This window comes from Lampris incognitus, unplaced genomic scaffold (assembly GCF_029633865.1).
Source record: "Lampris incognitus isolate fLamInc1 unplaced genomic scaffold, fLamInc1.hap2 scaffold_172, whole genome shotgun sequence".
Lineage (NCBI taxonomy): Eukaryota > Metazoa > Chordata > Actinopteri > Lampriformes > Lampridae > Lampris > Lampris incognitus.
The window spans coordinates 12,156-84,244 of NW_026611133.1; the positions used below are offsets into that span (position 1 = coordinate 12,156).

The 72,089-nt window shown below is 45.1% G+C and overlaps 1 protein-coding gene and 3 long non-coding RNA genes across 4 annotated transcripts; 1 reads left to right on the forward strand and 3 right to left on the reverse strand.

Annotated features, from left to right (window-relative positions):
* Nucleotides 1-3,303: 3,303 nt before the first annotated feature.
* On the reverse strand, nt 3,304-13,873 carry LOC130132809 (deubiquitinating protein VCPIP1-like). The gene is made up of 3 exons (XM_056301833.1): nt 11,159-13,873; nt 10,181-10,267; nt 3,304-4,791 (listed from the first exon to the last, which is right to left on the reverse strand). Exons 1-3 carry the CDS (start codon nt 13,800-13,802, stop codon nt 3,974-3,976), a joined length of 3,549 nt encoding a protein of 1,182 aa, XP_056157808.1. The 5' UTR covers nt 13,803-13,873; the 3' UTR covers nt 3,304-3,973.
* A 5,911-nt stretch (nt 13,874-19,784) lies between these two features.
* LOC130132811 (uncharacterized) lies at nt 19,785-23,159 on the forward strand. Its single transcript, XR_008813091.1, has 3 exons — nt 19,785-19,831; nt 20,018-20,094; nt 23,028-23,159. It is a non-coding gene; the product is annotated as an uncharacterized LOC130132811 (long non-coding RNA).
* Nucleotides 22,509-31,025, reverse strand: LOC130132812 (uncharacterized). The gene is made up of 3 exons (XR_008813092.1): nt 31,006-31,025; nt 23,061-23,145; nt 22,509-22,632 (listed from the first exon to the last, which is right to left on the reverse strand). It is a non-coding gene; the product is annotated as an uncharacterized LOC130132812 (long non-coding RNA).
* Nucleotides 31,026-43,760: 12,735 nt separating this feature from the next.
* On the reverse strand, nt 43,761-53,260 carry LOC130132810 (uncharacterized). Its single transcript, XR_008813090.1, has 3 exons — nt 53,126-53,260; nt 44,968-45,252; nt 43,761-44,665 (listed from the first exon to the last, which is right to left on the reverse strand). It is a non-coding gene; the product is annotated as an uncharacterized LOC130132810 (long non-coding RNA).
* Between the last annotated feature and the right edge of the window lie 18,829 nt (nt 53,261-72,089).

The following is a 72,089-nucleotide window of genomic DNA, read 5'->3' on the forward strand; positions in this document are numbered from 1 at the left end:
TGAGGACAACCATCGAATCAGTCCAGAAGAATTCATGTAGACAAGCTACTTCCAGTTCTTTCTTCAACATGTCACTGGTGCGGACAGCCACCACTGCTGCTGAACATTGAACATTACTGGTTCAGGTGCAGGAAGATGACTCGCAATGATGGACTCTGCAAATGCTCTAACGAGAGCTGTTGTGCTTTCTTCATGCTTTGGCTGTGTCACAGCGTGTGGTGGAGAGTGGTGCTGTAACAGGCTACTTTATGCTTGACTTTCTCATGCTTGACTACCTCCTTCAGAGAGACATTGTCATGTTCATGGAGCAGCTTGTTTATTTCTTCGTCTGAGCACTCACTTTGCTGATATACTTGCTGTCGTGCCTTGGCAGCCTTTAGCTTCTTAATCGTCTCCAGTTGCTCTAGTTGTCTGCGTTTGCCCTCTTGTTTGGCTCGTAAATGTGCGGCTTCAGCTTCGAGTCTTTAAAGATCTTCTTCATGATGTTCTTGCTCTAGCAGTACTTCTAAAGTGGCTTCATTGGCAGCAACTTCAGCATACATTGTTTCAAGAATGAGCAGAGGACTTGGTGCGGTGAAAGTTGCTTAGAGAGTGGGCAGACGACTTGGTGCGGTGAGAGTTGATGCTTAGTTTTTCTGAGGCTACAGACTTGATTTCCAGCGCTGTCTCTTCCTCACCTTGTTCTTCATCCCTTTGATCTTCACCCTTTCTTGTGTTTAGACGACCTCTTGCAGTCTCGATGACCCTTTTTGTTACTGCTTCACGTGTCTACTCTGCGGCGTGTGTCATTGTCGGGAATGTCGATGTGCCTTAATTCTTCATAAACAACGTTCAAATCGTTTGAGGCGTTGCTTACCTTTGTGATGTGTTTGTGCAGCAGGTCGTTTGAGCATTCTCCAGTCAGCGTTTGGTTGGCGTCTTTAGTGATAGCCTTCCACTTCTTGGAGCTCATACTGAAACAGTGTGCAAGTCTTCTTACTTGCTCATCGTGCAGCTCTTGGCCCTTTTCCGTGAACTTGCGGACTCTGGTCTCTTGTTGGCTCTTGTGAGTTCAGTAGGTAAGAACACCGGCTCTCCCACCGGAGGTCGATGGTTCAAATCCCGTTTGGGATGAGTCCGTGGTTTAGACCCCTGATGCTACACAAGCCAACCCCCTCTCAGATACGCGTCTGCTTAATGAAATGGTAGATACATCCAACAAGAGACTGCTGGATCTGCGTTTCCTCCATATTGATTTATGAATGCTGAAATGGTAATGGTCACATGTCCCTGAAAAACACCACAAAACACATTTCATAATACAGCTTTAGGGATGGGATATGGGACTGATACCAGGTTAAGATGAACTGTCAGGGAGTCCCCGTGTGACCCCCGGCTTGGTCGGGAGTCCTACAGACACAATTGACCTTTCGCAAAGTACCGCCCCAGAACGGTGCTTGTCCAATCCTACCTTAGCAACGGTCCGTCAAGCTTTCAAACACACAACAAAATGCTGAAACGGTGTGCCTATGGGATCTGCAGATCGGATACTAGATATGTGAAAAGTTTGGAGGGGGTGTAATTCTCTTCAATTCAATGTGGGCAATAGATTTGGCAGTGTAGCAGACCCCATGGCCAGCTTAATCCATCCAGAATCAACAATAATACCTGTCTGCTCCAAGCTAAGCTTGCTACTAGCTATTATTGATAGCTAATACAGCTAACGTATTGTTACTGTTACTTTCACCCACACAATGCGCTGATTTCTTCCTTCATGTTTTGGTGTTTTCCGGCTGCTTCAAGCCGGAGGTAACACGGGGATTCGAACCGGTGATCTCCGTGTTGGTAAGCACCGGAATATACCGCAATGTCCCTGCAAAACTGATTTTATCGCCATTACTTTCCCCCACTGACCCCAAACTAACGGTGTAAATCTGCGCTGTTCAAGTGGTGGATGTGACGTTACTTGATATGGGCCGATACTTTCAGCCGCACTTAGAATCGGCGGTGAAGAAGTGGTACCGGTGCATCCATGAAAGAGTCACAAACATGAAATCTGTGAAGTACACCCTGCACGTGTCAGAAAAATAACCAGCATGCTTGAAATGGGGGGGAATGACCTCTGATAATGTAACCAAGGGGCACGGGTTTGATTATCTACAAGGCGAAGGTGGTGCTGTATAGAGAACACGTTGAAAGAAAATGATGGTCACGTTGCTGGCCAGTCCTACCCCACCTTTCTGGGAGCCGCCCAACACATCGGGTGTCGTCTGCTGTCCATCACTAAGCAATGTAAGCAGTTTGAAAATCAGTGCCTTGGTTAAAGGCTGTGCTGCCCTGGAGATTCAAACTAGGGATGCTGGGTGAAAAGCATCTGGTGAGTTGTGCGGAGGGAAGAGGTGCACAGAACACAACATCCACAGAAGGTACAGGAAGCTGATTTATTGTTGGTCTGAAAACTCATCACACATGCAAACAGCAATGTTGAAGCCGTGGGATCATTCATGTTTTATTAGCAAACTAAACCCAAACAAAACAAACATGACAGAACTGAACAAAGAGTGCGTCTGTACAGGTCAAAGGTCAGAATATCCTACAATATATACTATTATTGTACACCTGGATTACAACAGACGACATTAGATGAGCAGTCACAATGATCAGTGCTGTGTGGTTGCATTTCTCCTTTCAATTTGTTCTTCTTCTCCTCTGACAGACCAAGTGACGACGAAGACGACTGGATGAAGGGCCAGCTGATCCGGTTCTGATCTGTTAACAGTCCGCTTGTCGCAAAGTGCCAAGTCTTAGACTTTGTTTCATGGACAAAGAAACAAAACTGAGTTTTAAAAGAAAAAAAAAGTGATTCACATTAAGAGACTAGTCTGGAAAGAACCACTGCTGGTTTTTCCAGACCCCATCCTGAAGCCAGGCACACCTCCTAGAGGAAGTAACTAAAGATGAATGAATTTGAAGTTTGGAGCACTGACAACAGCGGCGTTTAACACCCTCCCTTTCCACCGTGGACAGCCCCAACATACAGATGTGTACACTGACTCGGGCGGGGCCGTACTTTTCTATAGTCGTTGAATCCATTCGTTAAACTCATCAAACTCTACTTTTACAGGCAGCGAGAGCTTATGTGTCATGACTGCACAGCACTTCACACCACTGGGTTTGGCCTTCGGGATGTCAAATTCAGATTTTCTTCACCAAACAACCAGAAAATTACACAAACCCAAACCTGGATGTTTTTTGTGGCGACCACGAGTCTGTAGACTGAGCGACATGGCAGGTGGTTAGACTAGAGGTCATTAAGAGGAACTGCTCTGAGAGGAGGCCTGTCTGTCAGATTTACTTCATATCATCATATTAATAACATGTAATTAGAATAATTTCACTCATTTCTTCTTTGGCCACGTGATAGCTGTTCTAGGAGCCTATTCATGACATATGAAGCACACTTCAAACTTCAAAGCTTTAATGGATCTTCTCCCAGAAATAAAAACCACTCGTCTCCTTGCCTACACGTGTTCAGCAGCAGTACACAGATCGTGCGCAATTTTGTCAATATTCTCATTTTTCAAACCAAACTATAACAAAGTAAGGGATATTAGAAGACTACTCTGAGTAGTAACACTCATCAGGTGATTTCTTCTTTCAAGGTCAAAGGTCAAGCAGTCAAACAACCCGAGCAGCTCTCTCCCTGCAGTCATCAGCCAGTATGTTGCTGAAGCAGAACATGTGATGAAGGAGCATTTGATTACAAGGCTTGTGCACTTTGTCAAAGCAGGTTTGCAGAATGTTACGGGGGGTACAGGAACCTCCTTCCTGTTTCCACTTTCAAACTGAGAGCAGAACTTCTACCACACAGACTCACCCTCAGTGGAGTGGTTCAGTATAGAGTCAAGAGTGAGATACCCCCCCCCCGTCATGCAGTCAAGACACCAAAGACGCCATGAAGACCAAATGGTTTGAAGAGAACCTGCAGCAAGGATCAAGAGTAGTCCATGGGCTCCGTGGAGCCACTTTGCCCTGCCTCCTGACTCTCCATCTCCTCTGGCTCCTCAGAGCTCCTCTTGCCCTCCTCTCTGCTCCCTGCGGTGAAGGGGGGCACACCTGGGGCGGATTCGTCCATAGATGAAGGCTCTTGGCGGTCAATGGTAGAGGAGGACTGGGCTCCGTCCATCTTAACCCCGCCTGTCCGCTCCCCGGACACCCTGCTCCCCGCTGTGCCCTGCTGCTCCCTAAGGTGGCGCTCCATGGAGGCCTGGATGGAGGAAACCATCTCCTGCAGCTTCCTCCTCTGACGCTCTGTCACGCCAGGATCTAGGTGCTGCCCGTCCTTGGTGGTGATGAAGCCTGGCGCCATGCGCACCAGCTCCCTTCCTGCATCTTCAGGGACATCTGACAGGTCAGGGGGAACGAGGGACACGCTGGCGCTCAGGTCAACCCCACTGCTGTGCTGCCGCGTGATTGGCCGGTGTTCAGGAGGAGAAGAGCCTCCTGCACTGCCAAGGGAGTGACCTTTGCCTTGGAAGGCGGTTACACTCTGGAGCTGCTCCTTTTTCCGGACTACACCCCCGCTCCCCAGCCGGAGCCCACCAGGGGAGAGGCTCCCCTCGCGACTCCCCCTGCTGGCCGCCTCTGCACGCAGCTGCATCAGCGCCTCCCTCACCAGCTCCTCCACATCAGGGCCAACTGGGAAGTGTCCTGCTGCGTCGACACACAGCTCCAGGCGCTGCTCAGCGGCGTTGAACACAAATGTTTTCCCCATAAGGTGAGGGAGGGTGCAGTGCTTTCCATCCATCAGCCCTGGGGGGAGGGTTCAACCACATGTTAGAACTAAAGACTTTAAAGTAGGAAAAGTCAGTACATTTACATGATGTTAGAAAAAGCGGATTTACTGTGTTAGTACGACTAAAACTAGACCTTTAAAATACATGTAAACATGCTAGTCTAACTGAAACCCTATTAAATCGAAATTGTTGACTAACACACCTAGATGATGCGGTTGGGGGTCGATTTACTCTGGCATGTATATACGCTTCAATTGGCCTCGAACTGACCTAGGCGTTCTGCGCATGATCCATAGTTCCCACGGTCCAATAGCAACCAGCTGAAAGGGGGCATATCGCGACCTACCGTACCGGGGTCGGACATACTTCCGTCAATAAATCGATGCTCCCCCGGTTCTTGTGTACTGGGACGACAGTAGTCCAATTACTTGGCCTAATCGAGCTGTAACCATGGCTCGACTTAACTGTGCATGTAAACGCAGTCAGTGTCGCGCACTCTGGCTCCATATGCATTTCTCTTTTATGAGTTCTCTTTTATTTCGATGACGTTTCAGCCCTCAGGCCTTCCTCAGGATCAACAATAACAGTAGGACACAGGCACGGGTATGTTACGCAGGCCACACCCTAGTGACACCTCTGAGGATGATGAGACAGTCATGTTGAACCATGAGGGTGAGAAAACCAATCAAGAGGCCTTCAGCAAATCAAAACTCCTAACAAACAGTGACAGGAGCTACAGCCAATCAAATCACTGCATACAAAGTGACGAGAGCCATTATGTCCAACACTACATATAGAGGTTTAAATGACAAATTTTTGGTTAAGTATATTCAAAAATGTTGAAAATACATTTGTTTGAATAGATTTCTAATAGATGTACAGAAAAAGTTAAACCTCAGCCCGAGACGAACATCATAAACAACTTAGTCTAAATATCCAGTCAACAGAGGTACATTTCAGAAAACACTTCAAGTCACAGGGCCCAGACACAACAAACCGACTAGTGGCGACAAAGGCCGACTGTTGTGTCGCCTCACGTCACCTGCCGTCTGGGCCAAAAAGTAGCACTTGAACACACTGCAAAGACTACAGCCGAACTAGCATGTACATTCTGCACTGATTCACTAAGCTTAACAGCCAATCAGAGCAATCTCTCTCACCGATGGGCTCCGCCCATTCAACATGCTGAATTGGCCAAAAAGCTGCCGACAGGTGTCTGACTAGTGCCAACGGTGTAGGACACCGCAAAAACTAGGGCCACAGACGCTCACAGACGGCCCGGCATTGGCCGGCCTGGTGTGCCTGGGCCCATAGTCTATATTCAGTCCAAGAGATGATGGAGTTCTCACACGGTGGATCCAATAGTGTTCCCTCCTGTACAGTAAAACGTCCAAGTTACCTCCTCTTGGGGGAGTGACACCTTCTCAATACCACTATATCTTAGAGAGGAAACGGGATGACTAAATTCAACAACATGTGCTGCTACTGGATAATTCATGTTTTTGCATCTTGTCGTGCTTCTGTGTTCAGCAATACGAGATTTCAGTGTTCTACTCGTCTTTCTAACATGTCACTGACCGCAAGGGCCAGCGACAAGATAAATGACCGACTTAGTGTGACAGGAAACACCTGCTTTTATAGGGCTCGCTTTACCTGTGTGCGAATGTTTAAAACTCTTACAACACCAAGTCACCGGCGGCCATTTGGGGTCGAGTATGACCGTCCTCCCCCTGGGTTCCTCTGGGTCGTCAGGTGGGTGTAGAGGCCAATCCTGGAGCCACATAATAGGAGGACACCTGTGCATGACAGCTTTTTACGTGGAGTGGCTGATGCTCCTGCAGCTACCACACGATCCTTGGCAGGGGGTGGCCAGAGTCCAATGACTTGGAGAACCAAGATGATCGGGGACCGCCCTCTGTTGTGGCCTTCATCCGCCTTAACTGCCGTTGTGGCCTGGAGACATCTTCCACCAGTTCTGCCGTTGAGGTCTTTGTCGGACTGCGCTTCATCTGGAACCCCCCCTTGACCTATCCACCTTGGGTGACCCCACCAGGAGCCAAGCTCCGGACGGCATGGCTCTTGGGATCATTAGTACATGCAAGCTTCTCCACCACGACAAGGTGGAGTTCCAGGAGAGGACAACAGTAAGTATAATTACACTGACTACAACCAGCACAGCAGCAGTTGCCATCAGGGATGGGTGCTCAGTGGCTTGGTCTAGTACTGATTAAGGAGGTAAATGCAATGCCCCTTTTACACTACATGGTACCGGCTCAACTCGACTCGACTCGACTCACTTCTGTGTCATTTTCCATCACTGCAACAGTACCCCCTCAGTGTAGCTGGTCTGCATTGATTCTGGTACCTGTTCCAGGTTTTTTTGGAACCTCGACAAAGGTGCTACCAGAAAAGTGGTAACAGTTACCAAAATGCCGGTACTTTCCAGTAATGGAAAACAAAAAAAGGGTGAGCCGAGTTGAGTCAAGTCGAGTTGAGCCGGTACCATGTAGTGGAAAAGGGGCATAAGTGTACCAGGTGGTCTCTCAGGTCTTATATACCATTAGAGGTCATATAATCTCTTACATAACATTAGAAGGCGCTCTTTGAATACATCATTGAGTGGACAATCAGATTCAAGTATATGCCAATGTTTTGTTATGATTCTTTTGATCTGTTCTGAATACTCTGTTGTAAACATGACACAGTCATCTGATTTCACTGTAGGCTTATTTTTCAAGCGGTCAGACCTAGATCTTTCTTTTATTTTCGTGGCAGCATCATTTAGGGCAGATTTCTTATATCCTCTTTGTTGAAAGTTGTTTTTCATTTCACTCATGTTCCTGTCAAGATCACCAGTTTTCTGACAAATTCATTTTAGTCTGGGAACCTGAGTAAAAGGAGACTATTTTCAACGGTAAGGGATGATCAGAGTCTGCCCTTAGTTAAGTACTTCTAGCATCTGGTTTTCTGAACAGATCTGTCTACAAGTAATCATTCTCGAATGATCCATAAGTCTAGAAAACTGATGTGTTTGTAGTAATAATCCACAGTAAAGGACAGACATTCAGAACATGAGTTGAGGTATGTAAAAAAAGACTCCACCTGTGTCTTGGACCCTTTCCATAAACCAGACACATCATCCAAGTACCTCTTCCATAAAACTATGTTCTCCTTAAAGCCACGACTACAGTAAATAAACCTGTCTTCAAACAAGCAGTGTAGTGGTCTATTCTGTTGCCTACCAACACAGGGATCGCCGGTTCAAATCCCTGTGTTACCTTCTGTTTGGTCGGGCGTCCCTACAGACACAATTAGCCATGACTGCGGGTGGGAAGCTGGATGTGAGTAATGTGTCCTGGTCGCTGGACTAGCGCCTCCTCTGGTTGACTGGGGTGCCTGTTAAGGGGGGGAGGGGGAACTGGGGGGAATAGCGTGATCCTCCCACGTGATACGTCCCCCTGGTGAAATTCCTCACTGTCAGGTGAAAAGAAGGAGCTGGTGACTCCACATGTATCGGAGGAAGCATGTGGTAGTCTGCAGCCCTCCCCAGATCAGCAGAGGGGGTGGAGCAGCGACCGGGACGGCTCGGAAGAGTGGGGTAATTGGCATTTCCCCCTCCCCCCTGAACAGGTGCCCCGACCTACCAGAGGAGGCGCTAGTGCAGCGACCAGGACACATACCCACATCCGGCTTCCCACCCGCAGACACGGCCAATTGTGTCTGTAGGGACGCCCGACCAAGCAGCAGGAAACACGGGGATTTGATACGATGATCCCCGTGTTGGAAGGCAACAGAATAGACCGCCACACCACCCGGACGCCCCTCAAAACCCAATTCTATCGGAAGTCCCTAAAAAAAACTGTCCTTGAGTTGTCCAACTTGATTTTAAAACACAACTATTGGTTATTCCAAGTTACCTTTTTAAATGTTTTAAAGTCGACTTAGCCAACTCCAAAAGACAGTTCACTTCATTTACTTCCTCCTCCATCAGTACCAGACCGAGCCAGTGTAGTCACTGTCCCTGACGCCCCCTGCTGCTGTGCTGGTTGTAGTCAGTATAATTACGTATACTGACTGTTGTAAGAGTTTTAAACATCCGCACACAGGTAAAGCGAGCCCTATAAAAGCAGGTGTTTCCTGTCACACTAAGTCGGTCATTTATCTTGTCGCTGGCCCTTGCGGTCAGTGACATGTTAGAAAGACGAGTAGAACACTGAAATCTCGTATTGCTGAACACAGAAGCACGACAAGATGCAAAAACATGAATTATCCAGTAGCAGCACATGTTGTTGAATTTAGTCATCCCGTTTCCTCTCTAAGATATAGTGGTATTGAGAAGGTGTCACTCCCCCAAGAGGAGGTAACTTGGACGTTTTACTGTACAGGAGGGAACACTATTGGATCCACCGTGTGAGAACTCCATCATCTCTTGGACTGAATATAGACTATGGGCCCAGGCACACCAGGCCGGCCAATGCCGGGCCGTCTGTGAGCGTCTGTGGCCCTAGTTTTTGCGGTGTCCTACACCGTCGGCACTAGTCAGACACCTGTCGGCAGCTTTTTGGCCAATTCAGCATGTTGAATGGGCGGAGCCCGTCGGTGAGAGAGATTGCTCTGATTGGCTGTTCAGCTTAGTGAATCAGTGCAGAATGTACATGCTAGTTCGGCTGTAGTCTTTGCGGTGTGTTCAAGTGCTACTTTTTGGCCCAGACGGCAGGTGACGTGAGGCGACACAACAGTCGGCCTTTGTCGCCACTAGTCGGTTTGTTGTGTCTGGGCCCTGTGACTTGAAGTGTTTTCTGAAATGTACCTCTGTTGACTGGATATTTAGACTAAGTTGTTTATGATGTTCGTCTCGGGCTGAGGTTTAACTGTTTCTGTACATCTATTAGAAATCTATTCAAAACAAATGTATTTTCAACATTTTTTAATATACTTAACCAAAAATTTGTCATTTAAACCTCTATATGTAGTGTTGGACATAATGGCTCTCGTCACTTTGTATGCAGTGATTTGATTGGCTGTAGCTCCTGTCACTGTTTGTTAGGAGTTTTGATTTGCTGAAGGCCTCTTGATTGGTTTTCTCACCCTCATGGTGCAACATGACTGTCTCATCATCCTCAGAGGTGTCACTAGGGTGTGGCCTGCATAACATACCCGTGCCTGTGTCCTACTGTTATTGTTGATCCTGAGGAAGGCCTGAGGGCTGAAACGTCATCGAAATAAAAGAGAACTCATAAAAGAGAAATGCATATGGAGCCAGAGTGTGTGACACTTTTTTCCTACTTTCAGATCTACTTCCAGGGATCAGCACCTCACTACAACCCCTACTGGGCATTACTTTCACTTACACGAACTGAAGACTTTTCCATAATGCTCACAAAGGTAAAGTATAAAGAACATACCCATGTCTTTCTTCACAATGTTGTAGAAGACGCCGCCCTGCTGGAACAGGTGAGGCAGTTTCTTTGCGTAGGACCAGACATCTTCACCTGCAGAAGAAGGCAAATATTTCAAAGATTACTGCTCTTCAGGATGAAGACTGAAAGAAAGCTGGGGAGGCAGGATTGAACCCTTCTCAGCAGATGAAATCAGAGGAGATTTTTATAACAACAGCCAGTAACTTCTGTATTTTATCGACTAAATTTAACTTTTACATACTGGATCTAGAGATGTTGAAGTATTTAGGAATGAACTCATGTGATGAGTCTGCAGCATACCAGCAGGAGCTCTCGTGGAGCTGGTCACAAACAAAATGTTGTGAATATCGAATGGTCCTGTTTATTCTGCCTTTTTTTTATCTCAACCTCCTGCAGCATAACAGTCTGCTCAACATAACCCTAACCTTTGACCCCGTTGGCAGATGAAAAACGTACAGTGTACCCCGCTCCCCTTCATGATCCAATACACTAACTGGCTTCCTAGGGACCTGGGTTGAGTATATTGGAATATCTGCAATATAAAACTGGTCTGATCCATCACTGCCAGCTTTCCCAGCTGGTAACCCAGCTAATACATACTGCTTCCTGCCTCTGGTAACCAATCCAAGAGCAGCATGGACATATGCTGAGGGCCTGGATGGTTTACTCTGTCCAATCACATGCTGGGAGATCTGTCCCCACTGGCCCTGTGTTGTGAGTACGAGTGTCTAAAGGGCAGACTTATTGATTCTAATGGATAAGGAGGGTGGAAAAAGCAGCATGAGTGTGCAACATCACCACGAACCAGGCTTAGATCAACAGCTGTGTCCATGCCTATGATGTCACCTCTCTTCTCAGCAACACTACAGCAGTTTAGCAGAGCAGCTAAACTGGTGTGCTTCTTTTTCATTTCACTGAAGAACAGAGGAACAGAGAAGCAAAGAAAATCTGGCAAATGCTTACCCATCAATGCTGCTAAGAGACAGAGGGAGGACATCTCAAGGTCAATGCTATCCTGGAGTTCCCTGTTGCTCATCCTACTGGAGGTCAGGGCGTCGTCACTCTTCATAGTGTGGAGGGATGAATGGGAGCTGGATGCTCGGGGGATGGGGGCCGGGGTCTTTTCTTCAGGGCCCCTCAATATTTCCACAGTTATCCTGTCCCCATGCTGTAGGGCCACAGGCTCATTCTCCTCACCATCCTTGGCAGGGAGGAGCTCTTTGGGGGGGAAGCCATAGCGTATGCACTGCTGTGTTGCTGGAATGGCAAACTGTGTGGTGATGCTTCTCTGGAGCTCTGAGAAGGTAGTGTGAGCCTGCAGGTTGAGCATGGCCTGCCGACCATCACTAGTGGTGACACGGATCTTCTTCTCCTTATTGGACGAGGGGGCGGGAGTTTTGGTAGGTGTGGCCGGAGCAGACGAGGAGAATGTCTCCAAAGATCCACCAGGGGAAGATGGGCGACCCTGACCCTTCTTCTCCTGCTTCAGTCTGTCAGTCCTTCGCTTCTGAGAAACCAAGGCCTGCTCACTGATGCTCTGCTGGAGGGTGCGTTCAGCTCTGCTCATGGTCAGCTCCTCTTTGTGAAGGCTTTTGGCTTTCTGACCAGTCAGGATAATCTTGGTGGGCAGCTGTGGCTCCAGGGCCTGTTGATTCTCCATGGCATCAGTGAGCCTATGGGCGTGAGCTCCATCCACTGACACAGGGTTGTATTCATCTGGGTTCTTCTTTGCTGTGTGACGCAAAATAGTGTTGACAACTTTCTGGACCAGAATCTCACTGCCAAACTCCCCTGGGAAGTGCTTAGTGACCAGCTTCATGGCCACATCATAAACATTGCTGTTTAAGTTAACGTCAGTCTCATACTGGAACCAGTACACAGTTTCCCGCACTACACGCCCGCCCCACTCCAGGGTGATAGGGAAGGCCTCAGGGAGGTTGTCATACTCTTTCCCATCCCAGAAGTGTTTGAAGCCACATCCACACTTCCCGCCCTGGGAGCGGGTGTTGGTTCTGTCCCCATCCAGGTACACCACCGAGCCGTTGCCGTGAACGTGGCGGACAGAGGTCCCATGGCACCAGTTGCAGGTGTTAAGGGAGCTGAGTTTGTAGTCAGGGATGAGGACATCTCTCTGAGGGTCGTAAGAACAAACCACATTGTTGAGTGGGAAGCTGTAGTTCTTGTCAGGTCGAAGTTGTCCATGGGTGGACTTGGCCAAGTTGTAGAGCTTGCCGCCCGGTGCCAGCCATTCACTTGGCACATGGAGCTCAGAGAGCGCACCACAGATCAAACAGCGGTGCAGCCGGTTCTCCATGACAGACTTTTTGGCCGCCTCGGTCACCTCCTCAGGCTGAACCCCAATGACCCCGGTCCGTCTGTAGACATACTGGTGCACATCGGCCACCAGGGAGGGGTGGATGCCATGTTTCTCCATGAAGACCTCCTCCATAGCGTTGACCAGCCTCATGACGTATTTGTCCTGCAGGCTACGGTCACCCCCAATCACACAGCTCCCGTCTGGCTCAAGCTTGATATACTTCCTGATCAGCTCCTGGGGCACTCCCCAGGCCTTGGGGAGGAGCCTGGCCGGCAGCTTGGGGAGCAGTGTGTTCTTGACTCCCACCAGTGGGATATAGTGGTTACGTCCAGAGCTGCTCCAGGCGATGCAGATGGGCTTGTTGAGCTTCCCATCTTTCCCCTTGCACTTTTCCTCTGGCACTAGCCCCGGGAGGAAGGTGGCCGAGTAGTCCCCTGAGCTCCGCATCCCACTGAGGGAGTCTAACAGAACGATGGGCCGGTGGAGGACATTGGCCAGGCCAAAGATGTGGATGTTTCTCAGTCCAAGTGGAACGCCTTCTGGCGGGGTGAATAGGGGGTCACACTCATTGATGATGTCCTCCCACTCAGCAGCGTCAATAAAGTCCTGGAACAGAGCCTTGTAGCGATCCAGGTTTAGTTTGAAGTTTTGTTTTAAATTTTCTCGGAGGGCGTGCCAAAATAATTCCCTTCCTACTAAGGCCCTGGACACAGCATGGACCAGGCAGTGTCCATCTCCATCCACATGAACGGGGATAAGACATTCTCTGTTGTTGTTGGCTTTTTTGATCTCCTCCAAAGTATCATGGAGGTAGATCAGGCTACCAGATCTGTCCTTACCATAACCAACTGTGGACACATGGTCCGGTTCAATTAGAAAGGCCCTGTCTCCCAAAAGATAGCAGTCAAACATCTCACCTTGGTTCATCTCTCTCAGCAGCTTGGCTTTGCCTGTCTGTTTATCCATACCATACCTGGTGAGAACCGGAGAAAGAAGCTTGCAGTGGTAATTGGACAGCCCCATTACTTTCACCAACTCTGTTCCTTTTTTGGGGGCCCCGGTAACACCAAGCAGGGCATTTCTTAGAAGATTATGAAGCACAACATCTGGATCAGTTACCTCTTCGACGTTTAACAGGTTTTTCTGTTCATGCCGCTGACCACACTCTGTACACTCAATGCTGATGGAGCCATAGGCAGGGAAGAAGAGCCTCGCCTGGCATTTAGGGTCTGGGCAAGTACCAGACAATATACGCTTGTCCTTTTTCTTGGAGCTTTGTAGCAACGACATCTCGGGTGATAACGTCCTGCCGTCTGCCAGGCTTACAGAATCATGATAGTTGCGGCCCGGGAGGGCTGTCAAATGCGTTTGGGCCAAGGTACCGTTGGTTATTTGCTAGAATCACAGAGGAACAACACGGAAGCGGTCGGGTTTTTTCCTCCGTCGACTGTCTGTTGCAAAACGTGAAGACGTACGTAATCGTAAACGTAACCCGACGTAAACACGTTGGATTGTCGTACTTGTGGTTTGATTTTCAGCTAATGTTTACTATGTGGACAATGAACTGTGTCACGGAAAACAAGCACACTGCCCTGTAAGCTGTATACATTCTACCTTATCGAAAAGACAGCATGCGTTTCACAGTTTCGACATGTCTTATCGTTACAAAGCGCACGATCGATTTCATTAAGACTACATTTCCCAGAAGACACCGCGGCATGCTGAAGGTATCGTTTTACGGAGAAATTGATTGGGGAGAAGAGGGAGATGGTTTCCTGATTTATAGTCTACTCTTGACGCTCATTGTCTTCATTTAAACTCGATCAATCAGAGTTACATAAATGACAGAAGTTTGTAAAGTGTTGTTTGTGCTTAAAAACACAGCTGCAGCACACCCTGACGTTGACCGCAGTGTCGGCGGCAGCAGGAGGAGGAGGAGGAGGCGGCGGCGGCGGCGGCGGCGGCTAGTGGTGCTAGTCGGCTGGTTCGTTATGCTAGCTGTTTGGTTAGCGAAGCTCCGCAGGACGTGCGACCCTATATTACCGCTACATTACGTATGGTAATCAATGAAACGCCTCGCTTCGAAAACGACCAGCACACCGTTAACGCTAGCGTCATGCTAGCTAGCAGAGGAGCTAAAAGTTAGCATAGTTAATTCTAGATTAGCTTTAAAGTTCTGCCCTTTTTATTTTGCTTAACAACCTCCGGATAGCAGGACGCCAGGCAGCAGGCCAGATTTACGGTGTGCCTGGCTCCACACAGAAACACAGGGAAAAGCGTCGGCACGACATGTCCACATTTAGGCTAGCCAACGCTAGAATAGTGGGCATTAGCGTTACATTGTCTGTGGTTGCTTGGCAACGGAACATTAAAGAGAGTTAATTTCCGGTTGGACATAAAGGTGGTCATCTGAACGCGGATCTACTTTTGAGAAGGTCCAGTTGAGACTGGCGGGTCTGTTCTGGTGTTTTTAGACCTGGCCCTGATGACTGCTTTGTTTCACACAGGCCTCCATCCCTACCAAACACTCCACTGCCCACCAGAGAGGAGAACGTGACGAGTGACAGCATCCTCCCTCCCCAGTCCTGCTGCTGTCTGCTGTGTCACGGAGCCTGGTAATTACACCTGCCAGCAAAAACACTAAAACCACTTGCCCAACATTGTGTAGGTCCCACAGAAAGGTGAATCAGTTCATCTGGACACAAGGTTTATTGAGAGAGAAACGTTTCATCATCCTCCAAGTGACCTCTTCAGTCTCACCTGACTGCAGGTACCCCACCCTTATAAACAATACAGTGACTGCAGGTACCCCACCCTTATAAACAATACAGTGACTGCAGGTACCCCACCCTTATAAACAATACAGTGACTGCAGGTACCCCACCCTTATAAACAATACAGTGACTGCAGGTGTCCCCACCCTTATAAACAATACAGTGACTGCAGGTGTCCCCACCCTTATAAACAATACAGTGACTGCAGGTGTCCCCACCCTTATAAACAATACAGTGACTGCAGGTACCCCACCCTTACAAACAATACAGTGACTGCAGGTACTCCCACCCTTATAAACAATACAGTGACTGCAGGTATCCCCACCCTTATAAACAATACAGTGACTGCAGGTGTCCCCACCCTTATAAACAATACAGTGACTGCAGGTGTCCCCACCCTTATAAACAATACAGTGACTGCAGGTGTCCCCGCCCTTATAAACAATACAGTACAACTGACTGAAGGTGTCCCCACCCTTATAAACAATACAGTACAACTGATGCAGGTATCCCCACCCTTATAAACAGTACAGTGACTGCAGGTACCCCACCCTTATAAACAATACAGTGACTGCAGGTATCCCACCCTTATAAACAATACAATGACTGCAGGTGTCCCCACCCTTATAAACAATGCAAACAATACAGTGACTGCAGGTATCCCACCCTTATAAACAATACAGTGACTGCAGGTACCCCCACCCTTATAAACAATACAGTGACTGCAGGTGTCCCCACCCTTATAAACAATACAGTGACTGCAGGTGTCCCCACCCTTATAAACAATACAGTGACTGCAGGTATCCCACCCTTATAAACAATACAGTGACTGCAGGTGTCCCCACCCTTATAAACAATACAAACAATACAGTGACTGCAGGTACCCCCACCCTTATAAACAATACAGTGACTGCAGGTACCCCACTCTTATAAACAATACAGTGACTGCAGGTACCCCCACCCTTATAAACAATACAGTGACTGCAGGTACCCCACTCTTATAAACAATACAGTGACTGCAGGTACCCCCACCCTTATAAACAATACAGTGACTGCAGGTACCCCCACCCTTATAAACAATACAGTGACCGTAGGTGCCCCCACCCTTATAAACAATACAGTGGCATCATGACCGAAAACGATCAGTTTCATATGCAAATATGGTGTGACCATTAACTAGAGTTTCAATGGCCATGTGTACTGTTCACAGAGGACTGGGGAATGTTTGCAGTCACAGCATTGTAAGATGCTGACAGATGTACTCTTAGGCCCCTCCTCGGTTCAGGGATGGTTGTTCCCTCTTCACATACATGGCCTCCTCTAACGGGGAGTCAAAGAGGCCATAGTACACACGGCCATTGTAACTCTAGTTAATGATCACAGCAATTTGCATATGCCACTGTATTGTTTATAAGGGTGGGGGTACCTGCAGTCACTGTATTGTTTATAAGGGTGGGGGTACCTGCAGTCACTGTATTGTTTATAAGGGTGAGGGTACCTGCAGTCACTGTATTGTTTATAAGGGTGGGGGTACCTGTAGTCACTGTATTGTTTATAAGAGTGGGGTACCTGCAGTCACGGTATTGTTTGTATTGTTTATAAGGGTGGGGACACCTGCAGTCACTGTATTGTTTATAAGAGTGGGGTACCTGCAGTCACTGTATTGTTTATAAGGGTGGGGGTACCTGCAGTCACTGTATTGTTTATAAGAGTGGGGTACCTGCAGTCACTGTATTGTTTATAAGGGTGGGGGTACCTGCAGTCACTGTATTGTTTATAAGAGTGGGGTACCTGCAGTCACTGTATTGTTTATAAGGGTGGGGGTACCTGCAGTCACTGTATTGTTTGTATTGTTTATAAGGGTGGGGACACCTGCAGTCACTGTATTGTTTATAAGGGTGGGATACCTGCAGTCACTGTATTGTTTATAAGGGTGGGGACACCTGCAGTCACTGTATGGTTTATAAGGGTGGGGACACCTGCAGTCACTGTATTGTTTATAAGGGTGGGGGTACCTGCAGTCACTGTATTGTTTATAAGGGTGGGATACCTGCAGTCACTGTATTGTTTGTATTGTTTATAAGGGTGGGGACACCTGCAGTCATTGTATTGTTTATAAGGGTGGGATACCTGCAGTCACTGTATTGTTTATAAGGGTGGGGTACCTGCAGTCACTGTACTGTTTATAAGGGTGGGGATACCTGCATCAGTTGTACTGTATTGTTTATAAGGGTGGGGACACCTTCAGTCAGTTGTACTGTATTGTTTATAAGGGCGGGGACACCTGCAGTCACTGTATTGTTTATAAGGGTGGGGACACCTGCAGTCACTGTATTGTTTATAAGGGTGGGGACACCTGCAGTCACTGTATTGTTTATAAGGGTGGGGATACCTGCAGTCACTGTATTGTTTATAAGGGTGGGAGTACCTGCAGTCACTGTATTGTTTGTAAGGGTGGGGTACCTGCATTCAGGTGAGACTGAAGAGGTCACTTAGATGATGATGAAACGTTTCTCTCCATAAACGTTGTGTCCAGATGAACTGATTCAACTTTCTGTGATTATTTTACCTGGATTACTGAGCATGCATAAAGACATTGTGTAGGTCCCCTTCGTTCCACTAAAACAGCTCTGACCCATCGAGGCATAACTCCGCAAGGCCTCTGAAGGTGTCCTCTGGTATCTGGTGCCAAGACATTAGCATCAGATCCTTGTAGTCCTGTAAGTTGTGAGGTGGGGCCTCCATGGACCGGACTTGTTTTTCCAGCACATCCCACAATGGTCAATCGGATTGAGATCTGGGGAATTTGGAGGCTGAGGCAGCACCTTGAGCTCTTTGTCATGTTCCTCAAACCATTCCTGAACTATTTTTGTAGTGAGGCAGGGAGCATCACCCTGATCGAAGAGGCAACTGCCATCAGGGAATACTGTTGCCATGAAGGGGTGTACCTGGTCTGCAACAATGTTTAGGTCGGTAGTACGTGTCAAAGTAACATCCACATGAGTGCCAGGACCAAGGTTTCCCAGCAGAACATTTCCCAGAACATCACACTGCCTCCATTGGCTTGTCTTCTTCCCATAGTGCATCCTGGTGCCATCTCTTCCCCAGGTAAACGATGCACACACACCCAGCCGTCCACATGATGTAAAAGAAAATGTGACTCATCAGACCAGGCCACCTTCTTCCACTGCTCCATGGTCCAGTTTCTGACGCTCACATGCCCAATGTAGGAACTTTCAGCAGTTGTCAGGTGTCATTGTGGGCACTATGACCGGTCTGTGGCTACGCAGCAAGCTGTGATGCACTGTGTGATCTGACACCTGTCTATCATAGTCAGGATTAACTTCTTCACCAGTTTGAGGGGTGGTAGCTCTTTTGTGGGATCGGACCAGTGGACTAGCCTTTGCTCCCCATGTGCATCAGTGAGCCTTGGTCGCCCATGACCCTGTCGCCAATTCACCGGATGTCCTTCCTTGGACCACTTTTAGTAGGTACTGACCACTGCATACTGGGAACACCCCACAAGACCTGCTGCTTTGGAGATGCTCTGACCCAGTCGTCTAACCATCACAATTTGGCCCTTGTCAAAGTTGCTCAGATCCTATATTAGGCAGCAGGTGAACTGACTGTTCACCTGCTGCCTAATATACCCCACTCCCTGACACACACACACATGCTGCTGCCTAATATACCCCACCCCCTGACAGGTGCCATGGTAACGATGTACTCAATGTTATTCACTCACCTGTCAGTGGTTTTAATGTTTTGGCTGATTGGTGTATGTTGACCTTACATATTCACCTGTTGAGTTCAGGTGTAAACACTCCCTGAGTACATGGCTGAACTACCTGTCAGAATAGAACAGACCATAGTCTGAGTCTGTTTTAGTGCTAAGTTTTCACATTACCAGGAATTTAATCAGTGCCTTGCTCATTTAAACAAAAATGTGAGGAAATTAAAGATAAGGCTTTAGTCTGTGATCATGGGTAGAGAAGTGCTGGTCAGTCTGTTGTCATCTCGTAGTGCTAACCTCTTTGTTAGCTCCAAAACAGCATGGGCAGGACATGCAGCACGTCTGTCTGTCCGGCAGCCGTTTTCAATGTTGTTCTCTCAGTTGTGTAATAAACACTAAACTCTGCAGATATGGCTTGACATTGTTAAGCATATACTATAATATAATATTTGGTTTACATGGTTATGTAATTAGACTACTATTTCTTTGAGATCTCTGAATGATTCTCGTTGTCTATTTCTAAAGGTCTTTTTATTCGGTGGTCTCAGCAGCATGAAGCATCCAGCGATGATGAAAGCTGCACTCTGCCCTCTACAGATACAGTGGGTTCAGAAACAGCTCAGAGACTGATGCTCCTCAGCATCCTCGTCTCTGTTTCCATGACAACGTTCAAACCAGAGATGTTTCTCAATGTTGACCTGGAGGAAAGCAAAGCGTTCCTGAGGAACATCGTGATCCAGGACTGTCTGAGTTTCTTGGCCGTAGGAGAAACCCCCCCCCCCCCCAAAGAATCTGCAGAACCAGTAAAGGAGGTAAGAGCAAAATTCATGTTCAATTAAACTTTTTTGCCACCAATTTGACTAACCAATTTGTTGTCAAGCTCCAAAAGCACATTTTGTCATGAAATAAATACAATAAAATAAAACATGCTAATAATAGCTTAGAAATAGATTGAAATTGAAATACTAACTTGGTGGCATGACTTTTTTACCCTGAAGGGTGTCACCATCTAGATCTGTTTCACCGGGCAACTGCTTACACCTGCAAATCTTCCAGTCGTACCTGCATTAAGACGGTAATATGTATTGTACACACTGTAACTCATTCATATGTTAACCTGTCTTTTTGGAAGACAAATTATTTCAAACATGAAACATCTAAAATAGTTTAAAAGTTTTTTAAGTTTAAAATAGAAAAATTGAGTAATGAGTAATATGGGACTGACATCGTTTGTACAGTGCCCTCCACTAATATTGGCACCCTTGATAAATATGAGCCAAAGGAGCTATGAAAAAATGCCTGTTGTGTATCCTCTTTATCTTTCCCTCAAAATATTAACAAAAAATAAATAAATAACTGAAGTAAAATAATTAAAAGGAAAAAATAAATTCCTATGAAATAAATACTTTTCTGAACTAGTGTGCCACAGGTATTGGCACCCCTTCATTTAATACAATGTGCAGCCTCCCTTTGTCAAGATAACAGCTCTGAGTCTTGTCCTATAATGCAGGATGAGGTTGGAGAACACATGGCAAAGGGTCTGACACCCTTCCTCCATACAGCACCTCTCCACATCCTTCAGATCCTAGGTCCTTGCTTGTGGAATCCTCTTCAGCTCATCCCACAGGTTTTCTCTGTGGTGTAGGTCAGGGAAATGGGATGTCCATGGTAAAACCTCAATTGTGCGGTCATTGAACCATTTTTGTGTTGATTCTGAGGTGTGCTATAGGTCATTTTTCTGCTAGAAGATCCAACCATGGCCCAGTTTAAGCTTCCTAGCAGAGGCGGTCAGATTTTGATGTCATATCTGCTGGTACTTCATGGAGTATGTATCCTAACAAGTTGTCCAGTGCCTTTGGAAGAAAAACAGCCCCACAAAATCAAAGCTCCACCACCACCATACTTCACAGGGGGGATGAGGTACTTTTTCTATTGTTCCATCTACGTTAAACCCACATCTGGTGTTTGTTGCCAAAAAGCTATTTTGCTCTCATCTGACCAAGAGAACCTGGTCCCAATGAAAGTTCTAGTAACGTTTGCAAACTGAGTGCTTCAGTTTGTTGATGATGACAGAAGAGACTTTTTCTGGAAACCTTCACAAACATCTTGTGGTGTCTGATCGTAGTTTTGGGGACTTTCTGACCCAAAGACACAGCTCATGTCTTCAATTCTCCAACCGTGATCCTTGGAGATTCTTTGGCCACTCGAACCACCCTCTTCACTGTGCGTTCCAGGCAGATTCTTCACATCTCCAGTTGCTTTAAACTTCTTAATCATTGCCCTAATAGTGGAAATGGAGATTTTCAATGGTTTAGCTATTTTCTAATAACCATTTCCTAATTTGTGCAGGTCAACAAGCTTTTGTCACACATCATTACTGCATTCTCGGGTCACAGAATGTTGAATCAGTTCAACTGCACACAACGTTTGTTGAGAGAAATGTTTCATCATCATCTAAGTGACCTCTTCAGTCTCACCTGACTGCAGGTACCCCCAACCTTATAAACAATACAGTGACTGCAGGTACCCCACCCTTATAAACAATACAGTGACTACAGGTGTCCCCACCCTTATAAACAATACAGTCGCTGTAGGTGTCCCCACCTTTATAAACAATACAGTCGCTGTAGGTGTCCCCACCCTTATAAACAATACAGTGACTGCAGGTGTCCCCACCCTTATAAACAATACAGTCGCTGTAGGTGTCCCCACCCTTATAAACAATACAGTGACTGCAGGTACCCCCACCCTTATAAACAATACAGTGGCTGCAGGTACCCCACCCTTATAAACAATAAAGTGACTGCAGGTACCCCACCCTTATAAACAACACAGTGGCTGCAGGTGTCCCCACCCTTATAAACAATACAGTGACTGCAGGTGTCCCCACCCTTATAAACAATACAGTGGCTGCAGGTACCCCCACCCTTATAAACAATACAGTGGCTGCAGGTCCCCCCCCCCTTATAAACAATACAGTGACTGCAGGTGTCCCCACCCTTATAAACAATATAGTGGCTGCAGGTACCCCCACCCTTATAAACAATACAGTGACTGCAGGTACCCCACCCTTATAAACAATACAGTGACTTCAGGTACACCACCCTTATAAACAATACAGTGGCTGCAGGTACCCCACCCTTATAAACAATACAGTGACTTCAGGTACACCACCCTTATAAACAATACAGTGGCATACCCACTGTATTCTCGGGTCTTTCCCATAGTGATGGATGTCTGTGGGAATTTGCCCTGTGTGTCACCTCATTTTAATACCCCAGTGAAAAAGGAAGTCATGGGTGACCACTTAAGTGGTCCTCACTTGCTCACTCAGGTGAACTTAAAAAGTAAAATATGAACGGGGATATACTTAAATGATATCTTAGTCATAAGAATTTCTAGGAGTGCCAATAATTGTGGCACACATGTTTTTGAGAAAAATATTTATTTTATGATAAGATTTTTTTTCTTTCAATCAAATGGCTGGCACGGTGGTCCAGTGGTCAGCACTGTTGCCTCGCAGCAAGAAGGTCCTGGGTTTGAACCCCAGGCTGTCCCAGGTCCTTTCTGTGTGGAGTTTGCATGTTCTCCTTGTGTCTGTGTGGGTTTCCTCCTACCATCAAAAAGACATGCATGTTAGGGTTAATACTTCTGCCTGTGCCCCTGAGCAAGGCAGTGGAAAGAAGAAGTGGAGTTGGTCCCCGGGTGCTGCAGCTGCCCACTGCTGCTACACAACAGGATGGTGACATGCAGACAACACATTCGTTGTAAGAATACCATCAACAAGACAATGTTGAATAAAGTGGCTTTCAGTTCAAATCACTTTACTTCAGTCACAGCCTAGATTTTACTGTTTGAGTGAAAGATCAAGAAGATAAACAACAAAGACATTTTTCATAGCCACTTGTGCTGATATATTTCAAGGCTGCCCATATTAGTGGAGGCCTGTTTCTTTACTTGAGCAGAATGTTGTAGTTTTTAATTTTGTTGCATCTTGTCTTTCTCCAGCTGCTGTGGTCAGTCTTTGTTCGGATGTTTTACCTGTGACGGGACCTGCCTCGCCTCTCTGTGGTGGCCCCTTCTTTGCTCCTCTGTCAGGTTAGAGGAAACACCAGATCAGCTAGAGCTGTATGACGAAACAACACAACTGTCACAAAACAGGACCAGCAGAACACACTGAAGGCATGTGAAGTATGAAATGCTGTATAGAGAAAATACATACATGGATGCTTATATTATATTATATTATATTATATCATATCAGACCGATATTCTATTCTATTCTATTATATCATACCGATATTAGATTATTCTATTCTATTATACTATACTATATTCTATTATACTATACTATATTCTAGTATATTAAACTATACTATATTATATCATATTTTATTATACTATATTATACTATACTATACTATACTATATTATATTTTATTATATTATACTATACTACATTATATTATATTTTATTATACTATATTTTATTATACTATACTATACTATATAATATTATACTATAATATACTATATTATATATTATTGTACTATACTATATTATACTATATTATATTATACTATACTATCTACTACTACTACTTTCGGCTGCTCCCGTTAGGGGTCGCCACAGCGGATCATCCGTTTCCATTTCTTCCTGTCTTCTGCGTCTTCCTCTGTCACACCAGCCACCTGCATGTCCTCCCTCACCACATCCATAAACCTCCTCTTTGGCCTTCCTCTTCTCCTCTTCCCTGGCAGCTCCATATTCAGCATCCTTCTCCCAATATACTCAGCATCTCTCCTCCACACATGTCCAAGCCATCTCAATCTTGCCTCTCTTGCTTTGTCTCCAAACTGTCCAACCTGAGCGGTCCCTCTAATATAATCGTTCCTAATCCTGTCCTTCTTCGTTACTCCCAGTGAAAATCTTAGCATCCTCAACTCTGCCACCTCCAGCTCCACCTCCTGCTGTCTTTTCGTCAGTGCCACTGTCTCCAAACCATATAACATAGCTGGTCTCACTGCCATCTTGTAAACCTTCCCTTTAACTCTTACTGGTACCCTTCTGTCACACATCACTCCTGACACTGTGCTCCACCCACTCCACTCTGCCTGCACTCTCTTCTTCACCTCTCTACTGCACTCCCCGTTACTTTGGACAGTTGACCCCAAGTATTTAAACTCATATGCCTTCGTCACCTCCACTCCTTGCATCCTGACCATTCCACTGTCCTCCCTCTCATTCACACAAGGTATTCTGTCTTGCTGCTACTGACTTTCATTCCTCTTCTCCCCAGTGCATACCTCCACCTCTCCAGGCTCTCCTCCACCTGCATCCTACTCTCGCTACAGATCACAATGTCATCCGCGAACATCATCGTCCATGGAGACTCCTGCCTGATCTTGTCCGTCAAGCTGTCCATCACCATTGCAGACAAGAAAGGGCTCAGAGCTGATCCTTGATGTAATCCCACCTCCACCTTGAACCCATCTGTCATTCCAACCCCACACCTCACCATTGCCACACTTCCCTCATACATATCCTGCACCACTCCTACATACTTCTCTGCAACACCCGACTTCCTCATACAATACCACACCTCCTCTCTCGGCACCCTGTCATATGCTTTCTCTAAATCTACAAAGACACAATGTAACTCCTTCTGGCCTTCTCTATACTTCTCCAACATTCTCAAAGCAAACATCACATCTGTGGTGCTCTTTCATGGCATGAAACCATACTGCTGCTCGCTGATCATCTCCTCTCCTCTTAACCTAGCTTCTATTACTCTTTCCCATATCTTCATGCTGTGGCTGATCAACTTTATACCTCTGTAGTTGCTACAGTTCTGCACATCGCCCTTGTTCTTGAAAATCGGTACCAGTATGCTTCTTCTCCACTCCTCAGGCATCCTCTCACTTTCCAAGATTGTGTTAAGCAATCTAGTTAAAAACCCACTGCCATCTCTCCTAAACACCTCCATGCCTCCACAGGTATGTCATCAGGACCAACTGCCTTTCCACTCTTCATCCTCTTCATAGCTGCCCTCACTTCCTCCTTGCTAATCCACTGAACTTCCTGATTCACTATCCCTACATCATCCAACCTTCTGTCTCTCTCATTTTCTTCATTCATCAGCCCCTCAAAGTACTCCTTCCACCTTCTTAGCACACTCTCCTCAGCACGTTTCCATCTCTATCTTTGATCGCCGTAACTTGCTGCACATCCTTTGCAGCTTGGTCCCTCTGTCTAGCCAATCGGTACAAGTCCTTTTCTCCTTCCTTAGTGTCTAACCTGTCATACAACTCACCATACACCTTTTCCTTTGCCTTTGCCACCTCTCTCTTCACTTTATGCTGCATCTCCTTGTACTCCAGTCTACTTTCTTCTTCTCTCTGACTATCCCACTTCTTTGCCAACCTCTTCCTCTTTGCTGTACTTCCTCATTCCACCACCAAGTCTCCTTGTCTTCCTTCCTCTGTCCTGATGACACACCAAGTACCTTCCTAGCTGTCTCCCTCACTATTTCTGCAGTGGTTGTCCAGCCATCCGGCAACTCTTCACTACCACCCAGTGCCTGTCTTAACTCCTGCCTGAACTCCAGACAACAGTCTTCCTTCTTCAACTTCCACCATTTGATCTTCGGCTGTGCCTTCACTCTCTTCCTCTTCTTGGTCTCCAAAGTCATCCTACAGACCACCATCCAATGCTGCCTAGCTACGTTCTCCCCTGTCACCACCTTGCAGTCTCCAATCCCTTTCAGATTGCGCCTTCTACATAAGATATAGTCCACCTGTGTGCACTTTCCTCCACTCTTGTACGTCACCCTGTGTTCCTCCCTCTTCTTGAAATATGTATTCACCACAGACATTTCCATCCTTTTCACAAAATCCACCACCATCTGTCCTTTCACATTCCTCTCCTTGACTCCATACATACCCATCACCTCCTCATCACCTCTGTTCCCTTCACCAACATGTCCATTGAAGTCGGCTCCAATCCCCACTCTCTCCTCCTTGGGTACCCTCTCCACCAAGTCATCCAACTCACTCCAGAATTCTTCTTTCTCTTCCATCTCACACCCAACTTGCAGCGCATATGTGCTGGTAACATTCAGCAATACACCTTCAATTTCCAGGTTCATACTCATCACTCTGTCTGACACTCTCTTCACCTCCAGCACACTCTTGACATACTCTTCCTTCAGAATTACCCCTACCCCATTTCTCCTCCCATTCGCACCATGGTAGAAGAGTTTGAACCCACCTCCGATACTCCTGGCCTTACTCCCCTTCCACCTGGTCTCTTGCACACACAGTATGCCTACCTTTCTCCTCTCCATCATGTCAGCCACCTCTCTCCCGTTACCAGTCATAGTGCCAACATTCAAAGTTCCGACTCTCACCTCCACACTCCTACCCTTCCTCCTCTCCTGCTGCCTCTGGACATGCCTTCCCCCTCTCCTTCTCCTTCGCCCAACAGTAGTATAGTTTCCACCAGCACCCTGCTGGTTAACAGTACTGGTGGTGGTCGTTGGTAACCGGAGCCTCGACCGATCCGGTATGGAAATCTTATTTATGATCCGCATATTTGATTTGGCAAAGATTTTATGCCGGATGCCCTTCCTGATGCAACCCTCCCCATTTGTCCGGGCTTGGGACAGGCACAAAGAATGCGCTGGCTTGTGCATCGTCAGTGGCGGGGTTATTTTATTATATTATATTATATTATATTATATTATATTATATTATATTATATTATGCTGTGGCGGACACTAGGGGCTATGCCTCTCACCCAGCAGGGCTGTGAGCTGGGGGCGTGGTTTACATTCCCGGGCTCTCTGGTGCAGGGTTGTTCCTGTTTCAGTTTGGTTTTGGAGCTGAGGAATAAAGTTCAAACTCGCCTTCGTCTCCTGTGTTTTTCCTCATCCTGCCACAATACTATACTATATTATATTATACTATACTATATTATATTATATTATACTGTACTATATTATTCTATATTATACTATACTATATGATATTATACTATACTATATCATATTATATTATACTATACGATATTATATTATACTGTACTATATTAGATTATATTATACTATATTAGATTATACTGTACTATATTTTATTCTATTCTATTATACTATACTATATTTTATTATATTCTATTATACTATATTATAATATACTATATTATACTATACTATATTATTTTATATTATACTCATATATTTTATTATACTACACTATTATATTTTATTATACTATACTATATTATACTATACTATATTATAATACACTATATTATACTATCCTATATTATATTTTATTATACTATATTATACTATACTATATTATATTTTATTATATTATACTATATATTTTATTATACTATTTTATATTATATTATATTATACTATATTATATTATATTATACTATTATATATTTTATTATACTATAATATTTTATACTATACTATATTCTATTTTATTATATCATACTGTACTATACTATATTCTATTCTATTCTATTCTATTATCCTGCTCTCAGGGTCGCGGGGATGCTGGAAGCTTTCCCAACAGTCATTGGGCGGCAGGCGGGGAGACACTATATTATATTATATTATATTTTATTATACTATACTATATTATATTTTATCATACTATACTATATTACATTATATGTTATTATACTATACTATATTATAATATACTATATTCTATTCTATTCTATTATCCTGCTCTCAGGGTCGCGGGGATGCTGGAAGATTTCCCAACAGTCATTGGGCGGCAGGCGGGGAGACACTACATTGTATTCTATTCTATTTTATTATACTATACTATATTATACTATATTTTATTATACTATACTATACTATATTATATCATACTATATTATATTTTATTATACTATACTATATTATATTATACTATGCTATATTATACTATACTATATTCTATTCTATTCTATTATCCTGCTCTCAGGGTCGCGAGGATGCTGGAAGATTTCCCAGCAGTCATTGGGTGGCAGGCGGGGAGACACTACATTATATTATATTATATTATATTAAATTATACCATATTATACTAATATTCTATATTATATTATACTATATTATATTATATAATATTATACTATACTATATTATATTATACTATATTATATTATTATATATTATATTATGCTATATTATATTACAGCATTATAGCTACAAAACATGTTATAAGAGGATACTGTAATAACATATTAGTACCCAGTGTGGATGATGAAGACTATAAAATATAAATATGACTGCAGCACATCTGCATGTGTGTAAAAAGCGTTTTGGGCGTCCGGTTAGCGCGGCGGTGTTTTCCCTTGCCTAACACGGGATCACCAGTTTGAATCCCCGTGTCACCTCCAGCTTGGTCGGGCGTCCCTGCAGACAGAATTGGCCGTGTCTGCAGGTGGGAAGCCGGATGTTGGTATGGGTCCTGGTCGCTGCACTAGCGCCTCCTCTGGTCGGTCGGGGCACCTGTTCAGGGGGGAGGGGGAACTGAGGGGAATAGCGCTACATCCCCCTGGTGAAACTCCTCACTGTCGGGTGAAAACAAGCGGCTGGTGACTCCACATGTATGGGAGGAGGTGTGTGGTAGTCTGCAGGCCTCCCCAGATCAGCAGAGGGGGTGGAGCAGAGACCGGAACAACCGGAAGAGTGGGGTAATTGGACAGGTAGAATCGGGGAGAAAAGGGGGGGGGCTTTTGAACACAGAGACAAACCTGAAGTACAAAGTACAAACCTGAAGTTTGCTGAGAGTGACGACAGAAGAATATGGAGAGAACATGGTTGTGTGGAAAGAGAAGGTGGAGTTGTGCTGAGAAATGGAAAGGCTACAGGACTACAGGTGTCTGGTCACAGCAACAGCTAGCAGTAAAGCTAATTCCGTGTTTGCTCGCTTTAACAGGGTTACCAGTTCAGCTCCAGGTGGTTTCTCGGCAGTTAGGCCTCTCAGTCTTCCTTCGTTTCCAGTGAAGAACACATGACGTCAGTTTTCCCTCTTGTCCAGTGTGGAAACAGAGTCTACAGAGACCGGGTTTATCTGATTATTTTATCTGACTTAGTCTGAACTGGCCTCATCTGAAGTCCGTTCTTCCTGACGTAAGATGTGATGTAATGTGCTCGTCTGAAATGAATGTTACCGGATTCAGGATGTATTAAGCCGTCGCGAGATCGAGCCTCGGTTTTCTGTCTGGCATGTTCATATTAAGAAGCTAGCACACCTTCATGCAGTCTGGACATGATTCCTTGGTTGTCTGTCGTCATGTGATGCAACCATCTAGCCTAGGCCCCCTGCGGTGCCCTGCAGCATGGCTACTGTGTGCTGTGTACTGGCACCACTACCTCTTTCATACTGTCATAATCACAAACTCCCTTTGCTGATGTGCAGAATTTCAGAGAGTTGTGTTACTCTCTGATCCGATCATAATGAATCAGAATGTTTCACACCTGACTACAAATACACATCTCTTGTCAAGCTGCAGGTAGATGTTCTGGCCTGCTCCGTCTGCAAGTGGACTCAACGAGTCCTCCATTTAATCAGGCAGTCCCGCTGACATCTGACAGCTCATTTACAAGATTCCCAAGTGCAAAACCAAGCGCACAAAACTAAACACACAAAACCAAACATACAACACCAACCATACAAACCAAACGCACAAAACCAAACATACAAACCAAACATACAACACCAATCACACAACACCAATCACACAACACCAAACACACAAAACCAAACATACAAACCAAACATACAACACCAACCATACAAACCAAACGCACAAAACCAAACATACAAACCAAACATACAACACCAAATATACAAACCAAACATACAACACCAATCACACAACACAAAACACACAAAACCAAATATTCAACACCAAACACACAAAACCAAACATACAACACCAATCACACAACACCAAACACACAACACCAAACACACAACACCAATCACACAACACCAAACACACAACACCAAACATACAAAACCAAACACACAACACCAATCACACAAAAGAAGAGTTAATTCGCTTCATCTTGGGGAGTTTTTCACTCTACTTTTTGCGTGACGTTCAGTTGATATGCCAGTAACGAGGGACAGGTCATACTTGATGTTGTACTTGATTAAGCCACCAGGGGGCACACTGAACCAGGACTCCTTCATGTATGAAGCCGTTTTTGGTCCAGAACGTTCTTTCCTTCTGAAGTAAAGTACGGGGGGGGGCGCTGTTTGACAGCTTACTGGTCCAATGCACCGATGTTTCACTGCTCTGCTCTAGTTTGGCTTAGCTGCTGCAAATAAAGGAGCAGCACGGTGGCCCAGTGGTCAGCACTGTTGCCTCACAGCAAGAAGGTCCCGGGTTCGAACCCAGGCCGTTCCCGGTCCTTTCTATGTGGAGTTTGCATGTTCTCCCCGTGTCTGTGTGGGTTTCCTCCCACCATCTAAAAAGACATGCATGCTGGGGTTAATACTCCTGCCTGTGCCCCTGAGTAAGGATATAGGAAAAAGAAAAGTGGAGTTGGTCCCTGGGCGCTGCGCCACAGCTGCCCACCTCTCCTATACAACAGGATGGGTTAAATATGGAGAAGTAACCTGAGCAACGGCAAAACAAAGCGGCTTTCTCTCTGCTCATCTCTCTCTGAGCGAACATAAAACATAACTCCTGTAACTGAACTCATGTGCGGTGTCACGGCATCACCTGGCACGGCGATGCCAGCGCCCCCCAGCGGTCCACTTCCAGCAACCACAGCAGTTGGCTTTAGTGGGGGCATTTGGCACCGGGACGCCAGCGCCCCCGCACTCACGTCAGCCTGCCTCAGGTTGCCGCCGTTGATTTGTGAAAAACCGGGGCATTCGACGCGCGGCGCGGGGGGTGAAACCATATTTGCAAATATACTATGTTAACATTTGTAGGAGTCCCTATTGCCTCTCTTACCTATATTTGTCCTGACGCAGACGCTCTCCCTGACGCACTGGCTGACCCTAACGCTGACGCACTGGCTAACGCTGACGCACTGCCTGACCCTGACGCACTGCCTGACCCTGACGCACTGAATAACGCTGACGCACTGGCTGACCCTGACGCACTGGCTAACGCTGACGCACTGGCTAACGCTGACGCACTGGCTGACCCTGACGCACTGGCTAACGCTGACGCACTGGCTAACGCTGACGCACTGGCTGACCCTGACGCACTGCCTGACCCTGACGCACTGCCTGACCCTGACGCACTGAATAACGCTGACGCACTCGCTGACTCTGACGCACTGGCTGACCCTGACGCACTGGCTGACCCTGACGCACTGGCTAACGCTGACGCACTGGCTGACCCTGACGCACTGCCTGACCCTGACGCACTGGCTGACCCTGACGCACTGAATAACGCTGACACACTGGCTAACGCTGACGCACTGGCTGACCCTGACGCACTGGCTGACCCTGACGCACTGCCTGACCCTGACGCACTGCCTGACCCTGACGCACTGAATAACGCTGACGCTCTGGCTGACCCTGACGCACTGCCTGACCCCACAGCCTGACCCTGACGCACTGCCTGACCCCACAGCCTGACCCTGACGCAGTTGCACTCAGTCTGGACGCCTGCTGCTGTGCCTTTCTACATTAAATACAGATTTAGAAAATACATAGGGAAACATGATTAGGTGTATTATAGCCTAATAGATTTTATAAACAACTTCCATGAATTTGGGAAACCTAACACTGACATTTCTCACCTCTTTTTCCATATGTACTTGTCATTCCTCTTTGCTGCCTGTAGGAGTCTCTGCTGTCCCTTGATGAATGGTTTAAACTCCAAGCATGACACTTTGAAGATTAGTCTGACTTGAAGTTCTGCTTTGACCAAACTACTGACATCCTGTTCCTGTTATCTGACCAGACACGCTCCGTGTGGCTAAATACACACTCAGCATAGGCGTTGCTGACGGGGACAGACAAAACAAAAGACGCCACTTGGAGCAATGCAGTTGCTCCGTTCTCCTTGTTGCAAAAAAAATGCCCATTTCTTGTCTGGTGCCACCTCTTCTGGGATGCTTTCAAATACAGAGTTCAGAACAGTGTAGTCCTGATACAGTCTGTCTTCATCAATGCCCAGACCTAGTTTGACGACCAGTCGCTCGAGTGCATCCACTGGACCACCACTCAGTCGCAGACAGCTACCATTAGACATAACTGGATCCTCAAAATCAAAGTCTGCCTCTGGGGACAGAACAGCCTTTCCAGAGAAGCTGTCGGCCAGTGTTGCGAGCGCCGTCTGTTCTCCTGCACTCCGTTTTCGGAGTGCTTGCTTGGTGTTACTACCATAAAATCTGCCTGCACGGCGTGAGATTAATTGGCTGCGCAACCGGCTCATCGCTCCGTGGACATCCAGTAGAGCAGCGCTCTCGCTTTCCAACTTCCGTATTGCGCTGTCAAACTCCTGCATGGCGTTGTGCATGAGCAACAGGACACATTCAAGACTCGTGGCTTCATCGTCGTCGCTGCTGTCGGCAGCATCAGCACCACTTCTGCACATAGCCTTCCAGATGATGTCAGGACAAGTCTTCTTTCCCAGTGACCAGCAATAACACTCCAGGGCAGGCCAACACTCCAAGATCCGCGGAATTGCAGGCAACAGAGGTAACCAACGGGTTGGTACGTTCATACCTCGGTATCTCTTTGTAGTCTACTGACGTAAACTCACAAAACTCTTTCAGAGATTCTGCTTTTTTTGGCTGAGCATGAGAACTCGCTGTAGATTTTAGGACAGTGCACTCGCGTTTTTCAGGGTGTTGTGGATCAAGTGGCATTTGCAGTTGCCCTTTACGGCGTGTGGACCGACTTCTTTCAGTTTCTGAAAAGCTGAATTATGCTTGCCAAAATCTGCAGATGCATTGTCAGCTCCATATGCACTAGTCTGGCTGACAGACAGGCCATTTGTTTCTGTGACGTCCACAATTTGTTCGTAGATAGCGCTGCTCGTTTCATGGGGGTCATCGTGAAATTCCATTGGTCCATATTTAACACCCTCGTCGTCGTGGAAGTACTGGACTGTGCATGGATATAGTTTGGCGTTGCCCAAATGTGATGCGTCAGAACAGACAGCCAAGTGTGGGCTCTGTTTCCGTTCTGTGGCTAAACGCTCCTGGCTGGAAGGTGCTGGCACATTCTGGACTAAAGCTTCGCTTGCTCTTCTTCCACCTGACATTTCTGTGGCAATACTGAATCATGAAAGATCTTTACAATGACTTTATTGCCACAATCCGTGGATGAGTAGCTGTGGCCACGAGTCACTCCGTGGTATACACTGGCAAGCCCCGCAGCCGCTACCCTGTCCTCCTCCGGTCAGCCTTGTTTGTCGTAAAGGTTGCAATAGCTATAGTTTTGCGTTTGCTTGATGCAAAATTCTGTTGCTTCTTTGTTTTTGCGTGGTTTTCCAGTCCCGTTCCCTTCACATGTAACTGGCATTTTGGCTGAACATGAAATACACATGGCGGAGAACGGGTGTCCTTGGGTCAGCCTGACCCATTCACACAAGTTCTCCCTTTGCCCAGTCTGACTTGTACCTTCTAAATGGTGTTTTCTTTTATGCTGGTGGCTTGTCTGATTCTGTTCTCTCGTCCTCCTCGTCCGCCGCCCCCCCCATTTCACAAAAATGACCGAATAAATGGAAGGTTTATAGACCCCTTTTCTGTTCGTAAACACAGTGGCGGTTTTTGTGGGCGGAGCTTAGCTGGAGGCACATATCCATACCTACAACAGACCAAGGTACAGTGTATCGTTACCTTTCTTAGCTGCGGTGAAGTGTGCGCTAGAAACACCAGCATGTTTGATGCCCTCCTCAGGCCAGCCCTTCCGTCCTATCATGTCTGTGAATGTTCTCCTTCATCCAGGTCATGGTTCTCCAAAGGAGTTGAATCAAGTGCAACTGGACTTGGTATATGTCCGTGAAGACGTTTCGCCTCTCATCCAAGAGGCTTCCTCAGTTCGTGACTTTCTGACTAGACCAAGCTAGTCTGACTGGCTGGTGATGAGACTCAGCATTTATCCTCTAGGAGTCGTTATCAGAGCTATGGATGTCCATGGCTCTTTGTGTCCCGATGTTTAGCAACGCCCATCGCTAACAGAGCCATAGATATGAGGGGCTCTCCTGTGCTCCGATGTCCAGCCGCGCCCGTCGCCATCGGAGCTATTGATTTGCATTTGTTTAGCAGCGACGGTGGTTGGGGGTGTTAGTCTCGACTTCATTGTTCAGTGGTCATGAGAGTGGTTGGAGCCGTTAGTGAGCGACTGTTGTTCTAGGAGGCTAGGCTTCTTGAGTCTCCTGGGTAGAGATGAAAGGACGGCATTGTAAGTGGGAGATAGTTGGTGTAGCAGACCTTCTCCTCTGTTGAGGGATGGTTTTTCCAGTTTCACATAGATGGCTTCCTTCACCCCTCTTTCAAACCATCTATCTTCTCTGTCCAAAATGTGTACGTTGCTGTCCTGGAAGGAGTGTGTCTTCTCCTTTAGGTGTAGATAGACTGCTGAGTCTTGTCCTGAGGAGTTTGGCCTTCTGTGTTGGGCCATCTGTTTGTGTAGTGGTTGTTTGATTTCTCCTATGTATAGGTCAGTGCAATCCTCACTGCATTGTACAGCATACACCAGACTGCTTTTCCGGGTGTGTGGTACACGGTCTTTGGGATGAACCAGTCTTTGTCGGAGTGTGTTGCTGGGTTTGAAGTATACCAGGATGCGGTGTTTGTTGAAAGTTCTCCTGAGTTTCTCGGAGACCCCAGAAACATACAGGATGACTGTGCTATTCCTTCTGTTCCTTTTCTCCTCGTCGCTCACCTGGTTGGTCTTTCTGGAACGTGTTGCAGTTTTCACAAAGGTCCAACTGGGGTAGCCGCAGGTTTTTAAAGCTCCCCTCAGGTGTTTGTGTTCTTCTCGATGGGCCTGAGTGCTGCTGGGCACATTGTCAGCTCTGTGTTGCAGAGTTCTGATGACGCTCAGTTTGTGTTCCAGAGGGTGGTGTGAGTCGAAAAGTAGATATTGGTCTGTGTGAGTAGGTTTCCTGTAAACCCCAATGTGGAGGCTCCTGTCTTCCCCAATGTGGACGTCACAGTCCAAGAAGGGCAAACTGTTGTTCTTTACGTCTTCCCTTGTGAACTTAATGTTCTTGTCTACTGAGTTGATGTGTTTGGTAAACGCTTGCACCTCTTGTGTTTGGATTTTGACCCATGTGTCGTCCACATATCTGAACCAGTGGCTCGGAGGTGTTCCTCTGAAGGAGTTCAGGGCTCTGTGTTCTACCTCTTCCATATATAAGTTGGCCACAATGGGCGATACCAGCACAGATGCTGGCTTTTGGACTTTGTGCTGAGAACAATCTGGATGATCCTTTTCCTCTTTAGCCCGGAGGACACGACGTCCATGATTTCCAAAAACAATGTGAAATGTGGACTCGTCAGACCACAGCACACTTGTTCACTTTGCGTCAGTCCATCTCAGGTGAGCTCGGGCCAGAGAAGCCGGCGGCGTTTCTGGGTGGTGTTGATATCTGGCTTTGGCTTTGCATGGTAGAGTTTTAACTTGCACTTGTAGATGTAGCGACCAACTGTGTTAACTGACGATGGTTTTCCCAAGTGCTCCTGAGCCCACGTGGTAATATCCTTTACACAATGATGTCGGTTTTTAATGCAGTGCCGCCTGAGGGGTCGAAGGTCACGGGCATTCAGTGTTGGTTTTGGGCCTTGCCGCTTACGTGCAGAGATTTCTCTGGATTCTCTGAATCTTGTGATGATATTATGGACTGGAGATGATGAAATCCCTAAATTCCTTGCAGTTGTACGTTGAGAAACGTTGTTCTTAAACTGTTGGACTATTTAGTCAGGCAGTTGTTCACAAAGTGGTGAACCTCGCCCCATCCTTGCTTGTGAACGACTGAGCCTTTCAGGGATGCTCCTTTTATACCAATCATGACCCTCCCCTGTTTCCAGTTAACCTGTTCCCCTGTGGAATGTTCCAGACAGGTGGTTTCTGAGCATTCCTCAACTTTCCCAGTCTGTTGTTGCCCCTGTCCCAGCTTCTTTGGAGCGTGTTGCAGGCATCACATTCAACATGAGGGAATATTTGCAAAAAACAATAAAGTTTATCAGTTTGAACATTAAATATCTTGTCTTTGTAGTGTATTCACTTGAATATAGGTGGAAAAGGAGTTGTAAATCATTGTATTCAGTTTTTATTCATGTTTTACACAACGTCCCAACTTCACTGGAGTTGGGGTTTGTAGTTTGCATTGTGCATGTTATCATTTCTTTTGTAATATGCTACTGTATGACTCCATCACTTTACAGACCCTCCACAGTTGGTAAACAGTGACCACGTGATTTAGTATGCGCGCATTTTGGCAGCAAAAATGGATTTTATTATTTGCGACCATACAGCTGTATGCTGTGACCTCTTATTTATGGTACAATATAACTTCTATTTGTTATGATTGCCACTTATGTATTTATCTGGACTCGTTTTATTGCTGGTAGCCACAATCATTGAGCGGTCTTTTCCCCGATGGACTGCGGTAGAAATGAACACCTTTAGTTTTGCTAGACCTGTTCTGGCAACCCTCAACACAACAAGATGACATTTTAAAAATGTAAATGTCAATCGATCAAAAATCCACTTGCACTCTGCATTGATTGGCGATGGGGAAGTTGTCTCATTTGCTGCTAAAATGCGCGCGCATACTATGCGTGACGTAGGCCATAAAAGGGTCTACTGCCAGTTCGTAAACCTCAAGTACAATATCCAAAGGAGTTGAATCAAGTGCAACTGGACTTGGTATATATCCGTGAAGACGTTTCGCCTCTCATCCAAGAGGCTTCCTCAGTTCGTGCCTTTCTGACCAGATGTCAATATTGTGTTCCGTTTGTTGATTGATTATATTATATTATATTATATTATATTATATTATATTATATTATATTATATTATATTATATTATATTATATTATAACCCAGCCACTGAGGATGCATAAGCCAGTGCATCCTTAGTGCCGGTCCCAAGCCCGGACAAATGGGGAGGGTTGCGTCAGGAAGGGCATCCGGCGTAAAATCTTTGCCAAATCAAATATGCGGATCATAAATAAGATTTCCATACCGGATCGGTCGAGGCCCGGGTTACCAACGACCGCCACCGGTACTGTTAACCAGCAGGGTGTCGGTGGAAACTATACTACTGTTGGGCGAAGGAGAAGGAGAGGGGGAAAGCATGTCCAGAGGCAGCTAGAGAGGAGGAAGGGTAGGCATGTGGAGGTGAGAGTTGGAACTTTGAATGTTGGCACTATGACTGGTAAAGGGAGAGAGCTGGCTGATATGATGGAAAGAAGAAAGGTAGGCATACTGTGTGTGCAAGAGACCAGGTGGAAGGGGAGTAAGGCCAGGAGTATCGGAGGTGGGTTCAAACTCTTCTACCATGGTGTGAATGGGAGGAGTAATGGGGTAGGGGTAATTCTGAAGGAAGAGTATGTCAAGAGTGTGCTGGAGGTGAAGAGAGTGTCAGACAGAGTGATGAGTATGAAGCTGGAAATTGAAGGTTTATTGCTGAATGTTATCAGAGCATATGCCCCGCAAGTTGGGTGTGAGATGGATGAAAAAGAAGAATTCTGGATTGAGTTGGACGACATGGTGGAGAGGGTACCCAAGGAGGAGAGAGTGGTGATTGGAGCCGACTTCAATGGACATGTTGGTGAAGGGAACAGAGGTGATGAGGAGGTGATGGGAAGGTATGGAGTCAAGAAGAGAAATGTGGAAGGACAGATGGTGGTGGATTTTGCGAAAAGGATGGAAATGGCTGTGGTGAATACATATTTCAAGAAGAGGGAGGAACACAGGGTGACGTACAAGAGTGGAGGAAAGTGCACACAGGTGGACTATATCTTATGTAGAAGGCGCAATCTGAAAGGGATTGGAGACTGCAAGGTGGTGACAGGGGAGAACATAGCTAGGCAGCATCGGATGGTGGTCTGTAGGATGACTTTGGAGACCAAGAAGAGGAAGCGAGTGAAGACACAGCCGAAGATCAAATGGTGGAAGTTGAAGAAGGAAGACTGTTGTGTGGAGTTCAGGGAGGAGTTAAGACAGGCACTGGGTGGTAGTGAAGAGTTGCCAGATGGCTGGACAACCACTGCAGAAATAGTGAGGGAGGCAGCTAGGAAGGTACTTGGTGTGTCATCAGGACAGAGGAAGGAAGACAAGGAGACTTGGTGGTGGAATGAGGAAGTACAGCAAATTATACAGAGGAAAAGGTTGGCAAAGAAGAAGTGGGATAGTCAGAGAGATGAAGAAAGTAGACAGGAGTACAAGGAGATGCAGCGTAAAGCAAAGAGAGAGGTGGCAAAGGCAAAGGAAAAGGCGTATGGTGAGTTTTATGACAGATTAGACACTAAGGAAGGAGAAAAGGACTTGTACCGATTGGCTAGACAGAGGGACCAAGCTGCAAAGGATGTGCAGCAGGTTAGGGTGATGAAGGATAGAGATGGAAATGTGCTGACAAGCGAGGAGAGTGTGCTAAGAAGGTGGAAGGAATACTTTGAGGGGCTGATGAATGAAGAAAATGAGAGAGAGAGAAGGTTGGATGATGTGGGGATAGTGAATCAGGAAGTTTAGTGGATTAGCAAGGAGGAAGTGAGGGCAGCTATGAAGAGGATGAAGAATGGAAAGGCAGTTGGTCCTGATGACATTATGTGGAGGCATGGAGGTGTTTAGGAGAGATGGCAGTGGGGTTTTTAACTAGATTGTTTAACACAATCCTGGAAAGTGAGAGGATGCCTGAGGAGTGGAGAAGAAGCATACTGGTACCGATTTTCAAGAACAAGGGCGATGTGCAGAACTGTAACAACTACAGAGGTATAAAGTTGATCAGCCACAGCATGAAGATATGGGAAAGAGTAATAGAAGCTAGGTTAAGAGGAGAGGTGATGATCAGCAGCAGCAGTATGGTTTCATGCCACGAAAGAGCACCACAGATGCGATGTTTGCTTTGAGAATGTTGATGGAGAAGTATAGAGGAGGCCAGAAAGAGTTGCATTGTGTCTTTGTAGATTTAGAGAAAGCTTATGACAGGGTGCCGAGAGAGGAGATGTGGTATTGTATGAGGAAGTCAGGAGTTGCAGAGAAGTATGTAGGAGTGGTGCAGGATACGTATGAGGGAAGTGTGACAGTGGTGAGGTGTGTGGTTGGAATGACAGATGGGTTCAAGGTGGAGGTGGGACTACATCAAGGATCCGCTCTGAGCCCTTTCTTGTTTGCAATGGTGATGGACAGGTTGACGGACAAGATCAGGCAGGTGTCTCCATGGACGATGATGTTTGCGGATGACATTGTGATCTGTAGCGAGAGTAGGGTGCAGGTGGAGGAGAGCCTGGAGAGGTGGAGGTATGCACTGGGGAGAAGAGGAATGAAAGTCAGTAGGAGCAAGACGCAATACTTATGCGTGAATGAGAGAGAGGACAGTGGAATGGTCAGGATGCAAGGAGTGGAGGTGACAAAGGCATTTGAGTTTAAATACTTGGGGTCAACTGTCCAAAGTAACGGGGAGTGCAGTAGAGAGGTGAAGAAGAGAGTGCAGGCAGGTTGGAGTGGGTGGAGAAGTGTGTCAGGAGTGATTTGCGACAGAAGGGTATCAGCAAGAGTTAAAGGGAAAGTTTACAAGATGGTTGTGAGACCAGCTATGTTATATGGTTTGGAGACAGTGGCACTGACGAAAAGACAGGAGGAGGAGCTGGAGGTGGCAGAGTTGAAGATGCTAAGATTTTCACTGGGAGTAACGAAGAACGACAGGATTAGGAACGATTATATTAGAGGGACAGCTCAGGTTGGACGGTTTGGAGACAAAGCAAGAGAGGCAAGATTGAGATGGCTTGGACATGTGTGGAGGAGAGATGCTGAGTATATTGGGAGAAGGATGCTGAATATGGAGCTGCCAGGGAAGAGGAGAAGAGGAAGGCCAAAGAGGAGGTTTATGGATGTGGTGAGGGAAGACATGCAGGTGGCTGGTGTGACAGAGGAAGACGCAGAGGACAGGAAGAAATGGAAACGGATGATCCGCTGTGGCGCCCCCTAACGGGAGCAGCCGAAAGTAGTAGTAGTAGTATATTATATTATATTATATTATATTATATTATATCATATTATATTATATTATATCATATTGTATTATATTATATTATATCATATCATATTATATTATATTACATTATATTATATTATATCATATTATATTATATTATATTACATTATATTATATCATATTATATTATATCATATCATATTATATTACATTACATTATATTATATTATATCATATCATATTACATTACATTATATTATATTATATTATATCATATTATATTATATTATATCATATCATATCATATCATATCATATCATATTATATTATATCATATTATATTATATCATATCATATCATATCATATCATATCATATCATATCATATCATATTATATTACATTACATTATATTATATTATATTATATTATATTATATTAGGGACGATGTCCTCCGTTGAAGCATAATTTTACGTGTTGTGGCCAATAACAGATGACCAAAACAAGTTTCTTGCGCGATATCATTGATAAGCCCCTCCCTAAAACTCTGATTGGGTAGTCACCAGCCCAGTCAGCTCCACTGATTGGTTCAGTGATGTTCGGAGGCTCGGCCTAGCCCCGCCCAAAGGGAGGTTTGTCCTCCTTTTCTACCGCTCACTCACCCCCATGTTGACAGCCAGGACTCAGAGCAGCTGGGGTAACAGCCGTTTATAATGGACATCAGCGGGAGGCTTGGGGAGGTCGGACCTCTGTACAGTCATGTTCAGTTGCAGTAGCGGGCGCTGTCGGTATTTTAACATGGGGCGACGAGTTTTGTGACTGCAAAGGGGGAATGGCAATACCAGTATTTTAACAGATTAGTATGTTAAATTTACGTGCATTTATTTTCCTCAAGTTTATTTTTCGCTAAACATTTCGGGAGGATGGTCCTCTCCTCAATGGAAAAGCCTCTTCTCTATCTATCTATCTATCTATCTATCTATCTATCTATCTATCTATCTATCTATCTATCTATCTATCTATCTATCTATCTATCTATCTATCTATCTATCTATCTATCTATCTATCTATCTGTCTGTCTGTCTGTCTGTCTGTCTGTCTGTCTGTCTGTCTGTCTGTCTGTCTGTCTATCTATCTATCTATCTATCTATCTATCTATCTATCTATCTATCTATCTATCTATCTATCTATCTATCTATCTATCTATCTATCTATCTATCTATCTATCTATCTATCTATCTATCTATCTATCTATCTGTCTGTCTGTCTATCTGTCTGTCTATCTGTCTGTCTGTCTGTCTGTCTGTCTACTCTCTCTCGGAGGACGGAAGAGTGGAGGTGGAGTTACATTATCAGTCAGTGCAGCAGGAAGTGGTGCACAGAGACAGGAAACGTGTCTCCACACTGTCCTGGTGTGACCTCGGGGCACTGAGAGGGTTAATCTGACACACAAAACAGTCAGAAGTAATGAGTCAAACTTTATTCATAGAGTATTTCATACAACGAACTCTACACGAAGCAAAAGAATATGATGCATCCAAACACACTTGTTAACGATGATGAAGCCCTCTAATGTGAAAACTTAATATGCAAATGAAGCAAATGACTCCAAATGGAAAAGAGTCAAAATGATATCTAAAATGTAAGAAAGGAAGTCTGGCAACTCATTCAAGGATTTCTGATTATGTTTTTGTTGCGTTCATTTGTTTTGTCAGAAGAACCAACACGTCGCTAAACTAGAAAAAATACAAACAACCTCAATCCAGCAGATTCCAGTCTGATCAGGTTCATGTCAGTCTTCAACAAAATAATCTTCTCAGAACGAAGCAACTACACCTGCCAACAGCAAGCTACTTCCATGTCCAAAACTGTGCGTCAGGGGTTATTTATACCTGCTTTTGGACAACACCCGATTCTTTTTATGGAGGGACACATTTACTAAATCCAGTCTGTAAGGTGAGATTTTAAAAAGACGACAGTCCAAGAAACATTACATCAAAATCAAAATCAAATTGGTCATTCTCTATAATAAACAGTGATCAATGCATCGCAGCACACTTGTTAACATTAGCAGACGGCTTAGAAATATTGATAACTATCTTGCAATCTTTGAATAATTATTGATAATAGCATTACAAGAAACACAAGACAAATTCAGAACAGTTTAGGACAGGACAGGTGCTGATGTGCTCAGTGTCCACAGGAACGGTGTCCACAGGAACAGTGTTCAAAGGAACAGTGTTCAGAGGAACAGTGTTCAGAGGAACAGTGTCCAGAGGAAGTGTTCAGAGGGACAGTATTCATGTTCGGACGACCAGTGTTTAGAGGAACAGTGTTCACGTTCAGAGGAACAATGTTCAGGGACAATGTTCAGAGAAACAATGCCAAGAGGAACAGTGTCTAGAGGAAGAGTATTCATATTCAGAGGAACAGTGTTCAGAGGAACAGTATCCAGAGGAAGTGTTCAGAGGGACAATGTCCACAGGAACAGTGTCTAGAGGAAGAGTATTCATATTCAGAGGAACAGTGTTCAGCAGAACAGTATTCGTTTTCGGAGGACCAGTGTTTAGAGGAACAGTGTTCATGTTCAGAGGAACAGTGTCCAGAGGAAGTGTCCAGAGGAACAGTGTTGAGGGGAACAGTGTTCATGTTCAGAGGAACAGTGTTCAGAGGAACAGTGCTCACGTTCAGAGGAACAGTGTTCAGAGGGACAATGTTCAGAGGAACAATGCCAAGAGGAACAGTGTCTAGAGGAAGAGTATTCATATTCAGAGGAACAGTGTTCAGAGGAACAGTGTTCACGTTCAGAGGAACAGTGCTCAGAGGAACAGGTGACATTCAGAGGAACAGTTCAGAGGAACAGTGTTCACGTTCAGCGGAACAGTGTTCAGAGGAACAGTGTTCAGAGGAACAGTGCTCAGAGGAACAGGTGACATTCAGAGGAACAGTTCAGAAGAACAGTGTTCACGTTGAGAGGAACAGTGTTCAGAGGAACAGTGTTCAGGGGAACAGTGCTCAGAGGAACAGGTAACATTCAGAGGAACAGTTCAGAGGAACAGTGTTCACGTTGAGAGGAACAGTGTTCACGTTGAGAGGAACAGTGTTCACGTTCAGAGGAACAGGTGACATTCAGAGGAACAGTTCAGAGGAACAGTGTTCACGTTGAGAGGAACAGTGTTAAGAGGAACAGTGCTCAGAGGAACAGGTGACCTTCAGAGGAACAGGGTTCAGAGGGACAGTGTTCACGTTGAGAGGAACAGTGTTCAGAGGAACAGTGTTCAGAGGAACAGTGTTCAGAAGAACAGGTGACATTCAGAGGAACAGTTCAGAGGAACAGTGTTCACGTTGAGAGGAACAGTGTTCAGAGGAACAGGTGACATTCAGAGGAACAGTTCAGAGGAACAGTGTTCACGTTTAGAGGAACAGTGTTCAGAGGAACAGGTGACATTCAGAGGAACAGTGCTCAGAGGAACAGGTGACATTCAGAGGAACAGTTCAGAGGAACAGTGTTCACGTTGAGAGGAACAGTGTTCAGAGGAACAGGTGACATTCAGAGGAACAGTTCAGAGGAACAGTGTTCACGTTGAGAGGAACAGTGTTCAGAGGAACAGTGTTCAGAGGAACAGTGCTCAGAGGAACAGGTGACATTCAGAGGAACAGTTCAGAGGAACAGTGCAGGAGACACCAGATACAGCGTTACAAGACGCGTTAATGAGACGGTTTTTAATATTTCCAACCTGTCTGCTAGTGTTACCAAGTGTGTTGTAAGAGCTTATAAGTGTCTTATTACTCATTTATTAATCACTGTTTACGGCTACTCGTTATAAAGCATTACATTCAACTCATCAAAACCTCACAACAGCTCATTTAGAAATGTACTAAATGTTATATACATTCCCGAATATTTACACAGGTTTTGTAATTAACGGATGGATTTTGTCCAACTTTGTCCTTTACACTTGTGTCAAAACCATTCCACTTTTTATCACAGTCAAAATATAAATTAAATGTGTTTACTTTGAGAACTATTTTGAATTGATAATTCAACCGAAAGAGAAATCATATCTGATCGTTGCTGTATTTAGATGTAGCTCGGTTCAAATTAGTGAGCAGGTTAACTTATTAATTTTACATGTTAATCTTTTTATTAGAATTAAAACAACTAAATAATAAACAGTGGAAAATTCTGAAGAAAGCAAACCCAGCCCTGTCGTCTGACAGATGATAATAACTCACCACATAGATGGACTAACATCCCCCCGTCTGTTTAATGACAGAAAGCTAACAGCAGAAAACTTCATCTGACCCACAACCTGTTTGAAGTCACGGCTGCTCCAAACAACAGCCAGTCAACAGCCAGTCAACAGCCCCTCTTGTTGGTGTGGATGAGCAGGAGAGAGAGTCCACAGCAGTACACTATGCTCTTCACTATCATCAGGCTGTAAACCACAGAGGCCAGCTTGACTCTGCACACAGACTGGAAGGAGACTGGAACAGAGAAGACACTCTATGTGAATCCTACACACACACTAGATGACATTCACACCGTTTCAACCAAACAATCTGACCGGTCAAAGCCACAATCCAGTCGGAATTCCCATAATGCCCGGCTGACCTGGATTCACGGTTTGCAGAGCAATCGCTTGTGTTTTCTCCTGTTTTTCTTTGCATGGAGTATCTCCAATACTTTGGAGAAGACTCCATTCAGACATCAGTAATACGTCATATGATACCCATAATTCTCTATCTGAATTCCTTTCACCCCAGAAGAACAATGGCTTGTTTTCTACCTCTTGATTTGATGACCACAGTCTTGATACCAGTTTGGTGCTGAACAGAACAGGTGTAGTCCATCTGTGATAGCTCTTCCTCATTAATCTGGATCATACTGGTGGTACTTTTGTGGTCTCTCTGTTCCACTGTGTTTGATTGGCCTCTCTCTCTCTCAGCCTTCCAAGAGATCCTGACCAGGTCTGGATGCATGTCTGTGACCAGACACACCAGCGTGGACTTCCCTTTCCCATCAGCTGTGGATGCCTGGTAGACACCCACACGGGGCGTCCTGGGTTCCTCCTCTGGTCATAGGAGAGGAATGCAAGAGAAGAACTGAAGAACTTGATCAAATGATTCATGAATAGTTATTGTTCCACTACCTTACTGCCTCCCAGGAAACAGTACAATCAGTAAAGTTCTCTTTCCCAACATCCAATCAGAGGAAACCTTTGGTCCCTTTAGAGGAATTTATTGGATTTGTTGTTCAAAGAAACTTCACATCAAACCATTTTTTTTTATGAGACAAACATTATCTGGAGGTATGAAGTGTGACGGCTCATTTTTTTCAGCCAGAGCTCAGTAATGTGGCCGCCTGTGTCCAGACTCGTTTCACTTTTCCTCAGAGAACATTCGGACAGAAACTCCACTGACTCTACCTCATTTCATCGTCCAACACAGTCAGCCCCGAGCTTCGTTATTCACGACTAAGAGAATTGAAGGTTGGATTTGTCAGTAAACATAATTGTCCATCCATCATCCTCCAAGCCGCTTATCCTGCTCTCAGGGATGCTGGAGCCTATCCCAGCAGTCATTGGGCGGCAGGCGGGGAGACACCCTGGACAGACCGCCAGTCCATCACAGGGCCAACACACAGACACACACACACACACACACACACAGACACACACACACAACCACACCTAGGGACAACTCATTAAGGCCGATTCACCTGACCTATGTCTTTGGACTGTGGGAGGAAACCGGAGCACCCGGAGGAAGGTCCTTGACCAGGACCTGGAGGTCCTTGAGTGAAATCAAGTCACATTTTTGGATTGCCTGTTAGTCAAATAAAAACACTGATTAATTCAATATGGAGGCTATCGTTTGTTTTTGTTTTTTTTAATCAGCTTTTGACTTTGTTGTCAAGGTTTGAACCATTAGAACGTTTAACAGACCACATACAGTGGCCTCTATGGACCTACAGGAGCCCACATGTGTCATTATTAGATGGTTATTTGTACTGGTGTGCTGCTAATGTACCTGTGTGTCTGTTAATATGATGTGGCTGTTTGCTTCTTCATCAAAGATAGCGCGAGTTTAAAGGCCTTTGCACACCAGGTCCAAAGTTTCCATGTGACAGGTTTGCACGTTAAAAATGAAACACGACCTCACGTTTTGTCCATTATGCTGACCCACCAACCCATCACTCTGGGATGTTTCTGGAATGGTTTGGATTATCTACATTTTTTCCCAAGTAGCTTTAAGTGATTTTTCAGAGTTGTTGGCTCGCGATGATGGATTTGAAAGAAATGCAAACTTGGTGTGTACCGGCCTGAACTCAGTGTGCATGTTGCTCTTCTGGTCTCCAGGTATCTACAAGACCTGGTGTGTACCGGCCTGAACTCAGTGTGCATGTTGCTCTGCTGGTCTCCAGGTATCTACAAGACTTGGTGTGTACCGGCCTGAACTCAGTGTGCATGTTGCTCTCTCTGCTGGTCTCCAGGTATCTACAAGACTTGGTGTGTACCGGCCTGAACTCAGTGTGCATGTTGCGCTGCTGGTCTCCAGGTATCTACAAGCCTTGGTGTGTACCGGCCTGAACTCAGTGTGCATGTTGCTCTTCTGGTCTCCAGGTATCTACAAGACTTGGTGTGTACCGGCCTGAACTCAGTGTGCATGTTGCTCTGCTGGTCTCCAGGTATCTACAAGCCTTGGTGTGTACCGGCCTGAACTCAGTGTGCATGTTGCTCTTCTGGTCTCCAGGTATCTACAAGACTTGGTGTGTACCGGCCTGAACTCAGTGTGCATGTTGCTCTTCTGGTCTCCAGGTATCTACAAGCCTTGGTGTGTACCGGCCTGAACTCAGTGTGCATGTTGCTCTTCTGGTCTCCAGGTATCTACAAGACTTGGTGTGTACCGGCCTGAACTCAGTGTGCATGTTGCGCTGCTGGTCTCCAGGTATCTACAAGACTTGGTGTGTACCGGCCTGAACTCAGTGTGCATGTTGCTCTGCTGGTCTCCAGGTATCTACAAGACTTGGTGAGTACCGGCCTGAACTCAGTGTGCATGTTGCTCTCTCTGCTGGTCTCCAGGTATCTACAAGACTTGGTGTGTACCGGCCTGAACTCAGTGTGCATGTTGCTCTGCTGGTCTCCAGGTATCTACAAGACTTGGTGTGTACCGGCCTGAACTCAGTGTGCATGTTGCTCTCTCTGCTGGTCTCCAGGTATCTACAAGACTTGGTGAGTACCGGCCTGAACTCAGTGTGCATGTTGCTCTTCTGGGCTCCAGGTATCTACAAGACCTGGTGTGTACCGGCCTGAACTCAGTGTGCATGTTGCTCTGCTGGTCTCCAGGTATCTACAAGACTTGGTGTGTACCGGCCTGAACTCAGTGTGCATGTTGCTCTGCTGGTCTCCAGGTATCTACAAGACTTGGTGTGTACCGGCCTGAACTCAGTGTGCATGTTGCGCTGCTGGTCTCCAGGTATCTACAAGACTTGGTGTGTACCGGCCTGAACTCAGTGTGCATGTTGCTCTCTCTGCTGGTCTCCAGGTATCTACAAGACTTGGTGAGTACCGGCCTGAACTCAGTGTGCATGTTGCTCTGCTGGTCTCCAGGTATCTACAAGACTTGGTGTGTACCGGCCTGAACTCAGTGTGCATGTTGCTCTGCTGGTCTCCAGGTATCTACAAGACTTGGTGAGTACCGGCCTGAACTCAGTGTGCATGTTGCTCTGCTGGTCTCCAGGTATCTACAAGACTTGGTGAGTACCGGCCTGAACTCAGTGTGCATGTTGCTCTGCTGGTCTCCAGGTATCTACAAGACTTGGTGTGTACCGGCCTGAACTCAGTGTGCATGTTGCTCTGCTGGTCTCCAGGTATCTACAAGACTTGGTGTGTACCGGCCTGAACTCAGTGTGCATGTTGCTCTGCTGGTCTCCAGGTATCTACAAGACTTGGTGAGTACCGGCCTGAACTCAGTGTGCATGTTGCTCTGCTGGTCTCCAGGTATCTACAAGACTTGGTGTGTACCGGCCTGAACTCAGTGTGCATGTTGCTCTCTCTGCTGGTCTCCAGGTATCTACAAGACTTGGTGTGTACCGGCCTGAGCTCAGTGTGCATGTTGCTCTCTCTGCTGGTCTCCAGGTATCTACAAGACTTGGTGTGTACCGGCCTGAACTCAGTGTGCATGTTGCTCTCTCTGCTGGTCTCCAAGTATCTACAAGACTTGGTGAGTACCGGCCTGAACTCAGTGTGCATGTTGCTCTCTCTGCTGGTCTCCAAGTATCTACAAGACTTGGTGTGTACCGGCCTGAACTCAGTGTGCATGTTGCTCTGCTGGTCTCCAGGTATCTACAAGACTTGGTGAGTACCGGCCTGAACTCAATGTGCATGTTGCTCTCTCTGCTGGTCTCCAGGTATCTACAAGACTTGGTGAGTACTGGCCTGAACTCAGTGTGCATGTTGCTCTGCTGGTCTCCAGGTATCTACAAGACTTGGTGAGTACCGGCCTGAACTCAGTGTGCATGTTGCTCTGCTGGTCTCCAGGTATCTACAAGACTTGGTGAGTACCGGCCTGAACTCAGTGTGCATGTTGCTCTGCTGGTCTCCAGGTATCTACAAGACTTGGTGTGTACCAGCCTGAACTCGGTGTGCATGTTGCTCTCTCTGCTGGTCTCCAGGTATCTACAAGTCGAGCTTCAAATCTTTATGAAAGAATCAGTGTTCAGACTGGTTCTCTAATCAATCAGAAATGTTCCTCTTTAGCCAGATCTGGATCCTGGATAGATGCTCAATGTGGCCTTCTTAACTTTGACTCAAGAACTAAGAGAATTACTAAGCCTGTACTTATTTATTGACTTATTATTATTCAAGTCCCCGCTGGTGGTTAAAGTTGTTTCTGATCATTGTAAAATCAACTCTGGAAACAGAAGATTGACTGGTAGAATATTTATTAAATGACGAACTGCATTCAGAAGAAGAATAAACTAGAAGAATTAACTTGGGCAGCATGGTGGCCCAGTGGTTAGCGCTGTTGCCTTCCAGCAAGAAGGCCCTGGGTTCGAACCCCGGGCTTCTCCACCCTTGGGGGTCATCCCAGGTCCTTTCTGTGTGGAGCTTGCATGTTCTCCCCGTGTCTGCGGTGGGTTTCCTCCGGGTGCTCCAGTTTCCCCCACCATCAAAAAGACATGCATGTTAGGATTAATACTGCTGTCTGTGCCCCTGAGCAAGGCAGTGGGAAGAAATAACTGGAGTTGGTCCCCGGGTACTGCACGGTGGCTGCCCAATGCTCCTAGCTACACAGCTAGGATGGTTAAATGCAGAGCATAATTTCCCCATGGGGATTAATAAAGTATCTCAAAATAAAAAAAGTGATTTGTAATCTGAATAAACTGTATTTCTCCCCTCTGGGATGAATGAAAAATATGAATAATAAAGTATTCTGATTCTGATGAATGTGAAGAATCCTGTTTATTACATATGACTGTCTCTGATTAAGTCAAGAATTTATTTGTCCTCCATTTTAAAACCAGAAGATGAATTCGAATATTACCATCTAAAAGCTGTCAGTCACACATATACTTATAATGTATTTATAATATCAGTATAGTAAGGCAGAGTGTATTTATAATATTAGTATAATAAGGCAGGGTGTATTTATAAAATTAGTATAATAAGGCAGAATGGATTGATAATATTAGTATAATAAGGCAGGGTGTATTTATAATATTAGTGTAATAAGGCAAGAATGTATTTATAATATTAGTATAATATGGCCGGGTGTATTTATAATATTAGTATAATAAGGCAGAGTGTATTTATAATATTAGTATAGTAAGGCAGAGTGTATTTATAATATTAATATAATAAGGCAGAATGTATTTATAATATTAGTATAGTAAGGCAGGGTGTATTTATAATATTAGTATAATAAGGCAGAATGTATTTATAATATTAGTATAGTAAGGCAGGGTGTATTTATAATATTAGTATAATAAGGCAGAGTGTATTTACAGTATTAGTATAATATGGCAGCTTGTATTTATAATATTAGTATAATAAGGCAGAATGTATCTATAATATTAGTATAGTAAGGCAGGGTGTATTTATAATATTAGTATAATAGGGCAGAGTGTATTTATAATAGTATAACACGGCAGGGAGTATTTATAATGTTAGTATAATAATGCAGGGTTTATTTATAATAATAGTATAATAAGGCAGAGTGTATTTATAATATTAGTATAATAATGCAGAATTATATTTTTGATTAGTATAATAAGGCAGATGGTATTTATGAGTATAATAAGGCAGAATGTATTTATAATATTAGTATAATAGGGCAGAATATATTTATAATATTAGTATAATAAGGTAGAGTGTATTTATAATATTAGTAATAATAAGGCATATGTATTTATAATATTAGTATAATAAGGCAGGGTGTATTTATAATATTAGTATAGTAAGGCAGAGTGTATTTATAATATTAGTATAATAAGGCAAGAATGTATTTATAATATTAGTGTAATAAGGCAGATTGTATTTATAATATTAGTATAATAAGGCAAGAATGTATTTATAATATTAGTATAATAAGGCAGAGTGTATTTATAATATTAGTATAGTAAGGCAGGGTGTATTTATAATATTAGTATAATAAGGCAGAATGTATTTATAATATTAGTATAATCAGGCAGGGTTTATTTATAATATTAGTATAATAAGGCAGAGTGTATTTACAGTATTAGTATAATATGGCAGCTTGTATTTATAATATTAGTATAATAAGGCAGAATGTATTTATAATGTTAGTATAATAAGGCAGAGTGTATTTATAATACTATAACACGGCAGGGTGTATTTATAATGTTAGTATAATAATGCAGGGTTTATTTATAATGTTAGTATAATGTGGCCGAGTGTATTTATAATATTAGTATAATAATGCAGAATTATATTTTTGATTAGTATAATAAGGCAGAATGTATTTATAATATTAGTATAATAAGGCAGGGTGTATTTATAATATTATTATAATAAGGCAGAACGTATTTATAATATTAGTATAATAAGGCAGAATGTATTTATAATCTTACTATAATAAGGCAGGGTGTATTTATAATAGTATAATAAGGCAGAATATGTTTATAATATTACTATAATATGGTAGAATGTATTTATAATAGTATAATACTGCAGAATATATTCATAATATTAGTATATAAGGCAGAATGTATTTATAATATTAGTATAATAAGGCAGAGTGTATTTATATATTACTATAATAAGGCAGGGTGTATTTATAATGGTATAATAAGGCAGAATATATTTATAATATTAATATAATATGGTAGAATGTATTTATAATAGTATAATAAGGCAGAATGTATTTATAATATTAGTATAATAAGGCAGAGTGTATTTATAATATTAGTATAGTAAGGCAGGGTGTATTTATAATATTAGTATAATAAGGCAGAATGTATTTATAATATTAGTATAATCAGGCAGGGTTTATTTATAATATTAGTATAATAAGGCAGAGTGTATTTACAGTATTAGTATAATATGGCAGCTTGTATTTATAATATTAGTATAATAAGGCAGAATGTATTTATAATGTTAGTATAATAAGGCAGAGTGTATTTATAATACTATAACACGGCATGGTGTATTTATAATGTTAGTATAATAATGCAGGGTTTATTTATAATGTTAGTATAATGAGGCCGAGTGTATTTATAATATTAGTATAATAATGCAGAATTATATTTTTGATTAGTATAATGAGGCAGATGGTATTTATGAGTATAATAAGGCAGAATGTATTTATAATATTAGTATAATAAGGTAGAGTGTATTTATAATATTAGTAATAATAAGGCATATATATTTATAATATTAGTATAATAAGGCAGAATGTATTTATAATATTAGTATAATAAGCCAGGGTGTATTTATAATATTAGTATAATAAGGCAGAACGTATTTATAATATTAGTATAATAAGGCAGAGTGTATTTATAATATTAGTATAATAAGGCAGAATGTATTTATAATATTAGTATAATAAGGCATAATGTATTTATAATGTTAGTATAATAATGCAGGGTTTATTTATAATGTTAGTATAATGAGGCAGAGTGTATTTATAATATTAGTATTATAATGCAGAATTATATTTTTGATTAGTATAATAAGGCAGATGGTATTTATGAGTATAATAAGGCAGAATGTATTTATAATATTAGTATAATAAGGTAGAGTGTATTTATAATATTAGTAATAATAAGGCATATATATTTACAATATTAGTATAATAAGGCAGAATGTATTTATAATATTAATATAATAAGGCAGGGTGTATTTATAATATTAGTATAATAAGGCAGAACGTATTTATAATATTAGTATAATAAGGCAGAGTGTATTTATAATCTTACTATAATAAGGCAGGGTGTATTTATAATAGTATAATAAGGCAGAATATATTTATAATATTAATATAATATGGTAGAATGTATTTATAATAGTATAATAAGGCAGAATAATTTATAATATTAATATAACATGGTAGAATGTATTTATAATAGTATAATAAGGCAGAATATATTTAAAATATTAGTATAATAAGGCAGAATGTATTTATAATATTAGTATAATAAGGCAGAATGTATTTATAATATCAGTATAATAAGGCAGGGTGTATTTATAATATCAGTATAATAAGGCAGGGTTCTGCTTTGGGGTTCTGGTTGGTGTTTGGAGGAATAAAGATTCAGTAAAACCATTTCTCAGAGAATAACTGACGTTGTCATGGGTGAGTGTCTGAATCCTGAACCGTCCTGCACCAGAAAACACAGCTAAAGCCTCGTTTGACCTGCTCCACCTTCCATCGGACCGACAAAGAAACGATAGAAAACAAGGAGTGTAGTAGTGCTGGTCTTACCTGTTACATACAGTCTGGTGCCTTGGCCAAAGAGCTTGACGTCCACAGTGAAATATCCTTTACCATGAAGCTGTGGGAGGGAAGCAGTCTGTCAGCGCTGATCGGCTCAACCTAACTACTGAACACGTGTCAAATAAACACATTTCTCTCATGTCCATATCGTCAAGATGGGCAAATCTGACTTTCTTTTCCTTTATTGGAGAGCAGTGAGTGAGAAGGAGGCGGTTTCCTGCATTCCTACTGTATAAAACAGGACTACGAGATGAGGCGTGATTCCACTTCACAAGCATTAAAGACTATCTTCCACTTCAGAGTTCCTCTTCTGATTACGTCATCTTTTCTCTCTTAAGTCTTTCATGCATTCACTTCACCTGAGAGATGTTTCAGTATTTCACACACACACACACACACACACACACACACACTGGCAAGGACCAGACCATCAACAAGATGAGTTCAAATGATGCAAAGAAAAATTATGGATGTGTGTAGTTCCTGTACTTCTGCCGCTTGCTCACTGCGTTGTGGGGAAGCTTCGTAGGGAATCCGTCGTAGCACCCGAGCAACAACAAGCCCCCTCAGGACCCTGTGAACGAGAGGAAAGAGGGGAAGGAAACGATAGAAATATGGTTGGCGGGGGGGCAGAATACGAGAGTGGAAGAGGAGGACAAGGTTAGCTGGATATTAGTAGGAATGTCGGAATTGTTGCAGTTGAGGTGTGGTCCTCCTGAAACTTCACTAGGTGAAACTTCACGATATGAGATGTGGTCTTGCTGAAAGTGGACGGCATTCACCCTACTGGGGACGGCACCACTCTTTTGTTTAACAAGATATGCCCCTTTTCCACTACATGGTACCAGCTCGACTTGGCTCGCAGAGTGTCATTTTCCATTACCGTAACAGTACCCCCTCAGTGTAGCTGGTCTACACTGATTCTGGTACCCCTTCCGGTTTTTTTTGGAACCTCGACAATGGTGGTACCAGAAAAGTGGTAACAGTTACCAAAATGCCGGTACTTTCCAGTAACGGAAAACGAAAAAGTCGAGTCGAGTCGAACCGGTACCATGTAGTGGAAAAGGGGCAATAGATAGCTGTCTACGTTTAGTTTGACACTAGGGACTTATCACTCAGCAGGTTGCAGGTGATTAGAGAGCCAGTGGAGTCAACTAGTTTAATTAAGAAGATTAGTCAGGGACTTTCTCATAGTGTAGAGTATCAGACTGACAGCTTGGTCTATAACATTGAGACTGTCTCCCTACCCTGCTGTATTGCTCCCAAATTTTCCTCTCCTAAATGTGTGAATCACAATAATCTAATAATCATTCTTACCACTGGTGGTGGTGAAATACTGTTACAAATACGAACACTTTTTTTAATTGTTTCCAGTCTGGTTTTAGAGCACTGCATAGTACTGAGACAGCTCTAGTTAAGGTCACTAGTGATCTACGGATGAATGCAGACAGAGGTGACTGCTCGATTTTAGCTCTTTTGGACTTAAGTGCTGCCTTTGCCATGGTTGATCTCAACATCCTCCTATATCACTTAGAGACTTGGGTTGGCATCAATGGCTCGGCTCTTAACTTATTACACTCTTACCTTACCAACAGAACTTTTTCTGTTGTTCTGGGTAACTCTACCTCCTCGGTGGCTCAGTTGAGTTGTGGTGTCCCTCAAGGCTCAGTTCTTGGCCCCCTTCTCTTCTCTATATACACGCTGCCCCTTGGACAGATCATTCAAAATCACGATGCGCTCTACCATTTTTATGGTGACGACACTCAGTTATACATGCCACTAAAACCCACAGATCCTAGCGCCCTATTAAATCTCACAACTTGCCTCACTGATATTAAATCTTGGATGTCCAAAAATGTTCTTAAATTTAATGATGATAAGTCTGAGGTCATTCTGGTCGGTCCCGAAAATTCCATCAATCCGTTTGCTACTAATCTTGGTGGTCTGTCAGGTAGTCTTAAACAGGCTGCTAGGAATCCTGGGTAATATCTGATGCTAACCTCAGGTTTGATGATCAAATTAAACATGTTGTTGTGTCATGCTTTTTCCAACTCAAGATAATCTCCAAAATTACGCCATTTTAATCAATTGCCAATTTGCAAAAAGTTGTACATGCTTTTATCTTTTCTCAGCTCGACTACTGTAATGCACTTTATTCTGGTATCAGCAAGGGCTCCCTCCACCGTCTGCAGTTGGTACAAAATGCCGCTGCTCAGCTCATTACCGGGACAAGGAGGCATGACCATATCACTCCTGCGCTTGCCTCCCTTCACTGGCTCCCTGTTATATTTCGAATTGATTTAAACATTTTACTGCTCACTTTTAAGGCTTTAAATGGTCTTGCTCCTTTATACATGTGTGATTTGTTGACCTGGTATATGCTCCCTCGACCAGGTCTGCAGATGGAGCCCTGCTGGTTATTCCCAGGCCTCGGTTGGTTACACAGCGTGAGCAGGCTTTTGCTGTTAGAGCCCCCACACCATGGAACTCTCCTCCTGCTGAGCTAAGATGAACTCAGTCTCTAGCTTCTTTTAAAACGCGTCTTAAAACTTTTCTTTTTATGAAAGCTTTTACAAATGTTTGATATTTGTTTTTATTTTTACTGTTTTTATTTTTACTCTTATTTGGTCTCACTCTTATTCCTGCCTTGTCTGGTTTTATCTGTTTTGGTTTGGTTTTTTTTTTCTTTTTTGTGAAGCACTTTGTAACATTGTTTTAGAAAGGTGCTATGTAAATAAAAATTATCATCATCATTATTAAATAGGATAAATTCTGAGTCTCATCACCAGCCAGTCAGACTAGCTTCGTCTAGTCAGAAAGGCCCGAACTGAGGAAGCCTCTTGGATGAGAGGCGAAACGTCTTCGCGGATATATACCAAGTCCAGTTGCACTTGATTCAACTCCTTTGGATAACCATGACCTGGAAGAATGAGAACATTCACAGACATTATTATTAATTGTGCAACAAAGTACCTAATAACCTGCAGGACCAAACATCGAATGTTATCAAAAATGTGACCACACATCATCCAAAGAGTTGGTCATGAAAATTGTCAACAAGGTGTCTAATTCCTATTAGCATTTCACCTGTTGGTAGCTCTAAAGTTCTGCCTACTGCTGATCACTTCCACAAGATGCTTCAATTTGGTTTCATAAATATCAGCTATCACTCCTTCCAGGAAATATACGATACCTTGTTTCTTCGGTTACTGATGGATTTATTCATCTTAATTGTACTCCGGCTCGAAGGAACTTTTTGAGTCCTGGGTACGACATTAAACCGCAACCATCGGGTCGTCAGCGACTAAACCGACCGCCCCACTTCAACCCTTGGGTTGTTGTGAGGAGAATGTGTGGACACCCAACAGGACTAAAGACAAAATCTGTCAAAGGGCGGATGAGTTCCTCTGTGAACCAACAGCCATCCATACCTGGAGAGGAGATAGGGACCACCAGGTACTCCCCCTAATGAAACACAATGAAGACTCAACCAAACTCAATCACCATACTGGATTAGTCGAGGCCTGGGTTAACAACGGCCGCGTCCTTCACTAACCTTTCTTGTGGTGAAGTCGAAAAATATGTTATTGAGGAAGAAAAAAAGCAAACTACAAATCTAAAGCTACAGAAATCTGAGTTCATCACAGGGCCCTGGAACGTAAGAACATTGAACAAACCTGGAAAATTACAAGAACTCTGCCACGAAATGGAAAGGTACAACTGGAATGTATTGGGCATCGCAAAGATGAGATGGAAAGACATGGGAGAGAATGTCACTTACAAAGGTCATAAGGTCTGGCAACATCACTATTATCCAAGTCTATGCACCTACGGCAGATCAAACCGAGGAGGAGATCGAAGAATTCTACAAAGAAACTGAAAATTGCATAAAAAAAAAACAAATAAAGATATTGTGATTGTGCAGGGTGATTGGAATGCCAAAGTAGGCCCTGAGACACACTGGAGAGTTTGCGCATGAACAACAATTGGTTCTAGCAAACGCGCTCCACCCTCACAAGAACTCGCGGAAAACTACATGGCACTCACCGGACGGCATAAACCACAGCCAAATAGACTACATACCAACGTTGAAAAGGTTTCAAGCATTGTGAGAAATAAAACAAGAGCATTTCCTGGAGCTGATACAGGAAGCGGCCACGATTTGGTGATGAGGACCGTCAACATAAAGCTAAAAAGCAGAAAAGAGAAAAGAATGGGAGAATCAAATATGATCTTGAAAAACTAAAAGATGCAAACGTTAAAGACAAATTCCAAGCCAGAATTGGAGGGCGTTTTGCTGCTCTCCGGAACTTCGATAATGTTGAAGAAGTGACCGAAAAGTTCTCGGAAGAAATGAACAGAGCTGCGCTAGAAATACTAGGTAAAAAGAAGTCCAAGAAACATCAATGGATTCAAGATAGAACATTGAAGCTATGCGATGGAAGATGTGAAGCCAAGGCTCTGAAGTACAGCTCTGAAGAATGCAAGGAGGAAGACAGAAAATGTAACAGAGAAGTGAAAGCTGTGATGAAGAAAGATAAGGAGGAATGGGTTGAACAAGAATGTCGAAGTACTGATAACAACCTGAGGCACAACAACACTAAAATGGTTTCCCAAACAGTGAAGAAATTTACTACAGAACAAAACGTAATAATACATACTATCAACGACACAAATGGAGAACTGATCTCAGACAAAAAAGCGATTGCAAAGAGGTGGGCGGAATACTGCAGTGGTCTTTACAATTGTGACCTCAATGAAAATCAGGAAGTATACAACCAACTGATAGTTGATGAGAGTAAAGGCGCAGAAGACAGAGATCACATCTTAAGATGCGAAGTTGAAGAAGCCATCAAACATCTGAAAAGTGACAAAGCACCAGGAGCAGACAAGATACCAGCGGAACTAATCAAAAATGGTGGCGACAAAGTTATAGACATCTTACTTAGCACTTACAACAAAATTTATAGCCTGAAGAAATGGCCTACGCAGTGGACTACTCCGGTACTAATTCCACTTACACAGAAAGGAAACTTGAAATTATGCAGCAACGACAGAACCATTAGTGTAATGAGCCATGCGAGCAAGGTAATGCTCAGGACCATTCTCAGGAGTATCATACCACAAGTTGAGCAGATTCTTGCTGAAGAACAAGCTGGTGTCAGGTCTGGAAGAAGCACAATCGAGCAAATCATCAGTTTGAGGGTTCTTTATGAAAAATTTATAGAACATGAACGAGAACTCCATCACAACTTTATTGATTTTAAGAAAGCATTCGACAGTGTGGCAACAGGCTCTATGGCAAATCATGAGAAAACATAACATCAACGAACCCCTTGTCCAAGTTATCGAAGCTCTTTATAAAGATTTGAAAAGCGCAGTGCTAGTGGACAGCACAGCGACTGGTTCACTACAACAGTAGGAATGAGACAAGGTTGTTTACTGCCAACGTGTCGTTTCAATATATTCCTTGAAGAGATCGTCACCAACACTATGGGGGGTTTTGAACCAACTCTCACAATCGGCGGAAGAAAAATCACCAACCTTCGCTTTGTAGATGACATAGACCTAATCGCCAGCAATAGGGAAGAACTAGCATGTGGAGGTGAGTTTTGAAGCAACATGTTCAGATGTGGAGGTGAGTTTTGAAGCAACATGTTCAGATGTGGAGGTGAGTTTTGAAGCAACATGTTCAGATGTGGAGGTGAGTTTTGAAGCAACATGTTCAGATGTGGAGGTGAGTTTTGAAGCAACATGGTCAGATGTGCAGGTGAGTTTTGAAGCAACATGGGCAGATGTGTAGGTGAGTTTTGAAGCAACATGGTGAGATGTGGAGGTGATTTTTCAAGCAACATGGGCAGATGTGCAGGTGAGTTTTGAAGCAACATGGTGAGCTGTGGAGGTGAGTTTTGAAGCAACATGGTGAGATGTTGAGGTGAGTTTTGAAGCAACATGGTCTCAGATGTTGAGGTGAGTTTTGAAGCAACATGGTCAGATGTGGAGGTGATTTTTCAAGCAACATGGGCAGATGTGGAGGTGAGTTTTGAAGCAACATGGTCAGATGTGGAGGGGAGTTTTGAAGCAACATGGTCAGATGTGCAGGTGAGTTTTGAAACAACATGGTCAGATATGCAGGTGAGTTTTGAAGCAACATGGTCAGATGTGGAGGTGAGTTTTGAAGCAACATGGTCAGATGTGGAGGTGTGTTTTGAAGTAACGTGGTCAGATGTGGAGGTGAGTTCTGAAGCAACATTGTGAGATGTGGAGGTGAGTTTTGAAGTAAAGTGGTCAGATGTGGAGGTGAGTTTTGAAGTAACGTGGTCAGATGTGGAGGTGAGTTTTGAAGCAACATGGTGAGATGTGGAGGTGAGTTTTGAAGCAACATGGGCAGATGTGGAGGTGAGTTTTGAAGCAACATGGTCAGATGTGGAGGTGAGTTTTGAAGCAAAATGGGCAGATGTGGAGGTGAGTTTTGAAGCACCATGGGCAGATGTGGAGGTGAGTTTTGAAGCAATGTGGGCAGATGTGGAGTTGAGTTTTGAAGCAACATGGGCAGATGTGGAGGAGAGTTTTGAAGCAACATGGTGAGATGTGCAGGTGAGTTTTGAAGCAACATGGTGAGATGTGGAGGTGAGTTTTGAAGCAACATGGTCAGATGTGGAGGTGAGTTTTGAAGCAACATGGGCAGATGTGCAGGTGAGTTTTGAAGCAACATGAGCAGATGTGGAGGTGAGTTTTGAAGCAACATGGTCAGATGTGCAGGTGAGTTTTGAAGCAACATGGGCAGATGTGCAGGTGAGTTTTGAAGCAACATGGTGAGATGTGGAGGTGAGTTTTGAAGCAACATGGTGAGATGTACAGGTGAGTTTTGAAGCAACATGGGCAGATGTGGAGGTGAGTTTTGAAGCAACATGGTCAGATGTGGAGGTGAGTTTTGAAGCAACATGGTGAGATGTACAGGTGAGTTTTGAAGCAACGTGGTCAGATGTGGAGGTGAGTTTTGAAGCAACATGGTCAGATGTACAGGTGAGTTTTGAAGCAACATGGTCAGATGTGGAGGTGAGTTTTGAAGCAACATGGTCAGATGTGCAGGTGAGTTTTGAAGCAACATGGTGAGATGTACAGGTGAGTTTTGAAGCAACATGAGCAGATGTGGAGGTGAGTTTTGAAGCAACATGGTCAGATGTGGAGGTGAGTTTTGAAGCAACATGGTCAGATGTGGAGGTGAGTTTTGAAGCAACATGGTGAGATGTGCAGGTGAGTTTTGAAGCAACATGGTCAGATGTGCATATGAGTTTTGAAGCAACATGGTCAGATGTGGAGGTGAGTTTTGAAGCAACGTGGTGAGATGTGGAGGTGAGTTTTGAAGCAACATGGTCAGATGTGGAGGTGAGTTTTGAAGCAACGTGGTGAGATGTGGAGGTGAGTTTTGAAGCAACGTGGTCAGATGTGGAGGTGAGTTTTGAAGCAACGTGGTCAGATGTGGAGGGGAGTTTTGAAGCAACATGGGCAGATGTGGAGGTGAGTTTTGAAGCAACATGGTGAGATGTGTAGGTGAGTTTTGAAGCAACATGGTGAGCTGTGGAGGTTAGTTTTGAAGCAACATGGTGAGCTGTGGAGGTTAGTTTTGAAGCAACGTGGTCAGATGTGGGAGTGAGTTTTGAAGCAACATGGTGAGATGTGGAGGTGAGTTTTGAAGCAACATGTTCAGATGTGGAGGTGAGTTTTGAAGCAACATGTTCAGATGTGGAGGTGAGTTTTGAAGCAACATGTTCAGATGTGGAGGTGAGTTTTGAAGCAACATGGTCAGATGTGGAGGTGAGTTTTGAAGCAACATGTTCAGATGTGGAGGTTAGTTTTGAAGCAACATGGTCAGATGTGGAGGTGAGTTTTGAAGCAACATGGTGAGATGTGGAGGTGAGTTTTGAGGCAACATGGTCAGATGTGGAGGTGAGTTTTGAAGCAACATGGGCAGATGTGGAGGTGAGTTTTGAAGCAACATGGGCAGATGTGGAGGGGAGTTTTGAAGCAACGTGGTCAGATGTGGAGGTGAGTTTTGAAGCAACATGGTGAGATGTGGAGGTGAGTTTTGAAGCAACATGGTCAGATGTGGAGGTGAGTTTTGAAGCAACATGGGCAGATTTGGAGGTGAGTTTTGAAGCAACATGGTGAGATGTGGAGGTGAGTTTTGAAGCAACATGGGCAGATGTGGAGGTGAGTTTTGAAGCAACATGGGCAGATGTGGAGGTGAGTTTTGAAGCAACATGGGCAGATGTGGAGGTGAGTTTTGAAGCAACATGGGCAGATGTGGAGGTGAGTTTTGAAGCAACATGGGCAGATGTGGAGGTGAGTTTTGAAGCAATGTGGGCAGATGTGGAGTTGAGTTTTGAAGCAACATGGGCAGATGTGCAGGTGAGTTTTGAAGCAACATGTTCAGATGTGGAGGTGAGTTTTGAAGCAACATGGTCAGATGTGGAGGTGAGTTTTGAAGCAACATGGGCAGATGTGGAGGTGAGTTCTGAAGCAACATGGGCAGATGTGGAGGTGAGTTTTGAAGCAACATGGTCAGATGTGGAGGTGAGTTTTGAAGCAACGTGGTGAGATGTGGAGGTGAGTTTTGAAGCAACGTGGTCAGATGTGGAGGTGAGTTTTGAAGCAACATGGTGAGATGTGGAGGTGAGTTTTGAAGCAACGTGGTCAGATGTGGAGGTGAGTTTTGAAGCAACATGGTCAGATGTGGAGGTGAGTTTTGAAGCAACATGGGCAGATGTGGAGGTGAGTTTTGAAGCAACATGGTCAGATGTGCAGGTGAGTTTTGAAGCAACATGGGCAGATGTGGAGGTGAGTTTTGAAGCAACATGGTCAGATGTGCAGGTGAGTTTTGAAGCAACATGGTGAGATGTGGAGGTGAGTTTTGAAGCAACATGGTGAGATGTGGAGGTGAGTTTTGAAGCAACATGGGCAGATGTGGAGGTGAGTTCTGAAGCAACATGGGCAGATGTGGAGGTGAGTTTTGAAGCAACATGGTGAGATGTGGAGGTGAGTTTTGAAGCAACATGGTCAGATGTGGAGGTGAGTTCTGAAGCAACATGGTCAGATGTGGAGGTGAGTTTTGAAGCAACGTGGTGAGATGTGGAGGTGAGTTCTGAAGCAACATGGTCAGATGTGGAGGTGAGTTCTGAAGCAACATGGTCAGATGTGGAGGTGAGTTTTGAAGCAACATGGGCAGATGTGGAGGTGAGTTTTGAAGCAACATGGTCAGATGTGGAGGTGAGTTTTGAAGCAACATGGTCAGATGTGGAGGTGAGTTTTGAAGCAACATGGTCAGATGTGGAGGTGAGTTCTGAAGCAACATGGTCAGATGTGGAGGTGAGTTTTGAAGCAACGTGGTGAGATGTGGAGGTGAGTTCTGAAGCAACATGGTCAGATGTGGAGGTGAGTTCTGAAGCAACATGGTCAGATGTGGAGATGAGTTTTGAAGCAACACGGTGAGATGTGGAGGTGAGTTTTGAAGCAACACGGTCAGATGTGGAGGTGAGTTTTTCGACAGCGTTGTGTAAAAACAGCCACAGTTCATGGAGCAGATGATTGGTAGTTGTTGTATAATGACAGAAGTTTCACCACAAACGGATTTTTCTCCCTGCTTTCTCTTTGTTTATATTCTGACAGTTCACATATAAAATGTCAGCTTAAGGAATGTTCTGTTGTCAACACTATTCAACCATTTTTCTTGGTTTGTTTCCTCTACAAACTAGATGACACCTGCGTTGTGTTGTACCACAGATGAGAAGTGAAACATCGCCACCTGGATCAAATGATGTCACTTCCTGACTTGACTGGTGTTTTCTTTGGGTTTGTTGGTTGATAAGCAGTGTTTTTGTACAGGGTGGAGGGATCATCTCTCACTGTGCCAACTTCCAGACTTCCAACAGGCGCAGTAGTAGGTGGCAGAATGAGAACTTTTGGCTTGGTTTATCACCAACTCACAACCGTTGTCTGTTTTTGTAGCTGAGAAATCATTTTGCTGAGGATGACCATAACCTTTAGTTGCATCACAATCATTTTGCTCAATATCAAGAATCAACGTGAATCCTTCCCTCTCTTTCTTCTGGTACCAGAAAACATATCCATTATGACATCCATCTGTGTTTTTACAGCTGAAAGAGACTTCCTGATTCTGTCTACTGGTCCATGATATCTGGTCCTGAGTCAGTTTCTGTGCCATGGCGAGCAGCGCTGCAGAGACATGGAGACATAGATGAATGATGTTGTCATTGAGTGTGTTCAGTGCTGAGTTTGGTGGAAACTCACCTAAACACAGCGAGCTCAGAGCAGCTCTGTGCAGGAGAAACATGTTGTGGTGTGGAGACGTGAGCTGGGTTCAACCAGAGAACTAGCGGCTCTGATTCAGCTGAGGACAAGTGAGGAGGGCTGGAGAGGTCAGATGGGGACCGTGTCCTTTCTAACAAGTCCTCAAACCTCCCCTTATGCTTTATATTGAGAGATGGGGGCGGCACCTCAGAATGATTGACAGCTCGGTTGAAGGCGTTGTCTAGTTTTGTATGTGCAAGGCCTTAAAGGGGCGGAGACCGAAACAAAGGTTTGAATCCAGATGAGGGACCGGATGGTACGGAGACCCAGAGACACTGTCTGCTGACTGCAGGACGGAACCGGTCCGCCTCCTGTCAGACCACTGGCTCCTCCACCGAATGACGTTACAGCATGTGGACTTCCTGTAGAAAAGTCTGCTACAGCCACACTCTACTCAGTGTGTCACAGTAAAGACTACGATAAAGACACAGACAGGGTAAAAGCAAAGCCAGAGGGAGGTTAGGGTGACAGGTCCCAGGTTGGAGAACCACATATCTCGGTAGACTTCCCTCTTCATAACTGCCCTTGTAGAGGGTTGTTTTTTAGAAGAAGAAACTTTATTAATTGTCTCTGTCCATACATAGAGTGATTGTGTCGTCTGCATGTAACCATCCTGTTGTACGGCAGCAGGGGGCAGCTGCAGCACCCGGGGACCAACTCCACTTCTTCCTTCCACTGCCTTGCTCAGGGGCGCAGGCAGGAGTATTAACCCTAACATGCATGGCTTTCTGATGGTGGGAGGAAACCGGAGCACCCGGAGGAAACCCACACAGACACGGGGAGAACATGCAAACTCCCCACAGAGCGGACTTGGGATGGCCTGGGGTTCGAACCCACGACCCTCTTGCTGTGAGGAACAGTGCTGACCACTGGGCCACGTGCCGCTCCTTTATCTGCAGCAGCTAAGCCAAGCTAGAGCAGAGCAGCCAAACATCGGGGCATTGGACCAGTAAGCTGTCAAGCAGCGCTTTGCCACCCCCCCCCACCCCCCACCCCCCATTCTCAGTGAACACCCCCCGTACTCAGTGACCCCCCCTGTTTTCAGTGAACCCCCCCCTGTTCTCAGTGACCCCCCCTGCTGTTCTCAGTGAACCCCCCCCATTCTCAGTGAACACCCCCCGTACTCAGTGACCCCCCTGTTTTCAGTGAACCCCCCCTGTTCTCAGTGACCCCCCCTGCTGTTCTCAGTGAACCCCCCTGTACTCAGTGACCCCCCTGTTTTCAGTGACCCCCCCTGCTGTTCTCAGTGACCCCCCCTGCTGTTCTCAGTGAACCCCCCCCCCCCGTTCTCAGTGAACAGGTGTTGTCTTTTATTAGAAAACCACACAACCTTTTCACCACATTTTCCACCGGCGGTTTAACGCTCTGCCGTTGTGCTGAGGCGCCACCACCATGTGACCGGAAGAAGCACACGACGCACCCTCCTCCACCTCTGATGAGGGGAAATGGTCTTTTTTTCCCTGTTTTTTTTTGGGGGGGGGGGCTGCATCAAGTAAACAAACCCCATCGTCAAAGTTTCACGTTATTATTGTTGTCATGACGACGGGAAGACAGCAGGCGATGAAATTCTTTGGCCTGGAACTCAAAACCCAATGAAACATAAGCCGAATAAAATAAACATCAAACTGCGTAGAATAAATGTCACCTGGTAGGTGAACATATATATTTAGGAGGGGGGGCAGTGGGGGCTATAACTGTATAACAATAACCCTGTGTTTTTGTTATCCTACAGATCATCCAAAGGATGGCGTTATTGTATATTGTAAGTGGTTCCTGATAATACAGATTGTCTTCGCAGGTGGAGAAGCTGAACTCCGCCTGCAGGTTAACTCTGTGTAGTTTACCCTTCACTGGCTGCCATGTCATCAATGTATATCCCCAAGCAAGCACGCAGAGCTCTGTGCTCGCACAACCCACAATCCAAACTCCCCATGCTACCACATATTCCCCCCTCCCTCACCAAATGTATGGGACACAGCCTCCTTGGTCGTCTGTGTACACTCCTCAAGCCATCGGGCAGAACCCACCAGTCCCCATGCCCACTCCCGCCCACCATGTAGGCCCTGAGCAAACCTCGCACGCCAGCTGCCACACCCAACAATTTTGCATTAACCGCATGCATCCCCAATCAGCTACTCGGTGCCTCCACCAAACCAGTCCATATGAATCACAAACTCACCAGTCTCCCACTTTCACTCATGCTGAACCAGTCCCAATGCATCCCCCACCTGCTAGCATTTCCTCATGGCAACACCATCCGAAAAAACACCTCAGTGAAAGTCACAGAGAAGCTGACCAAGTACAAAGACCTGGAGACTGAAATCAACAGGATGTGGGGAATGAAGACCGAAACAACACCGGTGGTCATCGGAGCTCTAGAACTCATGAAGAAGGGAATGGAAAAGTTCACCAACCGTATCTGTGCAGTCCAGAAGATCGCCCTACTCAGAACAGCCCACATATTACAACGAGTACTGTCACTCAAGTGACATCTGCCCTGTAGTGCCTCAGGTCCATAGTTTGGACCCGGCTCTACAGGATGTAAAACAGGAAACACGAAAGAAATAATAATAATAATAATAATAATAATGATAATAATAATGATTATACATTTTATTTGTGGGCACCTTTCAGTGCACTTAAGGACACCTTACAGAACACAGTAAAAAACAAGCAGCACTGTACCAGACAGCATAAAGTCAAAACAAAGCAGGGTAGACAATAAAAAGTTAACACACCAGTTAAGTATAAAATCATCATCTGCACAAAACTCAGTGAAGCGTGGATCAGACTGAATATGCCAGTTTGAAAAGGTGCATTTTGAGATGGGATTTGAAGGTTGAAAGAGAGTCAGTGTTGTGAATTTCTTGTGGGAGAGAGGTCCATAGGCGGGGGCAGAACGACTGAAGGCTCTAGACCCCATGGTAGTCAAGGTTGGGGCAGAACGACTGAAGGCTCTAGTCCCCATGGTAGTCAAGGTGGGGGGCAGAGTGGCTGAAGGCTGTAGTCCCCATGGTAGTCAAGGCGGGGGGCAGTACGACTGAAGGCTCTAGTCCCCATGGTAGTTAAGGTGGGGGGGGCAGAATGGCTGAAGGCTCTAGTCCCCATGGTAGTCAAGGTGGGGGGCAGAGTGGCTGAAGGCTCTAGACCCCATGGTAGTCAAGGTGGGGGGCCGAACGACTGAAGGCTCTAGACCCCATGGCAGTCAAGGTGGGGGGCCGAACGACCGACGGCTGTAGACCCCATGGTAGTCAAGGCGGGGGGGGCAGAACGACTGAAGGCTCTAGACCCCATGGTAGTCAAGGTGGGGGGCAGTACGACTGAAGGCTCTAGACCCCATGGTAGTCAAGGTGGGGGGCCGAACGACCGATGGCTGTAGACCCCATGGTAGTCAAGGCGGGGGGGGGCAGAACGACTAAAGGCTCTAGACCCCATGGTAGTCAAGGCGGGGGGCAGAACGACTGAAGGCTCTAGACCCCATGGTAGTCAAGGTGGGGGGCCGAACGACTGAAGGCTCTAGACCCCATGGTAGTCAAGGTGGGGGGCAGAACGACTAAAGGCTCTAGACCCCATGGTAGTCAAGGCGGGGGGCAGAACGACTGAAGGCTCTAGACCCCATGGTAGTCAAGGTGGGGGGCCGAACGACTGAAGGCTCTAGTCCCCATGGTAGTTAAGGTGGGGGGGGCAGAATGGCTGAAGGCTCTAGTCCCCATGGTAGTCAAGGTGGGGGGCAGAGTGGCTGAAGGCTCTAGACCCCATGGTAGTCAAGGTGGGGGGCCGAACGACTGAAGGCTCTAGACCCCATGGTAGTCAAGGTGGGGGGCCGAACGACCGACGGCTGTAGACCCCATGGTAGTCAAGGCGGGGGGGGCAGAACGACTGAAGGCTCTAGACCCCATGGTAGTCAAGGTGGGGGGCAGTACGACTGAAGGCTCTAGACCCCATGGTAGTCAAGGTGGGGGGCCGAACGACCGACGGCTGTAGACCCCATGGTAGTCAAGGCGGGGGGGGCAGAACGACTAAAGGCTCTAGACCCCATGGTAGTCAAGGTGGGGGGCCGAACGACTGAAGGCTCTAGACCCCATGGTAGTCAAGCGGGCCGATGGTGTAGTGAATTGGAGAGCAGAAGAGGATGTGAGTGTGCGGGAGGGCGTGTGGATATGAAGGAGTTCAGAAAGATATGAAGGAGCTGGGTTATTAAGGGCCTTAAAGGTGAGGAGCAGGATCTTGAAGTCAATACGGTATTTAAAAGGAAGCCAATGGAGGAGCTGAAGAACAGGAGTGATATGATCTATGGAAGCCATTCTCAGACGGTGGGCCGCGGCCCACTCCGCAGAGCACCACCCAGTGGGCCACGGAGGTACTGCCCAAATAGTTAGCCAGAATGAAAAGATTTGTCTGTCAAGTAGTGATTTCACGTCTAATTACACAATACCTAAATGGCCCAGGGATTTGTGTTAATATATATTTTTAATGAAAATACACAACCTTTTTTAGATTAATAAATAATGAAAATACCTGCACATGACTCGAACGTCATCAGTTCGAGACAAACGTCTTGTCGCTGTTAGTTCCGGTGCCTTAAGGAGGGCGCAAGCAAGCATTATATTGTGTTTCCACTGCAGTAAAACGATGGCTGGGTTTTTAAAGAGAGCAGGTGATGGAGGGAGGCGAGACCTCTGCACCAGCTAAGATGCCGAGGCGTGCGGTCAGAAAATACGACCCCTGAATACGTTAAGTTTGGACTCACAATGGCAGGTAGTGACGCAGAGCCGAAAGCACAACGTGTCGGACGTGGTGAAGTCCTCTCAGATGGATCATGAAAACCATCAAATCTGCAGAGACACTTAACACAAACACCCTGGACGTGTTGGAAACCCAAAAGAATATGTCCAGAGGAAGCGGGACGGGCTTCAAGCACAACAGGAAGCCGCAAGTGCGCTAACAACGCAACCAAAAGCTGTTGTGGAAGCGAGTCCCCTGGCGGCTGCTGGTGCAGCAGGAAAGCGTCTACAGTACCAGAGGATCTGGTCCGGCCTAGCGCCGCGGACATGTGCCGAGAGATACTGGGGGGGCAGCGTCCACGGACACCCAGACCGTGCCGCTGTCGACCCACACAGCGAGTAGGAGAACTGCTGGTAGGGGCGATGACATCGAAGCCAGCTTCTGGAGACAATAAAGGCGCGCCCACATTCTGCCATACAGCTGGACGAGTCCACTGACGTCAGCAGCGCAGCTTTATTGCTGGTTTTTGTGACATACAGCTGGGACGGTCATTTTCACAAAGATCTACTTTTTTGCAAAGAGCTTCCCACCAGAAGCACGGCAGACGAATGCTTCCGCTGCCTTGATAGTGACGTCACCGGAAAAGGACTAGATTGGAAACATTGCATCGGTGTCAGTCCTTTTTTTCTTTTTCTTTTTAACAAAATTTTATTTAACTCCAATTCAAAACATTACAAAGAAAACATCATATACATATACACATACACATACATACACATACATACACATATAAAGACACACACACACATACATATATAGTAGCGAAGTTGCTACCCCGTCAGAATTGTGCCAATTGTCCTGTTTTACCCATTGTAATATTTGCTAGTAATAGTTGATTTGCTAATGTCCCTTACGGCTTTCCGTACCGCCACAACAAAGTCACGTGATGTACGTAACAACGTGAGTCGGAATCCGGTCGGTGAATAAACACCCAGCACGAGAGAAGTCGTCCTTGCTTTATTAATGTTATAAGTTAACATAGCCAGAGGGCACAGATCATTACATGGTGTCAGAGTAGCGGAGTTTAAATACCCAATATGGATTCGTACGGCGTTCCAGCTCCACGGATGGACTGGGAATCGGCGACCTTACCTGAAGCATGGAGACGATTTCGACAAACAACGGAGCTAATGTTCAAGGGCCCCCTGCGCGGGAAGAACGAAGAGGAGAAATGCAGCTACCTCCTGCTCTGGATAGGCGAAAAAGGGCGCGATGTGCACAACACTTGGACACTCAGCGGAGAACAGGCCAAGAAGCTAGAAACGTACTACGATAAGTACACTGAGTACATCACCCCCAAAGCAAACCCGATTTATGCCAGATATAAATTTCATGAAAAGATGCAGGGAGAGAGTGAATCCTTCGAACAATTTGTAACTGAGCTAAAGCTCCTAGTCAAAGACTGTGGCTACCCAAATGCCGACGAGATGGTCAGGGACCGCATCGTGTTTGCCACCAACTCACCCAGAGTGAGAGAAAAGCTACTTAGCCAGGGAGCTGAGCTAACGCTAGAAAAAGCCATAGATGTAGCCCGCTCACACGAGCTAGCAAAGCAACCGCTAAAGTCTATGGGCCAGGGCAGCACACATGAAACGGTGCACGCAATAGGCAGAAAGACTTACAAACCGAACGCACCCAAAGCAGCTAACGCTAACTTCAGACAAAGGGAGGGTAACGTTAGCACCGCCGCCAGGGCGTGTAGCTATTGTGGAGGGCTACACGGCGCTAAAGCCACTTGCCCAGCTAAGGGTAAACAATGCATTAAATGCAAGAAGCTCAATCATTTTGCTAAAGTATGCAAGTCTAGCTCCCAGGGACAGACAAAGTACTACCGCGGCACAGTACATGCCGTCGGAGAGAACCCAGAAGAGTACACCAATGACAGAGAGCAGGAAGAACTGTACTTCGACAACATTACAGTGGAGAGCACCGCTGTGGGAGAACAGACAGAGCTGTACATAGACTGCATCTCAATAGAGAACAACGGAAAAAGCAACGAGCAGGCTTACGTAGAGGTTGGAATTGGCACACCTCCACAGAAGGTAAAGTTTAAACTAGACACTGGGGCACAGGCCAATACTATTCCCACCAACCTGTTCCAGGCGCTGTTCAAAAATGTGACACTGAAACCAGCAATACACAGACTCACTGAATATGGAGGAGGCGCGCTGAGCGTGAAAGGCACATGCAAACTCAAATGTAAGTACAGAGACAATGCAATGATGCTGGACTTTTACGTCATTGACACAAACGCCCCACCAGTCATGGCAATGAAAACATGCCGTGACCTAAACTTGGTAAAAATAGTGATGGCTGTGAGCGAGGAAAACAATGTCACATCACAGAGCATAATGGATGAGTATGCAGATGTTTTCCAGGGAATAGGAGAGTTCCCAGGCGAGTGCACCTTCCGCGTCACACCAGATGCAACGCCGGTCGTCTGCCCGCCACGCAGAATCCCCATCGCCCTACGCAGCAAACTGAGGGACGAGCTTGACAGCATGGAGAAAGGCGGCATAATCTGTAAGGTAACAGAACCCACAGAATGGGTGAACGCACTCGTCATTGTTGAGAAGCCAAAGACAGGCAAACTTAGAGTATGTTTAGACCCCAGAGCTCTTAACAAAGTGATACAACGACCTCACTACCCCCTCCCCACGCTGGAGGACGCCACCACAAAGCTTGCTGGAGCTGAGTACTTTAGCGTGTTAGACGCGCGGTCAGGCTATTAGGCCATCAAACTGAGCACTGAATCCTCAATGTTGACGACATTTAACACAGTGTTTGGCAGGTATCGTTTCCTCAGACTGCCATTCGGAATCGTGTCCGCTCAAGACGAGTTCCAGAGACGCGTGGATGAAACATATGAAGGATTGGACGGTGTGACGGCCATAGTGGACGACATACTAGTGTTCGGCAAGACTAAAGAGGAACATGACCAGCGTCTCAGAGCGATGCTGAAGCGCACAAGGGAGCGAGGGGTGAGGCTCAACCCCGACAAGTGTCACATATGCGTGTCCGAGGTAAGCTACTTCGGCCACACGCTCTCACACGAAGGCATCAAACCAGACCCACACAAGGTGAAGGTGGTCAAGGACATGCAACCCCCACAGAACAAAGCAGAGCTGGAGACAGTCCTCGACATGATCAACTACCTCGCCAGATTCGCTCCACACCTCTCACAGATAAACTCACCCCTCAGACAGCTTCTGGAACAGGACAGTGAGTTTGTGTGGGATGCAGTCCACGACAAGGCGTTCCAAGAGATGAAGAATCTCATTACACAGCACCCAGGTCCAGTACTCTCATATTTCGACACGCAGAAAGAGCTGCGACTCCAAGTGGATGCATCCAAAAGTGGCCTTGGGGCTGTCATGCTCCAAGATGGCAAACCAATTGCCTATGCGTCCAAGTCACTCAACAGCACTGAAGAAAACTACGCACAGATAGAGAAGGAGCTCTACGCTGTGGTCTTCGGCTGCAAGAGGTTCCACGAGTACATGTACGGACGAAAAGTGATTGTGGAGTCAGACCACAAGCCTCTGGAGGCAATACTAAAAAAGCCACTGGCAGCAGCACCACCCCGGCTGCAACGGATGATCCTGGCGCTCCAAAAATACGACATCCAAATCATCCACCGCCCCGGTAAGGACATACCGGTGGCCGACACACTGTCACGCAAGTCAATAGAACACCACGACAGTGACCTACAGGAAGGGATGGAGGCCCAAGTGCACACAGTCCTCAGCAACATCCCTGTGAGCGACACAAGACTCACAGAAATCAAGCAGGAAAC

Excerpts from the sequence above, each read along its gene's own strand:
- LOC130132809 (XM_056301833.1), bottom strand. The coding sequence starts at position 13,802 with ATGTCGTTGCTACAAAGCTCCAAGAAAAAGGACAAGCGTATATTGTCT. Across the intron at positions 10,268-11,158 it reads TCTCTTAGCAGCATTGATGG|GTGAAGATGTCTGGTCCTAC; the intron begins GTAAGCATTTGC and ends CTTCTTCTGCAG. Across the intron at positions 4,792-10,180 it reads CATTGTGAAGAAAGACATGG|GGCTGATGGATGGAAAGCAC; the intron begins GTATGTTCTTTA and ends CCCTCCCCCCAG.